This window comes from Erinaceus europaeus, chromosome 12 (genome assembly GCF_950295315.1).
Source record: "Erinaceus europaeus chromosome 12, mEriEur2.1, whole genome shotgun sequence".
NCBI classification, from domain to species: Eukaryota; Metazoa; Chordata; class Mammalia; order Eulipotyphla; family Erinaceidae; genus Erinaceus; species Erinaceus europaeus.
The window spans coordinates 94,674,124-94,730,515 of record NC_080173.1 but is presented as its reverse complement, the minus strand read 5'-3'; the positions used below and the strand labels follow the sequence as shown (position 1 = coordinate 94,730,515).

Below are 56,392 nucleotides of genomic sequence, written 5' to 3'. Positions count from 1 at the left end.
GGGAGACCACTGTGGAGGCTTCTTGGAGAGAGAGGGGCAGAGCTGAAAGGCAGGTAGAGGAGGCACTGCCAGGCATCCTCATCGCTCAGACCTGAGTGGGGCTGCCCAAGCCTCAGCCACCCCAGCTCCCCAGAACCTCCGGTTGAAACATGCCGGGCTTGGTGCAGGGTGGGGAGCTGTTGGCCTTCACGTGTGAGTTTGCTGCACAGCCTCCGATGGACACCAGGCTGGTGGTGGGCTTGGAGCCTGCAGGCCCACAGGAAGGCCCCAGGCCAGGAGGACCCCGGGAGGGCCCAGGTCATCCATTTGGGAGTCAGTGGCCAGCACCTTCCCTTCCGCCTGCAGGCTGCTGATACGCAGGAGGAAATCCTGGCGGGTTCCTGTGGGGGTGAGCTGGCGGGGCCTCCGGGCTGCTTTTAAAAACCACTGCCCGCCCATCCCGCCTGCCTGCCCCGTGTCTGCCTCCCAGGGCTCAGTCTCCACGCCGCTGGCTGCCCCGAGGCTGCCCCAGACGGCGTGCCCGCCTGCCGCCCACCATGGCAGGCTCTCGGCACCACCTCCTGCTTTGCCTCCTGGCCTTCTACTTGGCGGGCGCTGGTTTCCTCAGGAGCCAGAAGGTGAGTGAGCGAGCTACAGGGGGTCGGAGTACACAGACCCCACGGGCCAGCGGAGGAGGAGGAGGCGGCGGAAGCAGGAGGGGCAGACCCAACACAGTGTGTACAGGTGTGGAGGCACTTGGGACCGCGGAACTTGCCCTCCCCCCGAGCAGGACCAGACGGCCGGCCAGCTGTTGTGTGGGCTCCCTGGCCGAGGTCTGTCTGCTGCCTGGGGTGATGGTGGTGTGTCAGCCTGCCCACTCCCCTGTGCCCAGCTGGGCTGTGTGGGCAGTGCTCCCAAGCCTCCCCAGCCTGCAAACTGAGGGATTGGGAGTTAAGCCCATCCCCATGGCCTCCCTGGGGGTCAGGGATGTGGCTTGCTCCAGCTCCCAGAATGCTGGCACACCGAGGCTCACATGGAGTGTGTGTGTGAGGCCCGGATATGTGTACGCACGAGTGCCTGTGTCCTGAGCCAGAAAGAGGATGAGGGCTTCTTACCTCGACTCCCTCGGGGCAGACAGTGGCCAACACTGTCACCTTCAAGTCCGGGAGCTGCGTCCTCACAGCCGCCCCTGGGCCATGGATCTGTTATGGCCTGAGGGAGCCGAGGCCCAGGCGTGATGAAGGCTGCCCATCTCTGAAACCACCACCTGCAATCTCTACCCAGGCACACGGGCACACGGGGGCCTGTTGTACAGCCGTTGGGTCTGCATGTGCCGGCCCCTCCGGGCTGCCTGTCTGCAGATTCACTCTGTCCCCACAGTAGTAACATTATCCTTATAGAGACAGTCAGTCACCTGGGGAGGCCGGGCAGTGGAGCACTCAGTTAAGCCACATAGCTGTCAACAAGAGACCAGCTCTAAACAAAAGTCCCCACCTGCAGGGCAGATGCTTCACAAGTGTTGAAGCAGGTCTGCAGGTATCTGTCTCTCTCTCTTTCCCTCCCCCTCCTCTCTCCTATCCAATAAAATAGAAGAAGAAGAAAAAAGAAAGAAAGAAATGAAATGAAATGGCCTCCAGAAGCAGTGGATGCATAGTGCCGCCACAGAGTCCCAGCAATAACCCTGGAGGCAGAAAGAGACAGAGTGTGTCACCTGGTTGGGGCCTGTCTCCAGGGGCCCAAGTTCTGATCCCTTGAGGTAGCTGCTGTCTCTGCGCCACTGACTGGCTGAGAGGTGTCCACCGGGATTCCCATGCGTGACAGAACCACACCACCACCAGGCTTTCTCTGCCATGTCTGTGGTTCCTCACAAAAGGAGCAGTGGAGAGGACTTCAGCAGCCTCAAGGGGTCAGCACAGGGTTGGGGGCTGACAGCTCTGAGGCCGAGGGGCTAGAAGTGACGGTGAACAACCCAAGTGTTAAGACAGAGTCCTGTGAGGGCATTCTTGCTCCTCCCTGCCTCGGTTTCACCAAGTGAAAACTCCCACTGGCCTTGTCTCTCCCTCCTCGTCCTCCTCCTCCTCCTGGTGTGTTGGGGTGTTCAGTGAAGGCTCTCAGATCAGACTGAATTTCTCTTCCTTGTCAGAGACAGAAAGCCCTGGTCACCTCTGAGTGTGACCTCTGGAGCTGAGACTCAGCCAGTGAAGAAATCAAAGGTTCTTGTGGACAGGGGTGCAGAACTGCTGGCCTTCCCACTCACTCTTACCCACTCAGCCCTCCCTGCGCCCACATGAGCCCCCTCTGTAATACATGGCACCAGGCTCCCGGGGGAAGGAATGGCCTCTGGTCACCGGGGAGGCTGGGCAGTGGAACACCTAGTTAAGCACATGTAATTCTTTTTTTTTTTTGCCGCCAGGGTTATTGCTGGGGCTCAGTGCCTGCACCACAAATCCTGCTCCTGGAGGCCATTTTTCCCCCTTTTTGTTGCCCTTGTTTTATCGTTGTTGTGGTTATTATTATTACTATTGTCATTGATATAATTGTTGTTGAACTGGACAGAGAAATGGAGAGAGGAGGGGAGACAGAGAAGGGGAGAGAAAGACAGACACCTGCAGACCTGCTTCACCACCTGTGAAGCGACCCATCCCTGCAAGTGGGGAGCCGGGGGCTCGAACCAGAATCCTCGTGCCATGTGCGCTTAACCCGCTGAGCTACCGCCCTGACCCCCAAGCACACATAGTTCTAAACAAATAACCTGTGAGAGGATCCGGGTTCGAGCCCCCAGCTCCCTACCTGCAGGGTGGACACTTCACAAATGGTGAAGCAGGTCTGCAGGTGTCCGTCTTTCTCTCCCTCTCTACCTCCCCCTCCTCTCAGCTGGGGACAGTAAGGCAGCAGAAGACGGAGGCTCTCTCCAACGCCCCTCCGTTCAGCGGCCTCTCAGTGAGCATCTCCTCTGTGCCAGCCACATGTGACTGAGCCTGCCCTCAGGCCGGGCTGCGCAGGGAGGGGAGCGTTGACCTCTATCCCCTCTCTGCTCTGATCCAGAGCAGGAGGAAGCAGTTTGGGAATCTCTTCCCCTCAGAGGGAGCTTGGGTTCTGGGTCCTCAGCCCAAGAATGATCCCATTAATCCGCCCAGCTTGGGAGAGTCTCTTCCACTTTCTCACAGCAGGCTTAGCACCACATATCTCCGCAGCTTCCCCTAGCAACTCCCTGTGGGAAGCAGACATTGCAAAATCTTGCTGGATTGGGGTGGGGTGGGGTGGGGATGCCACCCATGGGACTCCCCAGGGAGAAGGGAATCTGATTCAGCACTCTGGGAATGCAGCCTCACTTGACCCTGCTTAGTAGGACAACCCCGAGAAGGAGCTCATGGTCCTGAACAGCTCTGTCAGGGACCCAGAGCGGGTGTGTTGCAGTGAGGCCCGTGAGGAGAAGTGTGATCCAGCCAGGGCCCATCCCTCCCCATCCCACCCTCACTTATTTTATTTTATTTTATTTTATTTTATTATATTTTATTGCCCTTGTTTTATTGTTGTAGTTATTATTGTTGTTATTGATGTCTTCGTTGTTGGATAGGGCAGAGAAATGGAGAGAGGAGGGGGAGACAGAAGGGGAGAGAAAGATAGACACCTGCAGACCTGTTTCACCGCTTGTGAAGCGACCCCCCTGAAGGTGGGGAGCCAGGGGCTCAAACCGGGATCCTTACGCCGGTCCTTGTGCTTTGTGCCACCTGCGCTTAACCACTGTGCTACCACTGGACTCCCTTTTATTTTTCTTTAAAGAATTTTTTAAAAATATTTTCATTTATTTTATTTTAATGAGAAAGCGTAGATACAGAGGGAAAGATACTGAGAGAAAGAGGCCAGAACACTGCTCAGTTCTGGCTTATGGTGGTGCTGGGGATTGAACCTGAAATCTCAGAGACTCAGGCTTTTAATGCATTTGCATAACCATTATGCTATCTCCCCAGCCCCCCACCCTCACTTATTAGAGCAGCATCCTGTGAGGAGGGCCACCCACCGCAGGCCCCAGCGCGCTAAGTAGCCCCTCACTTAAGCAGGCTCTGCTCTCCCTGGGAGCGAGGGCCGCGTCCTCATCCCCAGTCCTGGAGCTGTTCCCAGGACCAGTGTGAGTGTACTGACCTCGGAGCCCAGCTGCCCAGGTGGCCCTTAAGGGGAACCTGCCGTCTGCACAGCCTTTGCCCTGAGCCAGCAGTTGCCCAACTTCCTAATGGTTCCCTAGCTCAGCAAAGACGAGCCTCGGGATGGGCAGGGAGACCAAACAGTCCCCAGCTTGACGCTGAGGCCACTCAAAGCAACTTCCCTGTTCACAGACCGCAGAGGCAGGAAAAGGCCAAATCACAGGGGCCACCACACACTTCCCCACCAGTGTCGGTCCCGTTCCTCCTTTCCTCTGGCTGTGAGGCCACAACATCTGCCACTGGTTCTAGGAAAGACAGACTCTGGGCTCACTCTGTTTGGACCACACTGCAGCCAGCGCTTTTAGGAAAAGAACATTCTTCTCGGGTTGGGCGGTAGCGCAGCAAGTTAAGCACACATGGTGCAAAGCGCAAGGACCAGCATAAAGATCCCGGTTTGAGCCCTTAGTTCCACACCTGTGTGTGTGTGTGTGGGGGGGGGGGGGTTGGCTTCATAAGCTGTGAAGCAGGTCTGCAGGTATCTGTCTTTCTTTCCCCCTCTCTGTCTTCCCCTCATCTCTGCATTTCTCTCTGTCCTATCCAACAACAATGACAACAATAATAGTAACAACAATAAGAACAACAACATTAAACAACAAGGGCAACAAAAGGGAAACATAACTTCCAGGAGCAGTGAGTTTGTAGTGCAGGCACTGAGCCCCAGCGATAACCCTGGGAGCAAAAAATAAACATTTTTCCATTTTTCTCGGGGGCTAGGCTCACCCGGGTAAGCACACATAGCACTAAGTTCAAGGACTTGCACAAGGATCTGGGTTCAAACTCCCAGCTCCCCACCTACAAGCAGTGAAGTGGGTTCACAGGTGTCTATCTTTCTCTCTTCTCTTTCCCTCTCCCCTCTCAATTTCTCTCTGTCCTATCCAAAAAAATGGCCACCAGGAGCAGTGGATTCGTAGTGCTGGCACCAAACCCCAGCAATAAGCCATGAGGCAAAAAAAAAAAAAAAAAAAAAAACCAAAGGGAGTCGGGCTGTAGCGCAGCGGGTTAAGCGCAGGTGGCGCAAAGCACAAGGACCGGCATAAGGATCCTGGTTCGAACCCCGGCTCCCCACCTGCAGGGGAGTCGCTTCACAGGCGGGGAAGCAGGTCTGCAGGTGTCTGTCTTTCTCTCCCCCCTCTCTGTCTTCCCCTCCTCTCTCCATTTCTCTCTGTCCTATCCAACAATGACAACAACAATAATAACTACAACAATAAAACAACAAGGGCAACAAAAGGGAATAAATAAATAAAATAAATATTAAAAAAAACATTTTTTATTCCCCCAAGCCATGTTTCAAAGCCCCCCAAACCTCTCCTCCCACCAAAACACCCCTTTCCTTTGGTGCTTCCTCCCGCTTAACAGCCAAGAGCAGAGCTGCCCTCACTGGAACCGCTGCTGTGGGCTAGTGGGACTTAGCTCTGGGAGAAGCACTCGACACCGGTGAGCAGGAGCTGTGGCCGGGGGCAGACAGGCCTGGGGGCTGGGCCCTCCATGCCACTGCCCACTCTCCACTGCCTGCCTCCACTCTCTCCCCCTTGCATCAGCCAGAGGACCACTGAAGTGGTCTACAAACCCACTGCTCCTAGTGGCCATTTTTTCCATTTTATTGGATAGGACAGAGAGAAATTGAGAGGGGTGGGTGACAGAGGGGGAAAGAGAAAGATAGACACCTGCAGACCTACTTCACTGCTTGTGAAATGTCCTCCCTGTAGGCGGGGAGCCGGCGGTTTGAACCTGGATCCTTGCACGAGTACTTGCATTTAGCGCTGTGTGTGTTGGCTTCCAGTCTCTCTTCTGCTGTCCTCTGTCCCCCGCCCCACCTCTGGGGCACACCTGGTCACTTCACCCTTTCTCCACTCCTGGCATTTTCCCCTGGGAAGCTGCAGACGTCCTGAGCCTGGGTCCTTGCTCCCTCAATGGTCCATCTGACTTCTGGGTCCTGGCAGGGGATTGGGGCCAGGTCTGGACTCGGGTCAAGTAAACGTCACCTCTAGACCTAAGCGTATCCAGATCCCTGACGCATGTCTGCTCAAGCAGGCCCAGCCTCTTGGGTAAGGGATGGACTCCAGGGTAGTGGGGAGGCCCCTGAGATCTCTCAGTGAATGTGACAACATGGAGCTATGTCCAGAACAGTGACTACTGGAGCCCCATCCCCAAGGAACAGAGCTGAGAGCTTCACATCCCACCTGTGCCCAGGAACTGAGGGTCAAGGCAGACACAGCATTCTTCCAGAGAGTGTCAGCCACAGTGTCAGTTGTTCATCGAGGACATATTTGCCTCTTTCAGACTGGCAATGTGCAGGGGATCTGGGAGAGAATAACGTAAAAGTTACAGGAAGTTTATTGGAACAAACCAGTAAAGAAATCGTCACCAAGAGCAGAGACAGACGGATAAAGAAACCAACTGCTTCAAAAGTGAGACAGAGGGAGTCCGGCAATAGTGCAGCGGGTTAAGCACACGTGGCGCAAGGCACAAGGACTGGTTTAAGGACCCTGGTTCGAGCCCCCAGCTCCCCACTTGCAGGGGAGTCGCTTCACAGGCGGTGAAGCAGGTCTGCAGGTGTCTGTCTTTCTCTCCCCTCTCTGTCTTCCTCTCCTCTCTCCATTTCCCTCTGTCCTGTCCAACAACAACAACAACAACATCAATGACAACAATAAGGGCAATAAAAGGGGATAAATATTTTTTTTTTAAGTGAGGTGGTCCAGGAGGTGGCACAGTGGCTAAGGCACTAGACTCTCAAGCATGAGGTCCTGAGTTCAGTCCCTGGCAGCACATGTACCAGAGTGATGTCTGGTTCTTTCTCTCTCTCCCCTATCTTTCTCATAAATAAATAAAATCTTTTAAAAAAAAAAACGTGAGATGGAGGGAGACATGTTGGCCAAGTGGAAGCCAACTGCCCTCCGTTAGGCAAGAATTCACAGGTTAGACACCTTGTGATTGGAATTGGGTTCAGCAGGGTAAACAGAGGAAGAAGGGTGTCCCCAGTGACCCTGCCATTTAGGATAACTTTCTGTCTCGTTCAGTTACCAGGTGTGGAGCCTTGTCTATTAATATTCTTTTATTGACTTATTTTTTATTTTTCCCCTCCAGTGTTATTGCTGGGGCTCAGTGCCCACACCATGAACCCACTGCTCCTGGAGGCCTTTTTTTCCCTTTCCTTCCCTTTTTCTTGCCCTTGTTGTTTTATTGTTGTTGTGGTTATCATTATGCTTGTCATTGTCATGGATGTCATTGTTGTTGGAAAGGACAGAGAGAAATGGAGAGAAAAGGGGAAAACAGAGAGGTGGAGAGAAAGACAAACATCTGCAGAACTGCTTCGCCGCCCGTGAGGCGACTCCCCTTCAAGTGAGGAGCTTGGGGGCTCAAACCGGGATCCTCACTCTGGTCCTTGCGCTTCACTCTGTATGCGCTTAACCCGCTGCACTACCGCCCAACTCCTGTCTATTAGCATCCTTATGCAGAATGGCCAGTGTTCGCACTTGCAAAGACAGTGCCAGGTCACCTGCAAGCCACCTGAGCTGTGAAGGGACTAGGAAGGGCCCTGAGGTGCCACATGCTAATTAGAAAAAAAAAAAATTCCTTCTACCTCAGTTAAGAAAACACTAGCTATGTTTAAAAAGCATTAAGAGCCCTGCCCTCCACACATTCTACACCCAGTAGCCAGCCACCTGCCAGGATCAGCGGGAGGCATGCAGCCTGCACCTCCCAGTCACGAGCCAGCCGGCGGGCGTTTCTCTCCTCTGAGCCATCTCCCAGGTTGTTTGTTTTTGCAGTACTGGGGGCCTGAAAATGCCCATGTTTCATCTAGAGAGAGAGACAGAGAGACAGAGACAGAGAGAGAGAGAGAGGAGACCACAACACTGGAATTTGCTCTGGTCCTGTAGCACCTCCCATGTGATGCTGAGGCTTGAACCTAGGTCAAGCACATGACAAGGCAGGCACCCTGCCCACTGTGCTATCTCTTTGGTCTCTGTTTTATTTTTGATGAAAGGCAAAAGTGAGTAATAAATTAAGTCCAGGTTCTAGTCGCTGATTCACACACAGTTACTATGGGAGCATCCAGCAAGGGCCACCTGCCCTGGCTTCTGTTTCTCATCTGAGATGGGCTGAGGTAACACAAAATGGCCGGATTCTCTTTGCTTCGAAAGGTGTCGATGGGGGTGGGGGTGGGGGAGGCTGGTTGAGCACACATGTTACCCTGCACAAGGACCCAGGTTCCAGCCTCCAGTCCCCACCTGCAGAGGTGAAGCTTCACAAGTGATGAAGCAGGGCTGTAGGTGTCTCTTTCTCTCTCCCCTTTTTTTAAAAAGAATATTTTATTTATTTATTCCCTTTGTTGCCTTTGTTGTTGTAGTTATTATTATTGTTGTTGTTGATGTCATTGTTGTTGGATAGGACAGAGAGAAATGGAGAGAGAAGGGGAAGACAGAGAGGGGGAGAGAAAGATAGACACCTGCAGACCTGCTTCACCACTTGTGAAGCGACTCCCCTGCAGGTGGGGAGCCGGGGGCTTGAACTAGGATCCTTGTGCCAATCCTTGTGCTTTGGACCACGTGCCCTTAACCCACTGCGCTACCGCCTGACTTTCTATCTTTCCCTTTCTATCTGCTCTCCTCAGTGTTTCTCTGTTCTATCAAATTCATTTTTAAAATTTCATTTATTTATTGTCCCTTTTGTTGCCCTTGTTCAAATGAAATTTCTAAATAACCCCCCCAGAAGGGTGAAATTGTTGTTCTGACACTGAGCCCCAGAGATAATCCCCATGACAATAAAAAAAAAGTGTAGGGATCCAGGCAGTGACGCACCTGGTTATGCACACACATTACAGTGTGCAAGGACCCAGGTTCAAGTCCCTGTTCCCCACCTGTGGCGGGGGAAAGCTTCATGAGTGGTAAAGCAGGTCTGCAGGTGTCTATCTTTCTCTCTCCCTCTCTATCTCCCCCTCCTTTCTCAATTTCTCTATATTCTATCTAATAAAATGGAGAAAAAAATGGCCACAGGAGCAGTGGCTTCTTAGTGCTAGCACCAAGCCCCAGCGATAACCCTGGAAGAAAAAAAAAAAAAGCAATGCCCATTGCTGGGGCTCAGTGCCTGCACCACAAATCCACTGCTCCTGGAGGCCATTTTACCCCATTTTTGTTGCCCTTGTTGTTTTATTGTTGTTGTTGTTATTGTTGTCATTGACGTCATTGTTGTTGGATAGGACAGAGAGAAATGGAGAGAGGAGGGGAAGACAGAGAGGGAGAGAGAAAGACAGACACCTGCAGACCTGCTTCACCGCCTGTGAAGCGACTCCCCTGCAGGTGGGGAGCCGGGGACTCAAACCAGTATACTTAACACCAGTCTTTGTGCTTTGCACCGTGTGCACTTAACCCACTGCGCTACATTGGGTGAGAAAATAGTTCACTCTGTAGTGTGCATGCTCCAGCATTGGAGGAAGCTCGGGTACTGTGGTGACTCTCCTGCCTGCCTGTCTGTCTGTCTCTATCTGAAGTTAGAAAGAGTGAAGGTTTAAGCACACATGGCGCAAAACACAAGGACCCCTGTAAGGATCCTTTTTGAGTCCCCGGCTCCCCATTATACGGGCAGGGGGTGCTTCACAGGTGATGAAGCAGGTCTGCAGGTGTCTGTCTTTCTCTCTCCCTCTCTGTCTTCCCCTCCTCTCTCCATTTCTCTCTGTCCTATCCCACAACAATGACAGCAAGAACAAATTAATAATAACAAAACTATGACCAAAAACAACAAAGGCAACAAAGGGGGGGGGAGAATAGCCTCCAGTGGATTCGTAGTTCAGGCACCAAGTCCCAGCAATAACCCTAGAGGCAAAAAAAAAAAAAAAAAGAGTGAAAAGAGTGTGAAGGTGTTGTCTAAGGATCGGAGAAAGTTCTGGACTGAGGCTTCTGATTGTGCCCTTGGGTGCTGCACAGAGTGGACATGGGGACTCTGTGTTGGCTTAAAGACAGGGACCCCCCACCCCTCAGGGCATTTGGGGGTTCCTTGCATCCATGGGCTGATGGGGGAAGCCAGAACTGCAGAGGGTAGGTCAGGACAGGGAGGGTGGGGTGGGGCAGGACAGGGCCCTTCACTGCAAAGCCCTCCCGGTCCAGGTGCGGTCCAAGCGCTGTGACATGAAGACCAGATTCATCACTCACACCTCCTGCACCACCTGTGCCAGCATCAAGAAGCAGCTGTGTCCTCTGGGCTGGCTGAGGGAGATCCCAGAGAAGGTGACTCAGAACTGCCAGTACGTACCGCTTCCGCCCTGCCACGCGGGTCCCACAACAGAGGTGGAAGTGGGGCGGGGAAGCTCTTCACTGGGCACCTACAGCATATTGGTCTCCGTGCTCAGCTCTGGGTCAGACCGGGTAGGAGACAGGGGTGGGGAGGGGAGTGCACCCCCGCTGGCGTGGGGACGTCTCCCATCACCCTGCCCGCCTGCCTCTACTCCCAGCTACGAGGTGCAGCTGGGTGACTCTCTGCTGTCCATGCGCGGCTGCCGACTAGAGTGCTGGAAGGACGTGGTGCAGAAGGCCTGCTGCCCGGGTTACTGGGGGTCTCAGTGCTACGGTATGAGGGAGAGGGACCCCAGCCTTGTTCCTGGTGCCCCTGCCTGGGCTCCCCACCCACAACCTCTGCCAGCACCCCCTCCAGCTTTTCTGTTCATGAACACCTGCTGGAATCTAGCACAGCTCAGCCCCTCTCACTGGCCGCCCTGGGGGAGGGACTGAGTCTGGGGCTGCCTGAAGTGACTGGGGTCAGGTGACTCAAGAGTCCTCATGGCAAAGCTGAGTTCTGGTGTGTGTGTGGGGGGGCGTTCCCCCTGCAGAATGTCCTGGGGGCTCTGAGACGCCATGCAATGGCCATGGGACCTGCCTGGATGGCATAGACAGAAATGGGACCTGCGTGTGCCAGGTAAGGATGGGTGGGGCCAGGGTACAGGGGGCACTATGGGGCACCCCTGACGCCTGCTTCCTTTGGCCAGGAAAACTTCAGTGGCACAGCCTGCCGTGAGTGCCAGGACCCCAACAGGTTCGGGCCTGACTGCCAGTCAGGTGAGCAGCTACGGTCCGAGGGCCCCATTCCTAGAGCAGATCACCCGTCCCTCCCAAGCCCTCAGCTTCACTCGTCCCTGCAAAGACACAGCTGGTGCTTCTCCAGACTGAATCCTTGCACACGCTGTTCTTGGAGGCCGGTTCCACAAAGACCTCCGTGAGCCCCTAAACTGGGCAGGTGCCTCCCCTGGACTCCCAACACCCGTGGGGTCCTGCAACCCAACTCTTTTTTTTTAATTTCTATCTATAAAAAGGAAACACTGACAAAAACCATAGATAAGAGGGGTACAACTCCACACAGTTCCCACTACCAGAACTCTGTATCCCATCCCCTCTACTAATAACCGTCCCATTCTCTATCCCTCTGGGAGGATGGGCCCAGGGTCACCATGGGGTGCAGAAGGTGGAAGGTCTGGCTTCTGTAATTGCTTCCCTGCTGAACATGGGTGTTGGCAGGTGGATCCATACTCCCAGCCTGTCTCTCTCTTTCCCTAGTGGTGCGGGGCTCTGGGGAAGTAGGGCTCCAGGACACATTGGTGGGGTCATCTGCCCAGAAGGTCCGGTTGGCATCATGTTAACATCTGGAACCTGGTGGCTGAACAAAGAGTTAACATATAAAGCCAAACAAATTATTGACCAATCATGAACTTAAAGGCTGGACTAGTGCAGATGAAGAATTGGAGGGTCTCCGTTTTGTAGATAGTTAGTAGTCCTATTTTAGTTATATTCCAAAGGACCCATGGCTATACTAGTTGTTTTTTTTTTTTTTTCCCTGAGCCTGACATCTGATATGCAGGTGGACCCAAGTTATTATCTGGGGAGATGATGTCATGGTTGGAAAAGGGACCAGAAAGCTGGATCAGGGAAGAGAGTAGCTCCCAAATATGGGGAAGGTGTATAAATATTGTTGACTGTAAACCCCATCGATTTGATCTGTTCTGGGGAGCCCAGCTCTTTTTTGTGGTTCATGGTTTCAATCCACATGACTGCACAACTCCCAGTGAACTTTTTTTTTTCCTTTAAATTTCAGATAGAGGGACAGCAAACTAGCTTGCCCGGACTTAGTGTGCCTGCTTTGCCGCACACAACCCAGGTCCTAACCTGGCCCCCACCACGTTGGAGGAAGCTTCAAAGCTATGGTCCCTCTCTCCCTCCCTCCCTCCCTCTCCCTACCAGAAACAAAACAAAACAAAAAAAATTCAGGGGGTCGGGCAGTAGCACAGCAGGTTAAGCGCACGTGGCGCAAAGAGCAAGGACCAGCCGGCGTAAGGTTCGCGGTTCGAGCCCCCGGCTCCCTACCTGCAGGGGAGTCACTTCACAGGCGGTGAAGCAGGTCTGCAAGTGTCTGTCTTTCTCTCCCCCTCTCTGTCTTCCCCTCCTCTCTCCATTTCTCTCTGTCCTATCCAACAACGAACGACATCAACAATAACAATAATAACCGCATCAAGGCTACAACAACAAGGGCAACAAAAGGGGGGAAAATGGCCTCCAGGAGCAGTGGATTCATGGTGCAGGCACTGAGCCCCAGCAATAACCCTGGAGGCAAAAAAAAAAAAAATTCAGCTCAGAGCAGTGAAACCCTGGTGACAACAAAAAGTTTCACTGATAATCTCTAAAAGATTAGAGAGATAGGGGCAGGGTGGTGGTGCACCTGGTCAAACACACACAGTGCCAAGCACAAGGACCTGCACAAGGATCCAGGTTCAAGCCCCCGGCTCCACACCTGCAAAGGGGACAAGTCACAAGAAGTGAAGCAGGTCTACAGGTGTCTCTCTTTCTCTTTCCCCCTCTACTCTCTCAATTTCTCTCAGTCCTATCCAATAAAAACGGAAAAAATGGATGCCAGGAGCAGAGGATTCATAGTGCTGGCACTAAGCCTCAGTGATAACCCTGGAGGCAAGAGAGAAAAAGAGAGAGAGAGAGAGAGAGAGCAGGAGAGAGACAGAGGAGATAGACACCACGGTATCCTTCAGGGAGCTTCTCTTGGCGCTGGGGGCTTGGGGTCAGTGCTTGGTTGTGCTACTTGTGCGTTCCACAAACATACTGTGTGAGCCAGCACTGAGGTCCAGAAAAGCAGGCTGCAAGGACTCACACCCAGGTGTCCCTGGGTTCCAGCGAGCTCTCCCCCGTCCCTGTGTGTCCCTCCCAGTGTGCAGCTGTGTGCACGGAGTGTGCAGCCACGGGCCACAAGGGGACGGGAGCTGCCAGTGCTTTGCTGGGTATACCGGCCCCCACTGCGACCAGGGTGAGTGTGTTGCTGGGGCCACAACTGGAACTGGTCCTTGGCAGCCTGGGCAGGAGAGACCCTCTGAGTGGGGGCAGGGGGAGCCGTCATTCACCTCCACTCCCAGAGGCCCAGGGAGGGAGGGGCCCTGCTAGGCACTCGCATCAAATCCGGCACACCCTTCACTCCTAACTTCCTCCCTGGACGGGGGTCTGAGCCACCACACACTCTCTCTCTCCCACCAGAGGTGCCTGTCTGCCAGACCCTGCACTGTCCCCAGAACTCACAGTGCTCTGCCGAGGATCCCAAATGCAACTGCTTGCCTGGCTACATCCTCCAGGGCAGTGAATGCCAAGGTAAACCTGGGACCAGGGCTGGGGCCCCAGCTCTGAGTGAGCACACGCATTCCGGCTGTTCACAAGGAGGAGGAAGGTCTGTCTGTCCCCAAGACCTACCTCAGGGGGTTGGGCGGTAGTGTAACAGGTTAAGCGCAGGTGGCGCAAAGCTCAAGGACCAGCATAAGGATCCTGGTTTGAACCCCCCGGCTCCCCACCTGCAGGGGAGTCGCTTCACAGGCGGTGAAGCAGGTCTGCAGGTGTCTGTCTTTCTCTCCCCGTCTCTGTCTTCCCTTCCTCTCTCGATTTCTCTCTGTCCTATCCAACAATGACAACAATAACAACAACAATAATAACAACATAGAGCAACAAAGCGGGGGATGATCTCCAGGAGCAGTGGATTCATAGCCCAGCAATAACCTTGGAGGCAAAAGAAAGAAGAAGAAGGAGGAGGAGGAGGAGGAGGAGGAGGAGGAGGAGGAGGGGAAGGAGAGGAAGAGGAAGAGGAAGAGGAAGAGGAAGAGGAAGAAGAAGAAGAAGAAGTAGAAAAGGCCTACCTCTAACTGCATCTTCCATCTATGGGCCAGGCGGGTGGGAACTGTGGGAGATGAGGCTGCCAGATGTCTCTGGCTCACCGATCCCCAGAGTCCCAGCTCCTCTGTCTGCCCTGCAGCTCGGAACCCCTGCCAGCCATCGCCCTGCTCCCCACTGGCCCGGTGCTCAGTGAGTCCCTGGGGACGGGCACAGTGTCACTGCCCCACCAACTACCACGGCGACGGGAGGGTGTGCCTGCCTCAGGACCCCTGCACCATCAACAATGGGGGCTGCCCCACCAACTCCACCGTGTGTATTTACCAGAAGCCAGGCCGGGTGAGCACCACCCCCGCCCTGGGCCACCACATTGGGACCCCGGTGAATCATGGGCCTTCTGGGGAGGGGGGTCTCTATGGTCTCATCTGTAATGTGGGAAGAGCCTCCTCTCAGGAGGTGGCTGCGGGGACTGTGGCTCTGGTGGGGGCAGGGTTCTCACGGGCAATCGCTTTGCCCTCTGCCCCTGCCCGGGGCCCAGTCCACCTGCTCGTGTAAGCCGGGCCTGGTCGACATCCACCGCAACACCTCTACGGGCTGCTTCGCCTTCTGCTACCCCCACTCCTGTGACCGGTCGGCCACCTGCCAGGTGACCCCTGATGGGAAGAGCAGGTGGGCACAGGGGCCACGGGGTGGGTACAAGGAGCAGAGCACAGGGCGGGCCAGGCAGGGACGGACTTGCCTGTTGGTACTTGGATCTCTGGGCCCCTGGAGATGGCTGGGTGGGAGACTGCTCTCACTCATCTCACCTGCAGCTGCGTGTGCAAGGAGGGAGAGGTAGGCGACGGGAGAGCCTGCTACGGACACCTGCTCCACGAGGTGCAGAAGGCCGGGCAGATCGGTGTGGTCTTTCTTCGCCTGAGACTTGCCCTCTCCATGCTGGGTGCGTGACCCCACCGTCAGCTGTCACCTACCCCAGCACACAGCTGCTGTCGGGGAAGGAGGGAGGAAGGCGGGGCAGATCCAGGGAACTCTCATCTCTCTTCAGCCATGGGCAGTGGTGACAGGGGGCACAATAAGACAGAAGCCAACCTCTCAGGGGAGTCGGGTGGTAGCACAGCGGGGGTTAAGCACAAGGACCGGTGTAAGGATCCCGGTTTGAGCCCCCTGCTCCCCACCTGCAGGGGAGTCGCTTCACAGGCGGTGAAGCAGGTCTGCAGGTGTCTGTTTTTCTCTCCCCCCTCTCTGTCTTCCCCTCCTCTCTCCATTTCTCTCTGTCCTATCCAACAACAATGATATCAGTAACAACAATAATAACTACAACAATAAAACAACAAGACAACAAAAGTGAATAAATCAATAAATACTAAAAAAGAAGAAGTCAACCTCCCAGATCCTGACAGGTCGTCTATGCTAGATCCAGGCTCAGTGCCCCCGCAACCCAAGGCTGATGTCTGAGGGTCCTCTGAGGCCCACTCTGAGCCACCCTCTCCCGCCCCCCAGACCAGGGCTGCCGGGAGATCCTGACCACATCTGGTCCATTCACTGTGCTAGTGCCGTCCGTGTCTGAGTCCTACAGAACCATGAATGTGAGTCCTCCCTCCCTCCCTTCCCTCCCCACCCCACCCCCAGGCTCTACACAGACCTCGGCTGGAGAGAATCCCCAGTCCACGCTCGGGGGGCCCAGAGGCCTGGGAGGCAGCATCTCCCGGTGGCTGGGGCAGAGGGGATGGTGGGGGTGGCGGCACCTAGTCTCAAGGCACTGGCTCTCCTGTGCCCGCAGGCCTCCCTGGCCCAGCAGCTCTGCCGCCAGCACATCATCGCAGGGCAGCACTTGCTGGAGGAGTCGGGGGCCCAGTCCACCCGCAACTGGTGGACTCTGGCCGGGCAGCAGATCACTGTCACCTTCAGCCGCTTTCAGGTAGAAAAAGAAGCCACCTTCATGGCTCACCGCCGGCACGGCACAAGTGTGTGGGTGGGGAATCAGGGGCCGGCTTCTGGAAGCTGAGCGAAGGTCTCCTCGCCCTGCAGAAGTATTCCTACAAGTATCTAGATGAACCCCAGAGGACCTTCTCCATCCAGAAAGCAAACTACCCGGCAGCCAACGGTGTCTTTCATGTGGTCTCCGCCATCCGGTGGCAGCCCCCGCCACAGCTCCCTCAGGATCCCAAGGCAAGATGGCAGAATCCCACCCAGGGACTCTGGATGACCTGTGACCTCCACAGGGGGCAGGGAGGGGAACGGAGAGCTAAGGGCAGGGCTTCTGGGGCCTCACTGTTGCCCTTTCTTACAGAAAACCATCGGTCAGATCCTGGCCTCCACCGAGACCTTCAGCCGGTTTGAAACCATCTTGGAGGTGAGTTTGGAGGTGAAGAGCTTAGCTGATCTGATTTCGGGGACCAGTGCCCCCCACTTCCAAGAAGCTAACATATCTGTGGCCTGAGGTTCTGAAGCAATACAGACCACTCATTCAGGGTGGAAGTCTCCCCCCCCCACGCCTCCGCCCCCGCCCCAAAGCAGGCAGGTCTCAGAGAGAGATGGTCCTTAGCTACCCTCAAACCACCACAGAACTGTGGGCTGCCCTCCATCTTGGACGGCCCCGGGCCCTTCACCGTCTTTGTCCCGAGCAACGAGGCCGTGGACAGCTTGCGGGACGGACGTCTAATCTACCTCTTCACGGTGGTGAGCTGGGTGGGGAGGATGGAGGTGGGGGCCAGGCCCTCAAGCCCTCCCCCTGGGGACTGCCCCAGCCAAGCCCCCTCTGTCTGGCCAGGGTCTCTCCAAACTGCAGGAGCTGGTGAGGTACCACATCTACAACCATGGCCAGGTGAGCAGTTCTCCAGGAAGGCTGTGGGTCTGCACGCAGTGCGGGGTGCTAGGACTGGGATTGTCCGCAGTTTCTGGTCTTCCTAGGGTCCTTCCTCCTCTTGACTCTCATAGCAGAGAGAAAGGTGTGCAAAGATAGGGGCTGGGGAGACAGCGTAACAGTCATACAAAAGACTCTCATGGGAGTCGGGCGGTAGCCCAGCGGCTTAAGCACAGGTGGCACAAAGCACAAGGACCGGCATAAGGATCCCAGTTCGAGCCCCCGGCTCCCCACCTGCAGGGGAGTCGCTTCACAGGCGGTGAAGCAGGTCTGCAGGTGTCTATCTTTCTCTCCCCCTCTCTGTCTTCCCCTCCTCTCCCCATTTCTCTCTGTCCTATCCAACAACAACATCAATAACAACATCAATAATAATTATAACAATAAAACAAGGGCAACAAAAGGGAATAAATAGATATTTTTAAAAAACTTTTTAAAAAGAAGAAGACTCTCATACCTTATGCTTCTAGGTCCCAGGCTCAATTTCCAGCACCACCCTAAATCAGAGCTGAGCACAAAGCCCTATCTTTCCATTTCTCTCTGTCCTATCTAACAATGACAACATCAGTAACAACAATAATAATAACTACAACAATAATAACTACAACAACAATAAAAAAACAAGAGCAGCAAAAGGGAAAATAAATAAATATAAAAAAATTTTAAGTAATTTAAAAATGAATAAATATTTGGGTGGGGGTAGATAGCATAATGGTTAAGCAAAGAGACTCTCATGCCTGAGGCTCCTAAGCCCCAGGTTCAGTCTCCCTACACCACCATAAGCCAGAGTTGAGCAGTGCTCTGGTTAAAAATAGTAAATAACAATAAATATTTAAAAGAGAGAGAGTGGTCTGGGAGGTGGCACAGTGGATAGAACGTCGGACTCTCAAGCATATAAGTCCTGAGTTCAGTCCCTGGCAGCACATGCACTGGAGTGATGTATGCTGCTTTCTCTTTCTCCTCCTAGCTTTCTCATTCATAAATAAAATCTCGGGGGTCGGGCGGTGGCGCAGCGGGTTAAGCTCATTGGCGCAAAGCACAAGGACCGGCGTAAGGATCCCGGTTCGAGCCCCCGGCTCCCCACCTGCAGGGGAGTCGCTTCCCAGGCGGTGAAGCAGGTCTGCAGGTGTCTGTCTTTCTCTCCCCCTCTCTGTCTTCCCCTCCTCTCTCCATTTCTCTCTGGCCTATCCAACAACGAACGACATCAGCAATGGCAATAATAATAACCACAGTGAGGCTACAACAACAAGGGCAACAAAAGGGGAAAAAAATGGCCTCCAGGAGCGATGGATTCATGGTGCAGGCACCGAGCCCAGCAATAACCCTGGAGGCAAAAAAAGAAAAAGAAAAAGAAATAAAATCTCTTGAGAGGAAGAGAGAATGAGAGCAAACAGAGCCAGTAGATGTGAGTCCCCTGGGCAGCACTGGGCATGACCAAAGGGAGTGGCCAGAGCCCAGCCTGAGCACCACCCTTCTGCCCCCCAGCTGACAATTGACAGGCTCCTCTACAAGGGTCGAGTCCTCACCATGGCAAACCAGGTCCTGGCTGTGAACATCTCTGAGGAGGTGAGGCCTACAGACACCAGGACTGACAGGAGAGATAGAGCAATGGGCAAGGCCAGACCGGCTGTTCAGCCTCTATCATACCCACCTTAGGGTTCTCAGCGCACAGGCTGTGTGGGTGTGGGTGTGGGTGTGGGTGTATGGGGGAGGGTAGTGAGATTCCTTTCAGAGGTTTCTGCCGAGAGCAGGCCTTGCCCGGAGGGGAGCAGCAGAGGCTGGGACAGCGTGTGTCTGCAGGCGCAGGGTGAAAGCCACCTGAGCTGTGTCTTAGGGACGCATCCTGCTGGGGCCGGATGGCATCCCACTGCGGAGCGTGGATGTGCCGGCTGCCAACGGCGTGATCCACCTGCTAGAAGGGGTGCTGCTGCCGCCCACCATCCTGCCCATCCTGCCCAAGCGCTGCAGTGAGGAGCAGCACCAGATCGTGGCGGTGAGCGTCTCCCCGGGGGGGGGGGGGGGGGGGGGCGAGGCAGACCCTCCACAGGGGCTCCCGGTGGCACCACAGTCTGTCTCTTTGCAGCCTCTCAGGCCCGGCCCCCCTCAGCTTGCGACTTCCCGGGAGGGCAGGGCACCCTCTCACATAGCAGCAGCTCTCAGCTCAAGGCCACTGGCAGAGGGCCGGCTGACTAGAGCTGCCAAGACTAGCCCCTGTCCCCACCCCTGTCCCCACCTCTCCACCCTCCAGGGCTCCTGTGTGGACTGCCAGGCTCTGAACACCAGCACCTGCCCTGCCAACAGCATCACACTGGTGAGCCTCCCAGCCACTGGCTGACTCCAGACCCCCAACCAGGGGATGGGGAGCATGGGGGGGGGGGGGGTGCAGTGATAGTGCTAAGCCTGGGGGCAAAGGGGTCTGTGACTAGGACTTCCTGGTGAAGGGGGCCAGTCCAGGGCCCACACCTACTATTCTGCCCGCCCTGCCGTCCCCCCACCTCCCCTCTAGGACATCTTCCCGGAGTCCTGTGTTTACATTCATGACCCTGATGGGCTCAACGTCCTGAAAAAGGGCTGTGCCCGTTTCTGCAACCAGACCGTCCTGGTGAGCCTGACCGTGGGGCCTGGGTCCCCGCCTCTCCTCTGGGGCTTAAGTTGCCCGCCTCCTTGGGGTGGGGGTGGGGGTAGCTGCGGCCACCCCAGGCTAGAGAGAAGTGAATGGGAGCGGAAGCCGACAGTCAGGGGTGGCGTTCCCCCCCCCCCCCCCCCCCCCCCCCCCCGCCCAGTGGCTCCTCTGACCTACTCTGCCTCACAGAAACCTGGCTGCTGCAAGGGCTTCTTTGGACCTGACTGCACACAGTGCCCCGGGGGCTTCTCCAACCCCTGCTACGGCAAAGGCAACGTGAGTTCGCTCCTGCCTGTGTTGTCAGTCCACCGCTGGCTGTGTGTCTGAGCCCAGTCGTCTCTTGCTGGCCTTGGGCTCCTCTCCTCTAGGCTGTGAAACTTAGACCAAAGTAGCTCTACTGTTTTCATTGGAAGCCATCAGTTAGGGGGTCAGGCAGGCAAGGGCACAGCCAACTGAGTGCATGTTACCAGGCATAAGGGCCCTCGCTGAAGCCTCCCCTGCAGCCTTCGCCTCTCACAGAACAAAGTTGCAGGTGTCTCTCTCCCTCTCTCCCTCCCCCCCCCTCAGTTTTCCTCTGTCCTATCAAATAAAAGAAAGAAAAGAAAGTCGGGCGGTAGCACAGCGGGTTAAGCGCAGGTGGCGCAAAGTGCAAGGGCCTCCGTAAGGATCTGGGTTCCAGCCCCCGGCTCCCCACCTGCAGGGGGTCGCTTCACAGGCGGTGAAGCAGGTCTGCAGGTGTCTATCTTTCTCTCCTCCCCTCTCTGTCTTCCCCTCCCCTCTCCATTTCTCTCTGTCCTATCCAGCAAGGACGACATCAGTAACAACAACAATAACTACAACGGCAACAAAAGGGAATAAATAAATATTTTTTAAAAAATTAAAAATAAAAGAAAGAAAAGAGAAGAAAAGGATAGAGAAAGAAAAGAAGGGAGGGAGAGGGGAAGGGAGGGAGGGAAAGGCCCAGGTGGTGGCGCACCTGGTCGAGCACACGCGTCACAGTGCGCAAGGACCCACGTTCAAGGCCCTGGTCCCCACCTACTACAGGGGGAACGTTTTGCAAGTGGTGAAGCAGGGCTGCAGGTGTCTCTCTGTTTCTCTTTCTTTCTATCTCTTCACTCCCTCTCGATTTCTGATGGTCTCTATTCAATAAATAAATAAAGATAATAAAAATAATTTAGAAGAAGGAAGGGAGGGAGGAAGGAAAAATGGCCTCCAGGAGCCAGGGGTCCGTCCTGCAGGCGCCGAGCCCCAGAAATTGCCCTAGCAGGGAAATCAATTAGAGGAGTAGGGAAATAGTCTACCCAGTAAAACATGTGACTTAGTTCAAGTCCTGGCTCCATGGAGGAGCCCCATAGCACAATGAACAGTGAACATAGCCCCATAGAACAATGTGGTGTCTCCCTCTCCCTCTCTTCCCTTCCCTTCCCTTCCCTTCCCTTCCCTTCCCTTCCCTTTCCCTCCCCTTCCCTTCCCTTCCCTTCCCTTTCCCTCCCCTTCCCTTCCCTTCCCTTCCCTTTCCCTCCCCTTCCCTTTCCCTCCCCTTCCCTTCCCTTCCCTTCCCTTTCCTTCCCTTTCCCTCCCTTCCCTTCCCTTCCCTTTCCCTCCCTTCCCTTCCCTTCCCTTCCCTTTCCCTCCCCTTCCCTTCCCTTCCCTTCCCCTCCCTTCCCTTCCCTTCCCTTTCCCTCCCTTCCATTCCCTTCCCTTCCCTTCATTTCCCTTCCCTTTCCCTCCCTTCCCTTCCCTTCCCTTTCCCTCCCTTCCCTTCCCTTCCCTTCCCTTCCCTTCCCTTTCCCTCCCCTTTCCTTCCCTTCCCTTCCCCTCCCTTCCCTTCCCTTCCCTTCCCTTTCCCTCCCTTCCATTCCCTTCCCTTCCCTTCATTTCCCTTCCCTTTCCCTCCCTTCCCTTCCCTTCCCTTTCCCTTCCCTTCCCTTCCCTTCCCTTCCCTTCCCTTTCCCTCCCTTCCATTCCCTTCCCTTCCCTTTCCCTTCCCTTCCCTTCCCTTCCCTTCCCTTTCCCTCCCTTCCATTCCCTTCCCTTCCCTTCATTTCCCTTCCCTTTCCCTCCCTTCCCTTCCCTTCCCTTCCCTTTCCCTTCCCTTCCCTTCCCTTCCCTTTCCCTCCCTTCCCTTCCCTTCCCTTCCCTTCATTTCCCTTCCCTTTCCCTCCCTTCCCTTCCCTTTCCCTTCCCTTCCCTTCCCTTCCCTTCCCTTTCCCTCCCTTCCATTCCCTTCCCTTCCCTTCATTTCCCTTCCCTTTCCCTCCCTTCCCTTCCCTTCCCTTCCCTTTCCCTTCCCTTCCCTTCCCTTCCCTTCCCTTCCATTCCCTTCCCTTCCCTTCCCTTCCCTTTCCCTTCCCTTCCCTTCCCTTCCCTTCCCTTCCCTTCCCTTCATTTCCCTTCCCTTCCCTTCCCTTCCCTTCCCTTCCCTTCCCTTCCCTCCCTTCTCTTCCCTTCTCTTCTCTTCTCTTCTTCTTTATTTCTCCCTCTCTCTCTCTCTTTCTCTCAATACCTGAAATGAAAAGAGTGTAAGAATAGACCTGAGAGTGGTGGGCTTATGCACATGCAAGGCCCCAGAGTCACAAAAAATAAGTAAAAAATAATTAACGGGAGTCAGGCCATAGCGCGGAGAGCTAAGCGCACACAGCGCAAGGACCGGCTTAAGGATCCCGGTTCCAGCCCCCGGCTCCCCACCTGCAGGGGAGTCACTTCACAAGTGGTGAAGCGGGTCTGCAGGTGTCTGTCTTTCTCTCCCCCTCTCCTTCTTCCCCTCCTCTCTCCATTTCTCTCTGTCCTATCCAACAACGGTGACATCAGTAACAACAACAATAACTACAACAATAAAAAACAACAAAGCAATAAAAGGGACTAAATAAATAAATATTAATAAAAAAAAACTTTATAAAAAATACTTCACTAGACACACAGAGATAAGGAGAGAGAACCAGAGCATCACTCTAGCTCACACTTGATGCCAAGTATCAAAGTCAGGACCTTGTGCTGATAAGTCCAGCACAGCATCCACTGTACCACCCCCTGGGCTACAGTCGTAAAGATTTTTTTTTTAAATATATTATTTTAAGGCCCCAATCAGTGGCTCACCTGGTAGAGCATAGATGTTGCTGTGTTCAAGGACCTGGGTTCAAGCCCCAGGGGGCAGCTTCACAAGTGGTGAAACAGTGCTGTAGGTATCTCTCTCTTTTTCTCTTCCTCTCTGTCTCCCCCTTCTCTCTTGCTTTACCTCTGTCTCTATAGAAGAAAGAAAGAATATACTTTTTAAAAAGAGAATTCATTTCTAAAAAATGAATATAATAGATATAATAAGTATAATGAATATAATATATATAATAAAATAAAGGCTTTCACTTGGCCCAGGAGATGGTGCACTGAATAAAACTTTAGACTCTCCAGTTCGAGCCCCCGTCTCTCCGCCTGCAGGGGAGTCGCTTCACAGGAGGTGAAGCAGGTCTGCAGGTGTCTGTCTTTCTCTCCCCATCTCAGTCTTCCTCTCCTCTCTCCATTTCTCTCTGTCCTATCTAACAATAATGACAACAATAATAACTACAACAATGAAAAATAACAAGGGCAACAAAAAGGAAAATAAACATTAGGAAAAAAAACAACTTTAGTCTCTCAAGCATGAGGAGCTGAGTTCCATCTCTGTGCCACGTGTACCAGAATGATGCTCCGGTTCTTGCTCATTTCCCTTTTCTTTGTCTCTATCACTAATAAATCTTTAAGGATCAGCAAAGTAACTTGCTTGGAGAGTGTGCTGCTCTGTGTGACCCGGGTTCAAGACTGGCACCCCCACTGCATTGAACTAAGCCTTGAGGTTGTGACATTTCTCTCTTCTCTTCTCTTCTCTTCTCTTCTCTTCTCTTCTCTTCTCTTCTCTTCTCTTCTCTCTCCTTCTCTCCCTCTTTCTGTCTCAATAAAAAAAAGAGAATTAATGTTTAAAAAATATTGATTAACTCACTTATAAGACACACATACACACACCCCCACAGCAGTGCTTGGCTGTATGAGCACCAAGGGTCAGACTGGGGCCTCTTGTCCACAAAGCGCACTGTTTCTCCTAAGACACCTCCTTGGCTGAATATATAGATTTATTTTTTAATTTCTTATTATCTTTATTTATTTGATAGAGACAGCCCAAAATTGAGATGGGATATATATATAAAGAGAGACACCTGCAGACCTGCTTTACCACTCACAAAGCTTGAACTTTGACTGAGGGCTTGAACCTGGGTCCTTACGCACTGTAACATGTGTGCTCAACCAGGTGCACCACCACCCAGCCCTGACAGATTTCTTTAGTGATCCAGTGATCCAGGGTCAGCAAGTAAAAACGGTGCTCCTCAACCCATGGAGTTATAACTCACTTTGTCTTTGTTGTTCTCATGTCAGTTACCAGGGCCTCATGCAGGGACTCTACACAGAATCACCTTCTCACCCCCTACTAGACAGATAGAGATATAGATAGATAGATAGATACATACATACATACATACATACATAGATGATAGATAGATGATAAATAGATAGATGATAGATAGATAGATAGATAGATAGATAGATAGATAGATAGATAGATAGATTACCAGAGCACTGCTCACCTCTAGCTTGTGTTGGTGCTGGGGACTGAACCTAGAACCTTTGATGCCTCAGGCATAAAACTCTCTTTGCATAACCATTTTGCCCCTTAGATGGATTTTCGTATCTACTTTCACAAAGCTTTTTTGCCAGTAATTTTCCTTTTTGTTTGAGTTTTGTATGTGTGTGTATGTGTGTGGCGGGGGTGGGGGTCCTGAGTTCTTTTTGATTTTTAAATTTTCCAGCTGAGCCTGGAGATAGCAAAATAGCTAAGCAAATTCCTTTCATGCCTGAGGTTCTGAGATCCCAAGTTCAATCCTCAGAACTACCATAAGCCAGAACTGAACAGGGCTTTGGTAAAAATTAATTAATTAATTTAGGGAAAGAGCATGGTGGTTGTGCCTTTCATTCCTGAGGTTTCAAGGTCCCAGGTTCAATCCCCACAGGAAACAAGCTACTGTTGAATCGTGCTCTGGTAAGAATAAATAGACAGGGAGTCGGGCGGTAGCACAGCGGGTTAAGTGCACGTGGTGCAAAGCGCAAGGACCAGCGTAAGGATCCCGGTTCGAGCCCCCAGCTCCCCACCTGCAGGGGAGTCACTTCACAAGTGGTGAAGCAGGTCTGCAGGCGTCTGTCTTTCTCTTCTCCTGTCTGTCTTTCCCTCATCTTTCGATTTCTCTCTGTCCTATCCAACAACGACGACATCAGTAACAACAACAATAATAACTACAACAATAAAACAACAAGGGCAACAAAAGGGAATAAGTAAATAAATATTTTTTAAAAAAAGAATAAATAGATAAACTTCAGGTCACACAGAGAGGGAGAGAGGGCAGACACAGCATTACTCCACCATTCTCAGAGCTTCCCCTGGTGCTATGGTGTTCCCATGTGGTGTTGGCACTCAAGCCCAGAGCCTTATATATGATAAAGCGTGTGCTCTACCACAAGAGTGCTCCATCTAATTATTATTTTGTTAATTTATAAGGTTATCCTTTTATATTTTATTTTTATTTTATTGTTTGAGAAACAGAGAGGCCAAAAGCACTCTTCCACCATCCACAGAGTTCCCCTCACTCTTGTCTTTGTTGCACTTGTGTAGTGCAAGAGATTGAACCGCAGGCCCCACACATGTGAGACACGTGCTCCACTACCCCGCCACCACCCTGGTCCCCCTTGGTGTGATGCTTTTGCCGCTGCGTGTTGTCAGCACCTGGCTGTGAAAGATTAGTATGTGTTTCTGGGCAAAGCGGGAGTCACCTAGGAGGCCCTCAGGGCTGGGTGAGCACATCCGGGGTTCCAGAGATCTCTTCCCAGGCGAAGCCTTCTGTCAGAGCAGACAGAGCTAGTGTGCGTGCATGCGTGCATGTGTGTGCTTGTGCGTGTGTGTGCGTGTGCGTGTGTAGTTCTCTCCCTGTGACTGACCTGGCCGCTTTCCCATCCCCAGTGCAGTGATGGGATCCAGGGCAATGGGGCCTGCCTCTGCTTCCCAGACTACAAGGGCATCGCTTGCCACATCTGCTCCAATCCAAACAAGCATGGGGACCAGTGCCAGGAAGGTAGGTGGCCCTGGCCCAGGCTGCCTCCCAGGGAGCCGGAGGGTCTGCTTGGAAAGAAAGCCAGTGACTCCCAGGAAGACAATTGGGGCTTCAGGGGAAGGGGTGAGGGCTGGAGGGAGGGAAGGAAAATGTGGGGGCAGAATACATTTCCCCTCCACCCACACCAGCACGAGAACCTTGGCTCAATCCAGAAAGTGCAGGATTTGGGTCAAACTCACAGAAGGACTTACTGCCAGGGGTGGGACAGCTAGAATGGAGCAACTGAGGGTCTCTCTCACATCCCCCACCCCGGCCTGAGGTTCCTACACCGGCTGCCCCATTCCCAGCGTTCCCCTTGCTACGCCCCAGCTCCCTGTCAGCCCTGCTCCTGCCTCAGTTTCCCTGCTTCCACCTCCTCTTTTCAGACTGTGGCTGCCTCCACGGTCTCTGTGACAACCGGCCGGGCAGTGGGGGCGTGTGCCAGCAAGGCACGTGTGCCCCAGGCTTCAGCGGCCGCTTCTGCAACGAGACCACAGGGAACTGTGGGTCCATGGAACCGGCTCAGCAGTGCCACGCAAATGCCCGATGCATCAGCCAGGGGGGCATCTCCAGGTGGGGGCCGTACGTCCTCTGCCCCTACCATGCCTCACTCTCATCTAATGTTCTGCTTGTAGCTTCCACCAGAGGCTCACTGGAGTACTCTTGTCACCTCCAGATGCCTCTGTCTCGAGGGCTTCGAGGGCGACGGCTTCTCCTGCACTCCCAGAAACCCCTGCTCCCAGCCGGACCGTGGTGGCTGCTCAGAAAATGTCAGTCTGTTGCTCCTCCCATGATGCCCTGACCCAGGGCAGGAGGGGGCACCACCCACCCCACCCCTCGACATCATCTACTGCAGAGGGGCAGCTTCCACTCACGTCTGCGTAACTTCCTCAGGCTGAGTGCATCCCTGGGACCCTGGGGACCCACCACTGCACCTGCAACAAAGGCTGGAGTGGGGACGGCCGAGTCTGTGTGGCCATCGATGAGTGTGAGCTGGACACAGGAGGGGGCTGCCACGCCGATGCCCTGTGCAGCTACGTGGGCCCTGGCCAGGTGAGGCACGTCAGGCAAGGGACAATGGGGAGGGGCGTGGTGCTGCGAACAGACCCTCCCTTTTCCCCTCTGACTGCAGGAGCAGCCACTCCAAGAACCCAGGCTCAGGGTGCATGTGTGTGTGTGTGTAGCCTCAGAACTCAGTCGTGAAATGTTTGAGTCACACAAGCCAGGATTAGTTCACCCACTCCCTCCTGACCTTCCATGAGTTCTCATTGATTATTTTTATTTATTTATTTATTATTGGATAGAGACAGAGAGAAATTGAGAGGGAGAGAGGAAGAGAGAGACAGAGAGACACCTGCAGCCCTGCTTCACCACTGCTGAAGCTTTTCCCCTGCAGGTGGGGACCAGCGGCTTGAACCTGGGTCCCTGAGCAATGTAATGTGGGCGTTTAACCAAGTGTGCCACTGCCTGGCCCCTTCCATGTATTTTCTGGCCATTTCCATGTCAACACTTGGACTAGACTTGGGAGTTGAATGCTGAGCAAAGCAGGAGGAGTGACAGATGAACACTTTTCTCCTAGAAAGCAGCCAGCTCTGACTCTATAGTCACAGACAGGGTCTCGGTCTGGAACCTTCCAGAGAGAGGAGTTCAGACCTGTGGAACCCAAGGATTATGTTCATCGGGCGTGAGGCCTGGCTAGTCCAGAGTCCCTCAATATTCCCACAGACCTGGGCTGTACATAACCCAGGCCTGTGTGAGGGCTTGAAGGGCTCCTGATCTCCGCATCCATCAACCCACGGGGCCTTAGCAGCAAGATCTCCACAGGCTGCCAGATGGGGCCCTGGACTTTTTCAGGGGCTTTTAATTTCAGAGTTGAGGCCTGGAGCAGAGATGCCCTCAATTTGCCAGCACAGGCAACAGAAGTCAGGGAGGCTCAACCGTCATTCGGGGGTGGGGATGGGGAGGGGCTATTCTGCCATCCCTGGGGCCGGCCTTGACCAACACCTCCGCACGCATCACTGATCTCATAGCCCCCGACAGACGGGCACTGAGTCCCCATGGAGGCCCCATCTCTGCTGTCACCCTCTCAGGCTCCTCCCCAGGCCAGTCTCCTCTCAGGGCCTCAGTATTTTCATCTGGAGCACAGGAGCCAAGAGTAGGCAGGAAGCAGCTCTCTGGGGCTCTGAGCAGGCCGCCCCAGCTCAGTGCCCATTAGAAGCTGGGGCACGGGGAGTCGGGTGGTAGTACAGCAGGTTAAGGGCATGTGGCACAAAGCTCAAGGACCAGCATGAGGATCCTGGATCCAGCCCCTGGCTCCCCACTGCAGGGGAGTCACTTCACAGGCGGTGAAGCAGGTCTGCAGGTGTTTTGTTGTTAAAATTTCGGAGGCTTTGCTGTCCGGTCTAGCTTCATGGCGGGTAACAGAGACGCGGAGACAACGGCTGGGCAGGGAAGCTGTATTTCTTTATTCAGGAACAACGATTCACAAACTAAGACAAACTAATCACCAATTAGAACTCTGCTGTCTCTTTGCGGCGGTGCAAGCACTCTCTCTCTTACTCTGGAACTCAGGAACTCTCCAACTCTGGCACTCTGGAACTCTCGTACTCGGGAACCCTCTGAAACTCTTCCACTGTGGAACTCTCTCTTACTCTGTCACTCTCAAACTCTCGAACTCAGGAACTCAGGAACCCTCCCTCGGGGTTCCTTGGGGCGGGGCCAAGCAGGCCTGCAAAATTAATTGGACTGATCCAATTCTCTTGGTTTGGGGAGGGCTAGAACAAACCAATGTAAAGCATACGACAATTCCCCCTTTTCTTTTTAACTAAATGACTATAGTATCAAGGGTGTGGGGTGAACAGAAACATATATAACAAAAACCAGCATGTTGCCAAGGGAAGGCCTGAGGGGGCCATATCTGAAAAAAAAACATTTCTTGCCTCTGGGGGGCTACTTGCCTCAACGGGCAATTGCATGGGGGCAGGGAACGGCCTAGAGTCCCACAGGCAGCTGGCTGCAACTTACTTACTATGAAACAAAACTTGTTATTAGCATATCTACTGCATGATCCAACGTTTCTAATAGAGAAGGAATTTGAGACTTTTACATATCAACAACGTCTTTTAACCTTTTGTTACACGTTCAAGATGGAGACACACCCTAGGTGTGGGCCGGAGAGGAAACCTCAGGCATGAGAATAATTAGCATAGCCATTGTGCGATCTACCATTTCTAACAAGTCTATTTAACCTTTTGTTTAGACCAACTTAGTTAAAATATATTGATTGTTAACTAATTTTTACCTCAGACTTTCTCCCCCCTCTCTGTCTTCCCCTCCTCTCTCCATTTTACTCCGTCCTATCCAACAACGACGACATCAACAACAACTACAACAATAAAACAACAAGGGCAACAAAAAGGGGATAAATTAAATAAATATTTTTTTTAAATAAAAAAATTTTTTTTTAAAAAAGAAGAAGCTGGGGCATGGAGGGAGAAAGGTGGGAAACTCCTGGTGAGATGGGCATCCCCACCCCCCACGCCTCTCCCTGCTCCTGCCCCCTACAGAGCCGCTGCACCTGCAAGCTGGGATTTGCCGGGGACGGCTACACGTGCAGCCCCATCGACCCCTGCCGGGCGGGCAACGGTGGCTGCCATGACCTGGTGAGGGGGTGAGGGGGCTCAACTCCTGGGGCTGTCTGGGGTGGGTGTCAGCTGGGGCCTTCATTTTCAGTGGGTGTCTGTCTCCAGTCAGAGCCCAGATCCGCATGTGTGACCCTTGCCCATGGGATAGTTTTCACTCTCCTTCAAGGCCCGGCCTAGCTGGGCTCCTCTCTCCGCCTTGTGAACTGCCCTACTGCTCGCCTCCACCTCCTTCCTGGCTCCCTCAGTGACCCTGAGCTCCTCACTGTCCTGGGCCTCACTCTGCTCTAAACGCCCCCCCCCCCCCCCCCCCCGCCCTCTGACTGTGCATTCAGGGCCCCTCCTGCTTTCTCAACTCAGGGCCTCCTCAGGGCCCCAGGGCACACCTGCTCATGTCACAGGGTCAGGTGCACCAATGGAGCATCAGAGTGGAGGCTGGGTGGATGAGCCAGGCGGGTGGCACAGGGACAGAGAGTTGGGGGCGGGCGCTGTCCATTAGCCTGAATGGATGGGCGCTGCATAGAGGACCCTGCCTCTGTCTTACCCAGGCCAGCTGCCAGGCAGTGGGGGGTGGTCAGCGAGTCTGCAAGTGCCCCCCTGGCTATGGGGGTGATGGCCTCAGCTGCTATGGGGACATTTTCCAGGTGAGTAGTTCTGGTGAGTGGGCAGGGGCCTAGGGGAAGGGGCTCAGGCTTGTCCCTAGGCCCCTAACCCCCTCTGTCCTGCCTCTTAGGAGCTTGAATCGAATGCTCATTTTTCAGTCTTCTACCAATGGGTCAAGGTAAGTCAGGACAGAATGCTGAGGCTGGGGGGTCAGGCAAGTAGCACAGCAGGTTAAGTGCACATGGTGCAAAATGCAAGGACTGACATAAGGATCCTGGTTCGAGCCCCCGGCTCCCCACCTGCAGGGGCATCACTTTACAGGCGATGAAGCAAGTCTGCAGGTGTCTTTCTTTCTCTCCCCCTCTGTGTCTTCCCCTCCTCTCTCGATTTCTCTCTGTCCTATCCAACAACAGCAATAACAACAACAATAATAACAACAACGATAAACAAAAAGGGAAAAAAAATAGCCTCTGGGAGCAGTTGATTCATAGTGCAGGCACCAAGCCCCAGCAAAAAAAAATAATAAAGGGAGTTGGACGGTAGCACAGCGGGTTAAGCGCAGGTGGCGCTAAGCACAAGGACCAGTGGAAGGATCCCGGTTCGAGTCCCCAGCTCTCCATCTGCAGGGGAGTCACTTCATAGGCTGTGAAGCAGGTCTGCAGGTGTCTGTCTTTCTCTCCCCCTCTCTGTCTTCCCCTCCTCTCTCCATTTCTCTCTGTCCTATCCAACAACAATGACATGAATAATAACTACAACAGTAAAACAACAAGGGCAACAAAAGGAATAAATAAATAAATAAAATTTAAAATAATAATAATAATAATACTGGGGCTGGTGTTTAAATCCTGGAAGCCTCCCTGGACACAGGGGTGTCACAGTGTACTGGAGAATTGGAGGCTAGTAGGGGAGGGGCAGGCCCAGAGGTTGGGGCAGGTGACCTGAGACTGGAGGCTGCTTGCCTCTCTCCTCCATCTGCTGGCTGGCATGCTACCTACACAGAGAGCCAGCATCACATTTCCTGCCGGTGACCAAGTCACAGCCCTGGTGCCCTCTGAATCTGCTATCCGCCGGCTGAGCCCCGAGGACCAGGCCTTCTGGACGCAGCCCAGGATGCTGCCACAGCTGGTCAGGTGGGCAGCTGGGGTAGGTGGGGGAGACGACGGGGGGAACCAGGAGGGGCTCGGCCTGCCAGGTGTCTGCCTCTCAAGGTGGGCACAAGCCTCCATGTTCTCTTCAAGTTATGCTGACCTGGGTCCATGACCTCTCTAAACCATGCCCACAGGGGCCATTTTCTCCAGGGTGCCCACTCCGAGGAGGACCTGGCCCGGCTGGGTGGGCAGAAAGTGGCCACCCTGAGCCCTACCACGAGCTGGGAGATTCACAACATCAGTGGGGTATGTGGCAAACTCTGGAGGGAAGAGAAGGAGTCTGCAGACATGGGTGGGGGGAGTCTCAAGGGGCCACAGAAGTCCCAGGACAGCGTCCCAGGGTGTGGGATCAGGGTCCCCTACCCCTGCCCCTGCCCCGGACTGGGCTTGGAGAGGATGCTCAGGGGTCTTCGCCAGCAGAAACTGCCTTGCTAGGCTCATTCATCTCACTCTGTCCTGTCTGTCTATATATGCATGTCTGTCCACACCCACCCGAGCACCCTCAGTCTGAGGGGCTGAGGTAGAGTAGGGACCACTAGCAGGTGCCTGTGTACCCAGCAGCCTCTCTGTTGGTACTGCGCCTACTCTTGATATCTGCCTGGGTTCCGTGGCTGAGCTCTCCCTGCCACCTTCTAGAGAGTCTGGGTGCAGAACGCCAGCGTGGATGTAGCTGACCTCCTCGCCACCAACGGTGTCCTGCACGTCCTTAGTCAGGTACAAGAATGGGAGAGTGGGGAGTCGGGCGGTAGCGCAGCAGGTTAAGTGCACATGACGCAAAGCGCAAGGACGGGCCTAAGGATCCCGCTTCGAGCCCCCGGCTCCCCACCTACAGGGGAGTTGCTTCACAGGCGGTGAAGCAGGTCTGCAGGTGTCTGTCTTTCTCTCCCCCTCTCTGTCTTCCCCTCCTCTCTCCACTTCTCTCTGTCCTATCCAACAACGATATCAATAACAACAACAATAACTACAACAACAATGAAAAACAACAAGGGCAACAAAAGGGCAAATAAATATTTTTAAAAAATGGGAGAGTGGGCATGGGTGGGGTGTGGGGGGACGTCCCCAGCAGGTCTGGAGGCAAAGGCATCCTGACCCGTCCCCGCGCTCCCTCAAGGTCTTGCTACCACCAAGGGACTCTCCGGGCAGGCCGGGCTTACTGCAACTGCTGGACTCGGTGCCTGCCTTCCACCTTTTCCGGGAGCTGCTGCAGGTAGGAGCTGACAGACAGACTTGGAGGCTCCGGGTCCTGGGGTCAGGACTGAGGGTGATGCTGCCCATCCCTGCCTCCTGTCCCCAGCACCACAAGCTGGTTGCCCGGATCGAAGCCGCCACTGCCTATACCATCTTTGTGCCCACAAACCACTCCCTGGAGGCCGAGGGCAACAGTAGCAGCCTGGTGAGTGAGGCAGCTGGGGTGGGGAACAAGAGAGGGGGAGGCCCATAGGGCGAGCCCCTTTCACGGCCCGTGGTCCTGGGGTGGGGCACACAGTCCAGGGCCCTGGATGGTACTGCAGCCCCTTGAGCGTCCCATCGCCCCAGGATGCAGACGTGGTGCGGCACCATGTGGTCCTGGGGGAGGCCATCTCCGCGGAGACTCTGAGCAAGGGAGGGCACCGGAACTCACTCCTGGGCCCTGCATACTGGCTCGTCTTCTACAACCACAGCGGTCAGGTGCGTAGGGACTGGACTGGGCTGGGGCCACCCTTCTCTCAGGAATTCCCCACCCAGGAGCACCTTGCCTCTGCTCCAGGCATCATCCTGGGAAAGCCCGGCCCCGGAGCATCTCCCTGACCTGCTAGCCCCTGGATGAGTGGTCGGTGGCTCAGCCTTCTAACCTTACCCCATTCCACCCTACCTCCCAGCCTGAGGTGAACCACGTGCCACTGGAAGGCCCAGTGCTGGAGGCCCCTGGCTACTCACTGTACGGGCTGTCGGGGGTCCTGACGGTGGGCTCAAGCCGCTGCCTTCACAGCCATGCCGAGGCCCTGCGGGTGAGAGACTGAGTGTTGAGAGCCCAGAGAGTTGGCTGGCCTCGTGCGGGTGGGGGAATGTCAGCCTGTCCTAGAGGAAGCAAAGGTGGGTTCCGGAGACCCACCCCAAAACCACCGCACACATCTCTCCTTGCCCCTCCAGGAGAAATGTGTAAACTGCTCCCGGAAAGTCCGCTGCACTCAGGGCTACCAGCTGGAGGTGAGGCCAGGCTCAGGGTAGCCCCAGCCTCCTGGGCCTGCTCCCAGACTCCCTACAGTCCTTGTCGCCTGGCCCAGCTCTGCTCACCCCGGGCAGGGACTTTAGAGGCTTTGGCTCAGGTCTTCTTCTCACAGGAGACTGCTCAGGCTCCCCGTCACCCGGGCTGGACTCCTTCCCACCATCTCTTCCTCATTGGACCTGTCAGGTCCCTCCCCGGCCCTTCTGCCTGTCTCAGATGCCTACAGCCTGTCTGTCTGTCTCTCTGTTCACTTGCCCAAACCAAGTCCATCTCCATTTCCAGAACACGCCCAGGAAGAGCTGTCTCTACCGATCTGGATCTGGCTACTCCTTCTCCCGAGGCTGTTCTTATACCTGTGCCAGGAAGATCCAGGTTTGCTCTCTAGTACCTTCCTCCCACCCAGCACACACCCACACCTCTGACCTGCAGGAAGCTGGAAGGTGATGGGAATGGGGAGCAGGGGAGCAGGGAGGCTTCAAGGATACAGGCAGGGCTGGTGAGGTCGGTGAGGCAAGAGTCTGGAGGAGGGAAAAGAGATCCAAGTCCCACGTGCTGGTGTTTCACACTATGGCCGTGTTCCCGGGGCTCTGGAGAGAGGGGATCCGTCTGGAGCTGACCCTGTCAAGCAAGCCCCATGAGCAGCATCTCAGCCTGTTCTGCCTTCACTGTGGGGTCCAGGGCCCAACTGCTCCTGGATGGTTGCCTCACCCCTGTCATGGGGAGAGGGTGTAGAGAGTAGTCTCCAGGGCTGGCAAAATTGACCACCTGGGTAGAAGACAGCTTTGCCATATGCCCAGATTCAGGCCCGGTCCGCATCACATTGGAGGAAGTTTTGGTGCTGTGATCATTTTCCACCCTATCTTTCTGCCTTTTCATCTTTGTCTCTGAGGGAAAAAAAGAGGGGAGCAGCTGGGTGGTGGCACACCCAGTTCACCTCACACAGTACAGAACAAGGACCCAGGTTCAAGCTCTGGGCTCCCCACCTGCAGCTAGGATGCTTCACAAGTGGGGAAGCAGGTCTTCAGGTGTCTATCTTTCTCTCTCCCTTTCTTTCTTTCTTTCTTTCTTTTTCTTATTGCCTCCAGAGTGATTGCTGGGGCTCGGTGCTTGCACCATGAATCCACTGCTCCTGGAGAATATTTTTTCCCCTTTTGTTGCCCTTTTTATTTTATCGTTGTTGTGGTTATTATTGTTGTTACTGATGTTGTTGTTGTTGGATAGGACAGAGAACAATGGAGAGAGGAGGTCAAACAGAGAGAGGGAGAGAAAGACAGACACCTGCAGACCTGCTTCACCACCTGTGAAGCGACCCCCCCTGCAGGTGGGGAGTCGGGGGCTTGAACCAGGATCCTTAATGCCGGTCCTTGCACTTTGCGCCACATGCGCTTAACCCACTGCACTACTGCCTGATTCCTCTCTCTCCCTTTCTGTCTCTCCCTCCCCTCCCAATTTCTCTTTGTCCTATCAAATAAAAACTGGAAAGAAAAGAAAGAAAGAAAACATGACCACCAGGATTTGTAGTGCTGGCACCAAGCCTCAGTACTGGAGGCAAACAAAAAAAAAAAAAAAAAAGGAAAAAAGAAAAAAGTTACCCTGGAAAGTGTTCTCCATGTGCTTGGACCACTCAGGCTTTGTGACCTGAACATCTCCCCCACCCCACCCAGCTCCTCATCCTACACTCCCTTCCTCTGGACCTCTGTCCTGGTCCATGCACTGCCCGCTCCCCTCTCCCTCCTCCCTGCAGGTGCCTGACTGCTGCCCTGGCTTCTTTGGCATGCTGTGTGAGCCGTGCCCCAGTGGCCTGGGTGGTGCATGCTCGGGCCACGGTCAGTGCCAAGACAGGCTCCTGGGCAGTGGGGAATGCCGCTGCCACGAGGGCTTCCACGGAACAGCCTGCGAGATGTGTGAGCTGGGTCGCCACGGCCCCAACTGCACAGGAGGTGAGGCCTGGGGATGGGGGCTGTCCCGGCAGAGGACGGACAGAAGGCAGGACAGCACTGGCTGACTCCTGTCCGTCCTCGTCCTGTTCCAGTGTGTAACTGTGTCCACGGACTGTGCCAGGAGGGCCTGCAAGGGGACGGCAGCTGTGTCTGTAACGTGGGCTGGCAGGGTGCCCGCTGTGACCAGAGTGAGTGGTCCCCAGGGGGAGAAGTAGGCGGCTTCTGGCTTTGAACCATAATACCAACCAGAGGCACTCTCTTGCCCCCCTAGAAGCAACAGACTCGCAGTGTCCAAAGAAGTGTGACTCCAATGCCAAGTGAGTGTGTGCAGCCTGGAGTGGGCACCAGGGCAAAGGGTGGCCACAGGCTAAACTGCTGCCCTCCCTCCAGCTGCATCCTGGACTCGGCTGCGGCCCCTACCTGTGTCTGTGCTGCCGGCTACACAGGCAACGGCTCCTCCTGCACAGGTCTGCTCACACTGGTGCCCTGGGGCTCCCGATGTGGGGGTGGCTTCCCTACAGAGCCTCCTTCTTCAGTCCTTCTGGGCCCAGTTTCTCCTGCTGCACCATTCTGGGTCTCCCTGCCCTCCCTGGCCTCTTCCTTTGTCCCACGCCCTCCTCCCCTGCCCTATCTGTTTCTCACAACCCTCTGGAAATCCTCTGCCCCCAGAGGTCGACCCTTGTGCCCACGACCATGGGGGCTGCTCCCCCCATGCCAACTGTACGAAGGTGGCACCTGGGCAGCGGACATGCACCTGCCACGATGGCTACACGGGCGACGGGGAGCTGTGCCAGGGTAAGGCTGGGGTCCCCAGTATGGGTATACCAGGGCTCTGGCTTCCATGATCTGAGTCAGACTAGAGGGAAGGGCTGAGGGTCCTCGGTGGGGGTGGATGCTGTCTAGGGCTTCCCTTCATGCCAGTGTCTCTCTCCCCAGAGATGAACAGCTGTCTCACCCACCATGGAGGCTGCCACATACACGCTGAATGCATCCCCACAGGTCCCCAGCAGGTCAGCGCAGTGGGACTAGACACCCCAGAGGGTGGGTCCCAGGGGAGACACTCCTTCCCAGGGTGCTGGCCAGTTCTTGGCCCTAGCTGCAGCCCCCCCTGATCAGGATTTGGGGGCAGGTTTCCTGCAACTGCCGTGAAGGCTACAGTGGGGATGGCGTCCGGACCTGTGAGCTCCTGGACCCCTGCTCTCAGGTCAGACCCCCCAGTCCTGTCCCACTTATGGGGGGAGGGCGCCGAGGAGGCAGGAACTAGCCCTGCTCACCCACAGGAGGGTGAGCCGCCATCAGAGCTGAAGTCTGATGAGTACCAACAGGGCTTTGGGGGTTGGACGGGGAGCTTTGTGACCTCCTCACCGGGGCTGGGTGGAGCAAGAGAGTCCTGGGAAGCACTGATGCCTCTCTTCTGACCCCGCCACAGAGAAATGGGGGCTGCAGCCCCTATGCCACGTGCAAGATCACAGGGGATGGCCAGAGGACGTGCACCTGTGATGAGGCCCACACCGTGGGTGATGGCTTCACCTGCCGTGCCCGCATTGGCCTGGTACTGACGCCCAGATCTGACCCCTGACCCAACCCCTGACTATGTCCCAATGATCTGGACCCATGCTACTTACTGATAATGACTCCAGTTTTGCTCCTGACCCTAACCCTCCCCATGACCTTGAGTCTAATACATGACTCCACCTGAACCTGGCCTAACTGGGGTCCATGAGACTAATCTGATTCCGGCTCAATCTCCCCCAGACTCTGACTCTCCTCTCCTCATCTCTGCTTGGGTCAGATCTTTGGTGGTAGGGCAGGCACCAGGCCTTGAGCGAGGGCTACCCCCAAATCTGAGCTGACCTTCTCTCTCTCTGCCTCCCAGGAGCTCTTTCGGGACAGGCGTGCCTCATTCTTCAGCCTTCACCTCTTGGTGAGTGAGCAGAGAGGAACTCTACTTCCTCAGTCCAGCCTGGGCCTCTCTGATGTGTGGTTCTCACCCTTCTCTGGGCTTTGGCTGGTCTGGTTCCTCAGAGTATGAAGCTCTCCCACGTGTTCGCCCTGAGTTGGCCCCAAGTTGCCCACCCCTCCTTTTTCCTTTTCTAGTTTTATTTATCTATTATTGACTAGAGACAGAAATTGAGAGCAGAAACAGGGGGAGAGACAGAGAAACACCTACAACTCTATTCCACTACTCATGAAGCTTTTATTTTAAAAAAAATATTTATTTATTTATTTATTCCCTTTTGTTGCCCTTGTTGTTTATTGTTGTAGTTATTATTGTTGTTGTCGTCATTGTTGGATAGGACAGAGAGAAATGGGGGAAGACAGAGAGGAGGAGAGAAAGATAGACACCTGCAGACCTGCTTCACCGCCTGTGAAGCGACTCCCCTGCAGGTGGGGAGCTGGGGGCTGGAACCGGGATCCTTCAGCTGGTCCTTGCGCTTTGCGCCACCTGCGCTTAACCCACTGCGCTACAGCCCGACTCCCCTCATGAAGCTTTTCACCTGCAGGTGGAAACCAGGGGCTTAAACCTGGGTCCTTGCATACTGTAGTGTGCACACTTAACCTGGTGCGCCACTGCCTTGTCCCCCACTCCCTCCTTCCACTAAGAAGTTCCCTCCCTTCCTCCAGGAAAGCAAGGAGCTCAAAGGAGATGGGCCTTTCACTGTCTTTGTGCCCCAAGCAGATCTGATAGTCAACATGTCACGGGTAAGAAAGTCCCCTGCCCCCATGCGAGAAGGGCTGGGAGGGGGTGGACATTCTGGAGGTGGTGTGCAGAGACGGCAGTGACAACTCTCACTCCAGGAGGAACGAGACCGGATTCGTGCCCACAGCCAGCTGGTGTTCCGCTACCATGTGGTTGGATGCGGCAGTCTGCGTAGCCAGGACCTGCTGGACAGGGGCTACGCCACTACGCTCTCAGGGCACTCGCTGCGCTTCAGTGAAAGGGAGGTGAGCCTCCTAGTGCCCAGAGCTCAGGGGTTCTCAAGCCTTTTTCCTGCGAGGCTGTCCCACTTTCCTTCTTGGCCCTGGCTCTGATGAGTGCAGAAAGCTGAAACCCACCCTCTCGCTCTCTTATAAATATTATATTTATTTATTTGATAAAGACAGAGAGAAATTGAGAGGAAGAGGGGAGAGAGGAAAGAAACAGTGATACCTGCATCACCGCTTCACCACTTGTGAAGCTTTCCCCCTGCAGGTGGGGACTGGGGGGGGCGGGTCTTCAACCCGGATCAATGAGCACTACAACGTGCGCTCAACCGGGTGTGCCACCACTGGGCCCTTCCCCACCCTCCTCCGTCTCCACTTTACCAAAGCCGGCTCCCAATTCACCTATCAACCCTCCAATGCCCCATCCCACGGGTAGACCCCGCCCAGTTGTACATTCGCCCCGCCCCTCACTGCCCTCCACCAATCAGTGTTACTCGGCCCAGGCCCCGCCTCCAGCTCTTGGAGTTCATTCATTACTCCGCCCACAGGGCAGCATATACATCAATGACTTCGCCCGCGTGGTGAGCAGTGACCAGGAGGCCGTGAACGGGGTCCTACACTTCATTGATCGCGTCCTGCTGCCGCCGGATGCACTCCACTGGGAGCCAGATGCTGCCCCCATCCCGACGGTATGACCTGGGTACGGGTCCGAAAGCTGAGAGGCAAGACTGGGGCCTGGGATGCTCCCCTCTGCCTGACCTCACAGCTCCCGGGATCCTTTTCCCAGAGAAATGTCACCTCCGCTGCTGAGAGCTTTGGTTACAAGATCTTCAGCGACCTTCTGAAGGTACTGCTCCCAGTGTGGGGGGCTGTCAAGTGTCTGCTCACCTGTGTGTGTAAGTCTGACCCTTGTGAGTGAGCGCATCTGTGTACACACAGGCAACAGTCAAGGTGTGTGCCAAGTCCAGCCTTGCACACCTATCTATATCTGTCAGCCTGGCTGACTAGAAGTATGGAGGGTGAGGTCAGCAGAGTACCTGGTCTCTGCAGCCCACCTGACCTCTGCCCACCTGTCTCTGATGGGGCTGTCCACCCTTCCAGGTGGCTGGCCTCCTGCCCCTGCTGCAAGACACATCCCATAGGCCCCTCACAATGCTCTGGCCCACGGACATGGCCCTGAAAGCCCTGCCACCCGATCGTCAGGCCTGGCTCTACCATGAAGACCACCGAGACAAGCTAGCAGCCATTCTTCGGGGCCACGTGATCCGCAACGTCGAGGTGGGTGTGTCCCCAAACCCTGCTCCCTGCTCCCCACTGCCTGCCACCCGGTCCCAATGGTGGGTCCATCTGCTCAGGCCTTCGCCTCTGACCTGCCCAACCTGGGCTCCCTCCGCACCATGCATGGGACCCCCATCTCCTTCTCCTGCAGCCGTGCTCGGCCGGTGAGTCTGGGAAGAAGGCTTGCATGAGGGAGGCGGGAGCCCTCATGGGGAAGGACTGCAGTGCACCCATGACTCTCCCGTGCACCCCACTTCTCTACCTGCAGGGTGAGCTTGTGGTGGGTGAGGACGATGCCAACATTGTGCAGAGGCACCTGCCCTTCGAGGGTGGCCTGGCATATGGCATTGACCAGCTACTGGAGCCACCTGGCCTTGGTGCCCGTTGTGACCGCTTTGAGACTCGGCCACTGCGGATGGTGAGAGAGCCAGGTGGCTGGGCAGGGGTTCAAGCCTACCCATCCTGTCTGTCTACCTGACCTGCTGTGCTGGCTTCCATCCCTTGCAGAAATTATGTAGCATCTGTGGGCTGGAACCACCCTGTCCTAGGGGCTCACAGGAGCAGGTAAGACACTGGTAGCTGTGTGGGGACCTGGTAGGCCCCAGGGACCAAACTCGGGCTGTTGGCAGCCTGCCTCTTCTTGGCCCAGGGTAGGCCCGAGGGCTGCTGGCGCTACTACTCAAAGTTCTGGACGTCCCCTCCACTATACTCCTTCACAATGCGCAGTAGCTGGGCCCGATCCAGCGTCTGGGGGCAACCTCACAGCCTGGGCAGAGGCTGCCACCGGAACTGTGTCACCACCATCTGGAAGCCCAGCTGCTGCCCTGGCCACTATGGCAGTGAATGCCGAGGTAAGTGTCTTGAGGAAGCTGCTCCTCCAGCCACCCCCCACCCACCCCCACCCCTGTAGTAGCTGAGGGCAGGACTTCATGACTTCTAGAAAGTGTTGGTGGCCAGGCAGTGGTGCACCAGGATAAATGCACATAGTACAGAGCACAAGGACCCACACAAGGATTCTGGTTCAAGCCCCTGGCTCCCCACCAATGGGGAGGGCGAGTGCTTCACAAGTGGTGAGCCAGGTCCACAAGTGTTTCTCTCTCCCCCCTCTTTTTAAAGAATATTTTATATATTTACTCATGAAGAAGACAGGGGGAGAGAGAGAGAGAGAGAGAGAGAGAACCAGACGTCACTTTGGTACATGGGCTACCAGGGGTTGAACTCAGGACCTCATGCTTGAGAGTCCAGTGCTTTATCCACTATGTTGCCTCCTGGACCACTCTCTCTCCCTCTCTCTCTCAACATCTCTCTGCCTTATCCAATAAAATGGGGGGAAAAAGGCTGCCGGGAGCAGTGGATTCATAGTGCCGGTACCAAGTCCCAGCAATAAACCTGAAGAAAAATAAAAAAGAAAGAAAGGAAGGAAGGAAGGAAGGAAGGAAGGAAGGAAGGAAGAAAGGAGGTGTTGGGGTGCCAGGGGCAGATTTAGCTGGGAGAGAGTGCTCTAAGAGGGGTGTGTGCAGAGCCTGGGGGTGTTCTCTGGGGCATGGGGGTGAAGGGGCCTGGTGAGTTCTCAGTAGTCGGGGGCTTGGGTTGGTTGCCACTTCTGGAAGAGCCTCTGCCATTCGCTGGAGGAGGACAGTAAAGCTGTGTGGGGGTCCTGAGAGCGCCTTCCCCCTCACTCCTCCCACCTCACCCACTAGCTTGCCCTGGTGGTGCCAGCAGCCCCTGTAACAACCATGGCATGTGCATAGACGGCATGAATGGCAGCGGGCAGTGCAGATGCCACTTGGGGTTTGCCGGGACGGCGTGTGAACTCTGTGCCCCGGGTACCTTCGGGCCCCAGTGCCAAGGTAAGTTTCCCGGCCCCACCCTGCGGCCCCTTGATTTCCATGGTCCCTTTCGCCAACGCTGGCATCCTGCCTGTCCTTCCCAGCCTGCCACTGCTCCCCCCACGGCCGCTGTGACGAGGGTCTTGGGGGCTCTGGCTCCTGCTTCTGTGATGAGGGCTGGACCGGGCCACTCTGTGAGCTGCAGCTGGGTGAGTAGCCCCGGGCCTGTGCCCTCACCAGCCCGTGCCCCAACTGCACACTCAGATGGAGGCACCAAGGGTGGGCAGGAAGGGGCTGGGGGCATCCAGGAGAGCAGGCTACTAACCTGGCTGTGTGGGGTGGGCCCGGGCAGAGCTGCAGCCTGTGTGTACCCCACCCTGTGCACCCCAGGCCGTCTGCCGCACGGGCAACAGCTGTGAGTGCAGCCTGGGCTATGAAGGGGATGGCCGCGTGTGTACAGGTGAGCAGTGAGCGGGCGCTGGGAACCTGAGGGGGAGCCCCTCCTCCCCCAAGCCACCTGAGCCAGACGCTTATCCTCACCCCCCAGTGGCGGACCTGTGCCAGGATGGGCATGGTGGCTGCAGCCAGCATGCCAACTGCAGCCAGGTGGGCACCGTAGTCCGCTGCATCTGCCTGCCCGCCTACGAGGGTGATGGCTGGAGCTGCCGGCCCCGAGATGCCTGTGCAGACAGCCACCGCGGGGGCTGCAGTGAGCACGCCGACTGTCTGAGCACCGGACCGGTGAGCGGGCGGGAGCCGGGTGGCTGAGTGGGAAGGCCCTGTGTGCGATGCCCCACCAGTCCCTGAGGGCCAGGTCCCTGCTCTCCTGTCCCCAGAACACTCGGCGCTGTGTGTGCCACGCTGGCTACGTGGGAGACGGGCTGCAGTGTCTGGAGGAGCCTGAGCCACCTGTAGACCGTTGCCTGGACCAGCCTCCACCCTGTCACTCGGACGCCATGTGCACCGACCTGCACTTCCAGGGTGTGTCTCACTGCCTGCCTCCATGGCCCTCCTTTCCCTGAGTGGCAGCCCGCTCACCGTGCGCCCCTCCTTTCTACAGAGAAGCGGGCCGGTGTCTTCCACCTCCAGGCCAGTAGTGGCCCGTATGGCCTGAATTTCTCAGAGGCCGAGTCAGCCTGCAGGACCCAGGGAGCTGTCCTTGCCTCGCTCCCTCAACTCTCTGCGGCTCAACAGGTGCGTGAAGGGGGGCTGAGAACCAGCCTGCCGGAGGCCCCTGAGCTGGGCCTTGGGTGTACAGCAGTCCCTTCTACCCCCACAGCTGGGCTTCCACCTCTGCCTCGTGGGCTGGCTGGCCAACGCCACGGCTGCCCACCCCGTGGTCTCCCCCGCGGCAGACTGTGGCCAGGGCCAGGTGGGCGTGGTCAGCCTGGGTGTCCGTGTGAACCAGTCCGAACGCTGGGATGCCTACTGCTACCGCCTACGAGGTATACCCACCTGCCGTGCCCACTCCCTGGCTCTTCCCCTTCCCTCCCATCAAGCCCGACCTGTCCCTCCCACAGACGTGGCCTGCCGCTGCCGTGACGGCTTCGTGGGCGACGGGACCAGCATATGCAACGGGAAGCTGCTGGACGTTCTGGCCACCACCGCCAACTTCTCCACCTTCTACGAGGTGTGTAGGGGCCCAGGGTCAGGAGTGGAGGCGTGGGAGGGGGCAGGCCAAAGCTTGGGAAGGAAGCCTGCCAGAGCTCCGTCTCCCCACCCACCCCCAGATGCTACTGGGCTATGCCAATGCCACCCAGCGGGGTCTTGACTTCCTGTACTTCCTGGATGATGAGCTCTCCTACAAGACACTCTTTGTCCCCATCAACGAAGGCTTTGTGGGCAACATGGTAACTAGCAGGGGCTGTGGGCAGAACAGGGCTCAGCTCTGCTTCCTCTGGCTGGTCCAGGCCAACAGGCCTTGCTGTGTCCACAGACCTTGAGTGGTCCAGACCTGGAGCTGCATGCCTCCAACGCCACCTTGCTGAGCACCAACGCCAGCCACGGCACCTTGCTGCCAGCCCACTCCGGCCTCAGCCTCATCATTAGCGACCCGAGTCCTGACAACAGTTCCTGGGCCCCTGTGGTGAGTCTGGCTGCCGGCCCCCCTCCTGCTGGCCTCCACAGCCCTCTCGCCCACCGGGCCTGACTCTGCTCTCCCTCCAGGCCCCGGGGGCAGTTGTGGTCAGCCACGTCGTCGTGTGGGACATCATGGCCTTTAACGGCATCATCCACGCTCTGGCCAGCCCCCTCCTGGCACCACCCCAGCCTGTGAGTCGGCGGGGCTGGGGGTGGGGTGGGGCTAGTGCTGGCCGGGCCCTTGACACTTTCTATTTGCAGCGGGCGGTGGTGGCACCTGAAGCCCCGTCTATGGCAGCAGGTGTAGGAGCCGTGGTGGCGGCTGGTGGGCTGCTAGGGTTGGCGGCGGGAGCCCTTTACCTCCGTTCCCGAAACAAGGCCACAGGCTTCGGCTTCTCCACCTTCCAGGTAAAGTGGGTTTGTGGTGTGTGGCGAGGGATCTAAGTCTGTGCGCCTCGCTCACGACTCCTTGCAACTAACCCCTCTTCCCAGGCAGAAGATGACGCTGAGGATGACTTTTCCCCGTGGCAGAAAGGGACCAGCCCGACCCTGGTTTCTGTCCCCAACCCCGTCTTTGGCGGCAACCACGACGGCTTCTGTGAGCCCTTTGATGTGAGTCTGGGGAGAGGGGGGCCTGGGGACTGGGGAGGTAGGGGGGCGTTTGCTATCCAGCCACCAACAGTGCTCCCCACAGGACTCCCTTCTGGAAGAGGACTTCCCTGACACCCAGAGGATCCTCTCAGTCAAGTGACGTAGTCGGGGCTGAAGCACAGACACGCCAAGCAGGAGGGAGACCACGTTTGTTTATTGCCTGTCTGGACAGAAGCCCGGAGCGGGCGGGGCAGGAGGGGTGGGGCCCGCTGTGGGAAATAATAAAGGTGCCCTCAGCGGATGTGGGCCATGTCGCCGAGGAAGGGCGTCTTCATGCAGCCCGTGCACAGCTGGTCCATCCAGAGCGGGGCCTCGTGCTGCAGGGGTGTGCGGCGCGGGTAGAAGGTGAAGTCCACGCGGTAATTGAGCAGGCAGCTCAGGGAGGCCATGTAGAGGTCGGAGAAGCGCACCAGGCGGCGTGAGAAGTAGGTGGGGTTGTGAAAGGTGCGGAAGATGCTTCCAAACTGAGCGTTGAACAGGGCCTTGGTGATGCACCTGGGGAGGAGACGGAGGCAGGGGCGCCCGGGGGGTCAGGAGGGGCTGGGCCGGAAGGGGGGGCTGCCCCGTCCCACCCTGCCCACCTCAGCTCCTGCCGCTCCTTCATCCAGGCAGCCAGCACCTGCAGTGACTCCGCGTCCTGGTAGGTCTGGGGAAGACGAGGAGCTGGGATCCCGCTGCCCGGGTGGCAACCTGCCTCCCCCCCCCACCCCCCGCCACACACACACACACACACGTGGCCCCGGCCATGCACCTGCATGCGCTCCAGCAGCCCCGTGAGCGCCTGCTGCCACGTCAGCGAGTGCATGTACTGCTCAGTGTTGATGATGCGGATCTCGCGCTCCAGCTCGGGGATGATGGCGCCCGTGCGCCAGCCGTGCCGAAGCATGAGGTCCTGTGGGTGGGGGAAGGGTCCCGGCTCAGCAGTGGCAGGGCTGCTCCCGCCCCGCCTCCCACAACCAGCCCTGCCCACTCACCGCCAGGTCACTGTAGAGGTGGTCTCCAAAGTAGAGCACTCGGGGGCCACGCCACTCCGTCAGGCGCAGGAAGTCAAACAGGTTTCCCTGGAGGTGGTGGTGGGGGGCGGGGGGTCTGACACTGTGCCGAGGGGACGCTCGTGGGGCTGCCTTGTTTTCCACCAGTCCTCCCAAAGCCCCAGAGGCTGCCAGGCCGGATGCTGGGCTGCCCTTTCCCGTGGCCTCGCTGTCCTCTCTGGGCTCCGGCCTTGACCACTTCCCCTTGCACTCAGGAAGGTCTCCCGCAGGCCTGGCATGGTGACCCATGTCTCCAGGGTCCCGCTCCCTGTGGCCTCACACCCAAGCTGGAGACCGAGGCTGCTCTTTGTGGGAATCTAATTTCAGCAGCGACCCCATGGCCCTAAAGTCCTTCCAGGCCTCTCTGGCCTGAGCCCAGCGGGACCCAGTAGGTCAATGGCAGCCCCACTGGGAGGCCATCTGCCCCTCCTACTCCCAAACTAGTGGAAAGATGAAAACACTCAGCCGGGATCAACTACAGAGGAAGCTCACAGGGGAGCAGAAATGGAAGAGCCCAGAGCAGGAGCACAGCCACGGCTGCCGGGGCCTGAGCGTCGACACCTGGCAGTTACTCAAGCTGCATATGCGTTTGAGCACCCAGGGCGAGAGGAGCCACGGGGAGCAAAGGCTATGAAGGGTGAAGGGGCTGACTCGTATTCAAGAAAAGAAAAAGGGAAAAGGAAAGCATAAGACCCCACAAAAAAAAAAAAAAAAAGGTCAGGAAGACAGGGCCCAGAGTCAGTCAGACAGAATCTTCTGGTCCGACAGCAAAAGATGACAGAAAGCAGAACCTCAGGCACAAATCTTAAATTGGCCAAGAAGAGGGAATCAGCTGTCCGCCACGAAAGTGCATGACTCTCAGGCTCAGCCAAGAGCCCAAGAAAAAAGAGTGTTACCCCCAGAGCCGAGCCGTGGACAGGGTCAGGATAGCGGTAGGCGGTGGGCACTGGGCGCCCCACGCAGCTGCACTGCCGCTACTTTCTTCCCTCCCGCTGCCTCTGGACCCCCCAACCCCAAGAAGCCCAGCTCAGTCGAGGTATCTGCATTCCATCTAGGACCCAATTTCTCAACCACTTCCTGTTCACTGCTGCGCCTACCTCACCCGCCCCCACCTCCCAGCACCAGTCCCCCCAGCCAGCCAGGAAGTAGGGTCTCCTCAGAATCCCGTGAGTCACCCCCTCCGGCGCAACTCGCTTCCCTCCCCCGACCCACACTGGCTTGCCTGGCCAGTAGAGCCTTCACTGCCAAGCCAAGGTGCCATCACCACGCGCACCGTGGTCAGCCACGTAAAGGTTTGAGACAACGCCAGCAAAGCATTATGTCTCTTTTTATTTTTCTTCCCTGTTTATTTACTTATTTATTTATTTACTACTCTATAGAGACAGAGAAATTGAGAGGAGAGGGGAAGCAGAGGGGGAAAGAGACAGAGAGACACCTGCAGTCCTGCTTCACTATTCAAGAAGCTTTCTCCCTGCAGGTGGGGACCAGGGGCTCGAACCCAGATCCTTGCCCAATGTCATGTGTGCGCTCAGCCCGGTGCACCACTGCCGGACCCCAGCATTATGCCTTTTGACAGACCAGGTGAACAAGGCAGAGACGTCAGGCGACTCGGCCAGGCTCCCCTGTGCTCAGTGGAGGAGGAATTTAAACACAGGAAATCTGACCCAGAGGCCTGCACCCTGAAAACCGTTCCCAGGGGGCCTAGAAGTAGCCCGACAGGATTGCAGATGTGTGCTGGCAGGTCAGAGCCCATGAGGCCGTGAAGCCCAGCAAGACAGCGGCGGCCCTTACCTGCCGATAGATCTTGCCCTTCTCCAGGCCTGTGATACGGTCCCACTGCAGCGAGCCTGTCTCATCAAGTTTTCGGAAAGGCCTGGGGAGGAGATGAAGGGGCTAGTTTCCAGACGGCAGCAGGAGCATGGCCGCTGCCCCCCACCCACTCACCCAGGCACACAGGGCGGCAGGGAAGGCTTAGGCCCATACTTGCGCCGGTCCGTGAAGAAACTGGGCTTATCTGCCTGGACGATGACCACGTCAAAGAGGTGGCGCCAGTCGGGACCCACCATGTGCCGCATTCCCTTGTCCCTGGGCAGAGGTGGGACGGTGGGGAGGTACTGGGGGCGCTCCAGACCTATCTCCCCAGACTCCCCACACCCTCCTCCCTCAGCGGGGCCGGGACTCACACGAAGCTGAAAGGACTGTTGGTGATAAGGAACAGCTGTTTCCCGTGGGCCACCAGGCGGCTCAGGACTGCGAATGTCTCGTCCCCTCTAAGGATGTACTTCTCTAACGGGGGCAGAGGGTGTCTGAAGGCCAGCCCCGCACCCGGATAGGCGTCTGGCTAGAGAGGGCCGCCACCCATCCTTACCCATGTCTCGCTCAATCCACTGGTACATGAGGCCCTTCACGTGCACGTCTCGAATGGCGTCCTGAGGGGAGAGGGGTGGCAGTGAGGGTACAGCGGGGCCCTGCCTACTGAAGAAGCAGGTCCAGGGGGCCTGGTGGTGGCACACCTGGTTGAGCGCACATGTTACAGTGCACAAGGACCCTGGCTCGAGCCCCCCGATCCTCACCTGTAGGGGGAAAGCTTCATGAGTGGTGAAGCTGGGCTGCAATGTCTCTCTGTCTCTCTCACTATCTCCCCATTCCTCTCAATTTCTGGCTGTCTCTATCAAATAAAGATAATTTTAAAAATTAAAAAAGGGGGGGAGTCAGGCGGTAGTGCAGCAGGTTAAGCGCAGGTAGCGTGAAACACAAGGACCTGGTTCGAGCCCCCGGCTCCCCACCTGCAGGGGGGTCGCTTCACAGGCGGTGAAGCAGGTCTGCAGGTGTCTGTCTTTCTCTCCACCTCTCGGTCTTCCCCATCTCTCTCCATTTCTCTCTGTCCTAACAACAACATCAATAACAACAACAATAATAACTACAATAAAACAAGGGCAACAAAAAGGGAAAATAAATAAATAAATATAAAAAATTAAAAAGGGAGTTGAGCGGTAGCGCAGAGGCTTAAGCGCACGTGGCGCGAAGTGCAAGGACCAGACTGAGGATCCCGGTTCGAGCCCCCGGGTCCCCACCTGCAGGGGAGTCGCTTCACAGGCAGTGAAGCAGGTCTGCAGGTGTCTGTCTTTCTCTCCCCCTCCTCTGTCCATTTCTCTCTGTCCTATCCAACAACCACATCAATAACAACAACAATAATAACTACAACAATGAGAAACAAGGGCAACAAAAGGGAAAATAAATAAATAAATATAAAAAGATTTTAAAAAAATATTTTTTTAAAAGCAGCAGCAGGTCCAGAGTCCTCACCGTCACATCCTTATAGAGGTGGGCTTGGTCGAACTCCAGGCCGTGACCCAGGAAGTAGTCCACCACACAGGAGAGCAGCGCCATCTCCGGCAGTGAGAAGATGTCCATGAACTGTTTGATCGAGGGGCCCTGGCGGGGAAGAAGGTCCCGCCTCAGCCATTTCTCCAGCACCACCATCCACCCTTGAAGACCAAGGGTTCGAATCTGCTCTGGCAGAAGGAGCGCCGCCCGTGGGTGAGGGCCGGCCCACTGGGCTGTGTGAGTACCTTGCCGTAGAAGCCGCTCATCTGGTACAGGGGGATGTGCTGGGTGCCCCCATACAGGTCGATCACCTCCTCATCCGGCACAGGCTGGAGGCCCCTGAGCAGACGCAGACACCATGAGGACACAGTGGCCCTGAGCCCGGGCCACAGGGCAGGAGGCTATCGTGCACCTGAAGCAGCGGGCGGAGGGCCGGGTCGGCACTGACCTGTAGGCTGTTCCCAGCTGCACGTAGTGAAAGGCATCGATCTTCATCAGAAGGCTCTGGGACACCAAGGAGGAGGGAAGGTGAGGACAGAGTTTGCCAGCGGACCTGAAGCAGCTTCCAGTCCCCCTACAGCCTGGACTGTCTGCCAAGAGGACAGACAGAGGAGGAATCCACAGCCCCCCAAAAAGAGGGAGTGGGTGTCCCCCACTAAAGGAGTAGCCCTGCTGTACAGCCAGGAGGGGAGACATTCTCACTTTTTTAAAAAAAATCTTTATTATTAGATAGAAACGATCAGAAATCAAGAGGGGGGAGATAGGGGGAGAGACAGAGAGACACTTGCAGCCCTGCTTCACCATTCGCAAACCTTCCCCCCTGCAGGCGGGGACTGGGGGCTTGAACCCAGGTCCTTGTGCACTGTAACACGGGTGCTCAACCAGGTGCGCCACCACCCGGGCCCCACACTCACCTTCTGAATGTCGTAGTGGAGGCCTCGGATGGCAAAGCTGGGGTTGTAGTCATAGCTCCGAATCCCCTCTGGGTACTGCCGGGTGAGAGCAGACCAGGCCTTAGTGGGTAGCGCCGCCACAGCTGTTGGCTGGGCAGTGACCTCCCGCTGGCCTCCGGGGCCTGGACCTGTGCCCAGACAGCCTCACCTTGTAGTGTTCAACCAGAATGTCACGGGCGGCATTGAAGATCTGGGGGTGCAAGGCATCTGAGTACTGAGCCAGCGTGTAGTCGTAGTCAAAGCCATAGACCTCCACGTCACGCAGGCTGATCTCGTTGTTGGCATAGATGGCGGCCGGGTTCAGGAGACTGCAGACCTCGGGGGGCAGGAGGTCTAGAGCAAGGAGAGGCGAGTCTTGAGGAACGGGGCCACAATGTTGCCAATTGTTGCTTTTAGCTGCCTGGCCTGGGAGCCTTATAAACACCCTCTAAGGGTGACCAGACAGGCTCAGGAAGACAGTAGCTGCTTGGGGCCACACACTGCAGTGAGGCCGAGCCTTCAGGCCAGGCTCAAGGCCAGAGCCCCCAACCCGGGGGGTCCTGCAGCCCCCTCCAGGCCCTTTCATGAGCCCCACTGCACACACGGCTGGGCTCTGATGACCTTCCCAGCCTCCTCTGAAGTGGACTTGAGTCCTTCCCAGTGTAGGGACTGGCAGTTGCCAGTTCAGAGCACCTGCCACGGTCCGCAGAATGAGGCCCCTCTAATCGGATTTCAGTGGCCCGCCAGCCCACATAATGACATCGGCTGGTTCCTGCCAGGGAACATTCTTAATTAACAGGTGGGACATGCGGTATTGGGTGCTGGCTGTTACCCAGGCTGTCCCCCTGCAGCGCTGTGGTCACAGCCACCTGGCCTCCCCTCAAGGGCTGCGGGGAGAAAGGGTGGTGCCGTGTAGGGCTGTCTCTGGGTGCAGGGAGGCTGTGGGAGCCCAGCCTCACCTGCCTTGGCTTCCCCACCCGTATGATGGGCGAGGAGGATGCAGAAAGACACTAGATCAAGCTCCTTACTCTTCAAGCCTCAGCCTCCTTGTTCCTAATGCAAAGTAAAAATCACACCAGGGAGTCGGTCGGTAGCACAGCGGGTTAAACGCACGTGGCGCAAAGTGCAAGGACCGGCACGAGGATCCTGGTTCGAGCCCCCGGCTCCCCACCTGCAGGGGAGTCGCTTCACAGGCGGTGAAGCAGGTTTGCAGGTGTCTTATCTTTCTCTCCCCCTCTCTGCTTTCCCCTCCTCTCTCCATTTCTCTCTGCCCTATCTAACAATGACATAAATAACAATAGCAATAATAACTACAACAACAATAAAAAACAAGGGCAACAAAAGGGAAAATAAATAAATAAATATTTAAAAAAACAATCACACCAACCCACAGAATGTCTGAGAGGTTCCTGCTGAATGGGCTGTGTAGTACCTCCACTTCTGACAGACACAGGGTTAATGTTTACAGAGCCCAGAACCACCTGTACCCACCCCCATTCAAGAAGCAGGGCTGCCTACGGGGAGGGAGGGGAGTGGGCAGGCTGCGTGCACAGGCCCTGCCTGGAGGCCTCGGGTGGCCCCGTTCCCGTGGTTGAGACCCACTCAGTCCCGGCCTCCAAGGTACCCCTGTCGCAGTCACACACAGTCAGGCTGGAAGCAGAAGCCCCTGGCCACTCCTGTCAGCTGCCTGTGCTGGACAAACACTTGTTCTGCGTCCCAGCATTCTCCTCCGAGGCCCCTTTGAAACTGTTCTGCACCCACCCCCTCTCCTCCGAGCCCAGTGTGGGGTGTGGGTGTGGGAACAGGTGCAGCTGGTTCCTCCTGTCGGCTCACAAGCCAGGCAAAGAGCTGCTGCTCTGCAGACCAGTGAGCGGGAACAGAATACCCCCTTGTGTGGACCATGTCAATCACCCTCAACTCTGGCTTTCTAGGGAGCTGTTTCCGATGTGTCCCCACACCCAACCTGGTGTCACCAGGTATCTGTCCTTTGCCATGCCCGTGGTCCCAAGTTCCTGGTCACCAGGTGTGACCCCTGGGGCCTTGCAGTCCCTAACTGGATGACAGTCCTGGCCACGTCCACTCTTGAGGGCAGACAGACCTCTTCAGGATGAAGCAAGACGGGGGAGTAGCCACAGGGCTCAGGGCTCACAGGACCCCAGTGCAGCCCCACCCATGAAGCCAATCGGTCTCACACCCTCGCCCCTGGTCACCATGCCTGCCCAAGGATCCAGACTCTGGGTCTGACCCACAGCAGCCAAGAGACTCAGCTGCCACCCTCCCAGCTGCTGCTGGCCACCTGCTCGGGCTGTGTGGTAGGTGCTTCCTTCAATCCCCACTCCAAGCCTGGGAATAGCTACACTTATCTTCCACTGCCCACAGGGCAAAAATGAGTCCTGGGGAGGTAGAAGCACAAGCACCCTTTAAATTGCTCTGCCCTCAGCCTAGCCTCCCGATGCCCCCCAGCTAGGCAAGATGCTGTGGCCTTTCACTCGGGGAAAGGAAAAAAAAAAAAACACGAAGCCCAGTAGACTTCTAGCTTCAAGCTCACTACCTCACCCCCCCTCCAATAAAGAAATAAATAAAGGCTTCTGGGGGGGCAGGTGATGGCCCACCTGACTAAGCACAAGGACCCAGGTTCAGGCCCCGACCGCCACTTGCAGAGGGAAAGTTTCCTAAGTGGTGAAGCAGGACTGTAGATGTCTGTCTTTCCTGCTTTATCTCCCCCTCTCCTCTCAATTTCTGCCTTTATCTAGGAGGTGGCGTAACGGATAAAGTATGGACCCTCAAGCATGAGGTCCGGAGTTCAATCCCCCGCAGCACATGTACCAGAGTGACGTCTGGTTCTTTCTCTCTTTCCTCCTATCTTTCTCACGAATAAATAAATATGAAGAAAAAGAGGAGGAGGGGGAGGAGGAGGAGAAAGAAAAAAGCTTATCCGATTGTTCTACCGAAAAACCTTCTCCAATTGATCTCCTTAAATACCACAGCAGGCCTGCCCCCTCCACGAAGGACCTCAAGGCCACCATTCCTCTGGGTCTCGGCCACCTGCCTGCGGCCTCAGTGGCGTCCAAGTCGGTCACACAGGGCTTATCGCAGGACGAAAGCCACGTCGGCCCCCAACCGCAGCCCCGTGCAGAGGCCCCACATCTGCGCCCCGGAGGGTGAGGCTCCTCCGCAGGCCGGGGCGGGGGGGGGTGTCCAGGGCGCCTGGTCCGCCGCAGCCCCCGCTTTGCAGGGCAGAGGACACAGGCGCCCCTCCGAGTTCCCGGGGCTGGAGCCCCCTGGAGGCAGTCTCCACACTGGCTGAGTGCTCGGACCCGGGGCCGGAAAGTCTGGTGGGCCAGCCGCTTCCCGCCGCCTTTGTCCCGGGACGCCCGCCCCGTCGCGGCCCCGGGAGAACAAGGGGCCGGGGGCGTTCCCGCGGGCGGGGGAGGGGAGACCCGGGGCCGGGGGAGCTGCGCCCGGGCTCGCCCAGCGTGCACCAGCCTCCGCAGGTCACCCACCGTGCACCAGCCTCCGCATGTCCTGGTAGCGCGCCCACAGCAGCGCGCTGGGCTCGGCGGGCGCCGGGGAGGGCGCGGAGCGCGGGGCGGCCGGGCAGTGGGCGCCGGGGCCCGGGGGGCCGCAGCCCGGGCAGGAGGGCGAGGACGAGGCGGCTCGAGGCCCGCGGTGGGCTCCGCGCGGCAGCCAGCGCCCAGCAGCCGCCAGCAGCCCCGCGCCCGCCATGCCCGCAGCGCCCCGGCCGAGCACCCTCCGCCCGTCCGCTCGTCCGCCGCCCTCCGACCGCGCGCCCGCCCGCCACGGTGGCCGCGTGCTCCGGACGGCGGCGAGCCAATGGGTGCGGCGCGCGGAGCCCGGCCAACCAATGGGCGCGGGGCGCGGAGCCAGGCCGGCCAATGGCTGCAGCCCTCGGCCGGGGGGCGGGACAGCCCGGACGGGGCGGGGCGGGGCGGGCTCCGGGGGACCCTCCTCCAGCCCAGCGCGGCGGGGAAGGACCCTGCGCCCCCCTCCGGCGGCCGCCGCGGCCATGGCGGCTGGCTGGGCCCCGCTCGGGCAGGCGGAGGGCTCGGGGCAGCGGACCCCGCGAGCTTCTGGACGGCAAGGCTGCGGGCTGCGTTGGGCAGGAGCGCGCCCTGCTCCCCGGGACCCCGCAGCCTCCCGCCGCGGCCTTTGTGGCTGCCGACCGCGCGCCCCTCCCCCAGCCCGCCCCCCCCACCGCCCCCGTCGGGTGTCCGGCGAGCGGCCCGCGCGGCAGCGGCAGCCGCAGCCCTGGGCGACCCCTCTCACTCTGCAGGCCGGTGGGCCCGGAGTCCCTGCGCGACCCCTCTGGCCTGAGCAAATGGCCTCACCGGCCCGCGCCTCTGCTCGCCCCCGGAGTGGGGCCCCTTTTGACATGTGTTTGCAACTGTGCATCTGGGCTGAGTGTCGCAGAGCTGGTGGCTGGGTGATGGGCCGCGTGCGGGTGCTCTGCAGCCCTGGCTTAGAGCCACTGAAACTGCACAGTGACACCGAGCCCCGGGAGAAGGGAAAAGGCAAGTTATCCCGGTGGCAGTCACAGACCCCAGCAGCTGCCGCAGGGGCTGTGCTCGCCCTCTTCTCCTGCCCGCTTTACTTAGCACATGTTGGGTCTGTTACTGGCTGGTTTAGCTGAGTTCTTCCCTCGAAATCGGAATATAGGGAGATACATATTATCGGGCTATAGATGATACAAAGTAAGTTCAGGGAGTCTGGCTGTAGCGCAGCGGGTTAAGCGCAGGTGGCACAAAGCGCAAGGACCGGCGTAAAGATCCCGGTTCGAGCCCCTGGATCCCCACCTGCAGGGGAGTCGCTTCACAGGCATGCAGGTGTCTGTCTTTCTCTCCCCCTCTGTCTTCCCCTCCTCTCTCCATTTCTCTCTGTCCTATCCAGCAACGACAGCATCAATAACAACAATAGTAACTACAAAAACAAGGGTAACAAAAGGAAAAATAAATAAATTTAAGAAATATGTATATAGTAAGTTCAGGGCTGGGGAGATAGCATGACAGTTATGCAATAAAAGACTTAATACTTGAGGCACCAAAGGTCCCAGATTCTATCTACAGCACCGGGGTAAGCCAGAGCTGAAAAGTGCTCTGGGGGAAAAAAAAAGTTTTAAGAAGATAGGTTTGAAGAGGGGAGCAGAAGTAGGTTGACAGTCCTTGGATCAGGAACAGACTTGGATCTATCTGCCTGTGAGGTGGCTTTTAGCATACTTTGTGACTCTAATGTACGTGTACACACACACACACACACACACCTCAACATTAACACAGGCATTGTATGGGATATGAAAAAGTATATTTGGAGGCTGGGAATACCTAGTTTTTCTAGTTCTGTAGGTTTTGCTACAGTAATCCCCATTATTATGTGTCGGGAACGCCCCCACCCCCTACCCTCCCCCAGAACTTCAAAGAAGGGAGATAGTGGAGGTTAGGAGATTCCTGAAGTGTCTGCTGACTCTGGTTATAGTGGTGCTGGGACTTCAGAGGCTCAGGCATGAAAGTCCTTTTATGTAACCATTATGCTATCACCCAACACACCCATCCAAAAAGATCTGTGTACACATATGTTCTTGGCAGCACAATTTGTAATAGCCAAAACCTGGAAGCAACCCAGGTGTCCAACAACAGATGAGTGGCTGTGCAAGTTGTGGTCTATATACACAATGGAATACTACTCAGCTATAAAAAATGGTGACTTCACCATTTTCAGCCGATCTTGGATGGGCCTTGAAAAATTCATGTTAAGTGAAATAAGTCAGAAACAGAAGGATGAGTAGGGGATGATCTCGCTCTCAGGCAGAAGTTGAAAAACAAGATCAGAAAAGAAAACACAAGTAGAACCTGAACTAGAATTGACATGTTGCACCAAAGTAAAAGACTCTGGGGTGGTTGGGGGGGGAGAATATGACCGAGGACCTAGTGGGGGTTGTATTGTTATATGGAAAACTGGGAAGTGTTATGCATGTACAAACTGTTGTATTTACTGTTGAATGTAAAACATGAATTCCCCAATAAAGAAATTAAAAAAAAATAAAACAAGGGCAACAAAAGGGAATAAATAAATATTATTTTTTAAAAAAACATTATGCTATCTCTCCAGTCGCAAAATATATATACATATTTTTTTCTCCCTCCAGGCTTAGTGCCTGCATTCCACTGCTCCTGGAGGCTATTTTTTTCCTTTTTGTTGCCCTTATTGCCCTTGTTGTTTAACGTTGTTATTGTTATTGCTGTCATTCGCTAGGACAGAGAGAAATCATCGAGAGGACAGGTAAACAGAGGGGGAGAGAAAGAGAGGCACCTGCAGACTTGCTTCACCGCCTCTGAAGTGACCCCCTGGCAGGTGGGAAGCCGGCTGCTGGAACCGGGACCCTTCTGCCAGTCCTTGCACTTTATGCCATGTACACTTAACCCGCTGTGCTACCGCCCGACCGTGAAACTTTTCTGTATTTAATAACAGCAGCCCTGTGTTCCGCATCTGTCTAGCTAACTTGTATATGTCCTCATTACCAAACTCTGTATTTGCTTCTAAGTTTTTATTTGATGTTCTTGGATTGTCTAGTAGCTGTCTTTCTTATCAAACCCCCCCACCCAACTGTTGTTTTTGGTCATCACTGGGACTAACCACTCCAGGCTGACTTTTTCAGATAGAAAGAGAAACAGAGTGAGGGGCTATCGACCAAAGCTCCTCCACTGTGGTGAAGACTGGGCTCAAACCTGGTCACACATACACGGCAAAGCAAGCACACTACCCAAGTAGATTTTTGCCAGATCCCCAGTTGTATTTTCAGGTGATGAAGTGACAGTCCTTTACC

General features: G+C 56.0%; 2 protein-coding genes across 4 annotated transcripts; one reads left to right on the top strand and one right to left on the bottom strand.

Moving 5' to 3' along the window:
* Positions 1–436: 436 nt before the first annotated feature.
* STAB1 (stabilin 1) lies at positions 437–44,523 on the top strand. 2 transcript variants are annotated; one of them, XM_060204537.1, is made up of 69 exons: positions 437–617; positions 10,283–10,419; positions 10,627–10,742; positions 11,002–11,087; positions 11,158–11,227; positions 13,377–13,472; positions 13,697–13,807; positions 14,460–14,656; positions 14,856–14,986; positions 15,130–15,257; positions 15,818–15,903; positions 16,098–16,235; positions 16,346–16,486; positions 16,608–16,670; positions 16,883–16,996; positions 17,088–17,141; positions 18,663–18,743; positions 19,012–19,170; positions 19,426–19,488; positions 19,684–19,779; positions 19,990–20,076; positions 25,835–25,946; positions 26,351–26,537; positions 26,641–26,734; positions 26,859–27,017; positions 29,531–29,626; positions 30,154–30,249; positions 30,339–30,386; positions 31,208–31,338; positions 31,491–31,602; positions 31,993–32,070; positions 32,468–32,563; positions 32,651–32,749; positions 32,893–33,024; positions 33,216–33,344; positions 33,487–33,543; positions 33,845–33,934; positions 35,307–35,502; positions 35,595–35,690; positions 35,774–35,819; positions 35,893–35,969; positions 36,172–36,297; positions 36,439–36,512; positions 36,632–36,706; positions 36,932–37,054; positions 37,379–37,426; positions 38,128–38,205; positions 38,302–38,448; positions 38,976–39,116; positions 39,215–39,274; positions 39,529–39,705; positions 39,783–39,869; positions 39,974–40,123; positions 40,213–40,269; positions 40,355–40,556; positions 41,406–41,555; positions 41,639–41,743; positions 41,887–41,994; positions 42,082–42,275; positions 42,371–42,515; positions 42,595–42,728; positions 42,814–42,979; positions 43,055–43,164; positions 43,265–43,384; positions 43,471–43,620; positions 43,701–43,805; positions 43,875–44,021; positions 44,106–44,225; positions 44,308–44,523. In XM_060204537.1, exons 1-69 carry the CDS (start codon positions 537–539, stop codon positions 44,362–44,364), a joined length of 7,722 nt encoding a protein of 2,573 aa, XP_060060520.1. In that variant the 5' UTR covers positions 437–536; the 3' UTR covers positions 44,365–44,523. The 2 variants fall into 2 exon arrangements, with proteins under 2 accessions (XP_060060520.1, XP_060060519.1); XM_060204536.1 differs by having other exon boundaries at positions 44,296–44,523.
* Positions 44,397–53,391, bottom strand: NT5DC2 (5'-nucleotidase domain containing 2). 2 transcript variants are annotated; one of them, XM_007519165.2, is made up of 14 exons: positions 53,058–53,391; positions 49,724–49,908; positions 49,537–49,611; positions 49,071–49,126; positions 48,868–48,961; positions 48,602–48,730; positions 47,664–47,724; positions 47,479–47,581; positions 47,279–47,380; positions 47,087–47,168; positions 45,239–45,325; positions 45,016–45,156; positions 44,846–44,910; positions 44,397–44,759 (listed from the first exon to the last, which is right to left on the bottom strand). In XM_007519165.2, the coding sequence occupies exons 1-14, from the start codon at positions 53,278–53,280 to the stop codon at positions 44,498–44,500; spliced, it is 1,665 nt and encodes a 554-aa protein (XP_007519227.2). In that variant the 5' UTR covers positions 53,281–53,391; the 3' UTR covers positions 44,397–44,497. The 2 variants fall into 2 exon arrangements, with proteins under 2 accessions (XP_007519227.2, XP_060060521.1); XM_060204538.1 differs by having other exon boundaries at positions 49,035–49,126; positions 53,058–53,371.
* Between the last annotated feature and the right edge of the window lie 3,001 nt (positions 53,392–56,392).

Coding starts and splice junctions, on each gene's coding strand:
- NT5DC2 (XM_060204538.1), bottom strand. CDS start 53,280: ATGGCGGGCGCGGGGCTGCTGGCGGCTGCTGGGCGCTGGCTGCCGCGC. Junction 49,127..49,536: donor TCCACTACGACATTCAGAAG/GTGAGTGTGGGG, acceptor TTGGTGTCCCAG/AGCCTTCTGATGAAGATCGA. Junction 47,169..47,278: donor TTCTTCACGGACCGGCGCAA/GTATGGGCCTAA, acceptor TCTCCTCCCCAG/GCCTTTCCGAAAACTTGATG.
- STAB1 (XM_060204536.1), top strand. CDS start 537: ATGGCAGGCTCTCGGCACCACCTCCTGCTTTGCCTCCTGGCCTTCTAC. Junction 13,473..13,696: donor CGGCCCCCACTGCGACCAGG/GTGAGTGTGTTG, acceptor CTCTCCCACCAG/AGGTGCCTGTCTGCCAGACC. Junction 29,627..30,153: donor ACGGTGGCTGCCATGACCTG/GTGAGGGGGTGA, acceptor TGTCTTACCCAG/GCCAGCTGCCAGGCAGTGGG.